The 72,089-nt window shown below is 41.3% G+C and overlaps 1 protein-coding gene across 1 annotated transcript; it reads right to left on the bottom strand.

Annotated features, from left to right (window-relative positions):
• Positions 1–31,453: 31,453 nt before the first annotated feature.
• On the bottom strand, positions 31,454–50,274 carry ETAA1 (ETAA1 activator of ATR kinase). The gene is made up of 6 exons (XM_089677780.1): positions 49,982–50,274; positions 44,095–44,223; positions 42,348–42,421; positions 40,101–40,207; positions 36,779–38,601; positions 31,454–31,935 (listed from the first exon to the last, which is right to left on the bottom strand). Exons 1-6 carry the CDS (start codon positions 50,172–50,174, stop codon positions 31,811–31,813), a joined length of 2,451 nt encoding a protein of 816 aa, XP_089533906.1. The 5' UTR covers positions 50,175–50,274; the 3' UTR covers positions 31,454–31,810.
• Positions 50,275–72,089: the final 21,815 nt, after the last annotated feature.

Here is a 72,089-nt window from a genome sequence, read left to right as displayed (position 1 = left end):
GTTAGCATGATATGAGACCAGTGGTTATGGAAATAAGTGTTAACAGTGAAAATGAAGGCACTAATAGGCAAAATATGTTTTTCACGCCTTTATATCAATCCTCAACAATCTCCTTAGAATGTTTTTTATTTCAACAACACAAATCATTTAACCCATTTAGGGCCTACTAAGTGAGGACATTTTTTCTGGTCAAGTTAATGTGGAGCTGTGTTTTGCCCATATAGGGCAAAGCAAACCTCAACAAATGCATATTCTTGTTTGTGCTCCCCTGTACTCCATTTAGCCACCACTAGCCAAAAAGAAAACCTCATGTTAGCTACAATCAAAAAAGGTTGTAGATTACAGAGGACTTTGAAATCCTTTGCCCGCTAATTGGTCCAGCGCTGTTACATGGAATAAATCACATGCTCCTCCATACCAAGAAGTAGAGACATTTTCTTTGGCTCTCTATGCTGAACAGAGTGGCAGGTGGTGAAGAAAAGGTAAGCATACACTGCTACAAACAATGACTATCTGCATATTTAAAAAACTGCCCATAATTAAGGCATATCTATGGTCAAAATGAAGAATCAAATATTCATTTTCACACTGAATTTCCATTATTTCTAGCATACTCCTACTAATGTGAACAATCTTGAACTTTGTAAACTTACTTTTTGAAGATTCCCACACATTTACTTTCTTAAATTCTGTAACACATATTCACTATGCCCTGTGGGTAGGCACTGCTGTAATTCAAAGCCTGCCTTCTGAACTACAGAGGTACTGAGAGAGGGAATTTCAGGAGGAGGAGGAGTCAGTACAGGAATCACTGCTTGCAGGCAGCAAGGTACCATGGGATATGTAGTTCTTAGAAATGAGAGCAAACAGAAGAGGAGAAGCTGCAAAGCATACAGGGAATGGCTAGTCTCAATGCTCTTATTGGATACATTCTGATGGAGAGCTTGATCTGTTGAAAAACAATATACTTACTGGCCAAACCACCAGGTGAAAGAAAAAGAAAAAATAGCTAACAAAAGAAGCCATCACATCTAAGAATTGGTAATCTGCAATATAATAAATGTTTACTTTTGGGTTTAATACCACTTTAACTGTTAAGACCAATGGTTCACAGCGTTCTATTTAATTTGCAGCTCTGTCCTTGGAGGTGAGCATATAAAAGGTACTGGAGTTAGCCCCGATTAAAGGTTAACAATCCTAAGAAAAACAAAATGGGAAGTCTCACTTTAAAAAACAGTGATCCTCTCCAGGTTTGGGCTTTGTTTGGTAAAAGAAGTCAAATGTAATAATTCAGTACGAGAAAAGAGGAATAGGAAACAGAATAAAAGAATTAGCCTGACTACGATATGGAGTCCCACAAGGAATATTGGTTGAAAGTTTGGAAGTAACATAATGGGAAAAGGATACAGTTGAGAAAGGTGAAATGAAGACATAAAATATGACTAGAGACTGGAAAATAAAACATACAATTATATTCTTTAGCAGCAAGGCCAGCTGGAAAAAAAAGAAAATTAGAACTCTGCAAATAATGAAGCTCAAAGTCCCAAAAATGAGGCTAGGATATTTGTATTGGCTTGGGATTATGGAACAATGCACATTAGCTGAAACTAAGCAGAGGGAAATTAATGAGGGTGAGAGTATATTTTATTGAAGGATAATTAATTTCGGAATATATTTTGTACTTTAGATAGCAACAACTCAGAGCTCAGGCATTTTCAAGGTAAAGCTGAACACTGCCTCGCTAGAAAACACATTATTTATAGATTTAATTACAAGAACAGCTGAAAAGAAAATTGAAGCTAAGATTTGCATGGCAAAGGTTCACAAGATGCCTTTTTCCCTTCATAATTGAACTTGTTTACTGATTGTCTGTCTTTTCCAGTTCTGCAAAGTTGTTTTCTTGATATAACAAAATTGGACATAAAGTGAAAATGATTGCAAAATTGTATTATTAGTTGTTCTATCTAAAAAAAACAATGTTGTTTGGGCTTTGATTTTCATTACTAATAAGATGTAGGTTAGGTTGCATTTCAGTTTTAATCTTTGAGCATGTTGGACATTTAAAATGGAACTGAAAATCCCTCTGCTCATAAATATACAGTATATATATATATATATATAGGGGCAAAAAAGTATTTAGTCAGCCACCAATTGTGCAAGTTCTCCCACTTAAAAAGATGAGAGAGGCCTGTAATTGGCATCATAGGTAGACCTCAACTATGAGAGACAAAATGAGAAAAAAAATCCAGACAATCACATTGGCTGATTTGAAAAGAATTTATTTGCAAATTATGGTGGAAAATAAGTATTTGGTCAATATCAAAAGTTCATCTCAATACTTTGTTATGTATCCTTTGTTGGCAATGACAGAGGTCAAACGTTTCCTGTAAGTCTTCACAAGGTTGGCACACACTGTTGCTGGTATGTTGGCCCATTCCTCCATGCAGATCTCCTCTAGAGCAGTGATGTTTTGGGGCTGTCGCTGGGCAATCTTTTTAAGTGGGAGAACTTGCACAATTGGTGGCTGACTAAATACTTTTTTGCCCCACTGTATATATATATATATATATATATATATATATATATATAATTACAGTATATATTAATATATTTGAATCATCAAAGTTAAGCCACATGTACTGAAATTATTCAGTGCCCAAGCTTCAACAGCCTGCAGACTCCCACATACTGCTCTCGGTATAATCTAACAAATATAGTGAATGGATTTCCGATCTTTCTACTTCTTTTTATTCAAAATTACATGTTACACCGAACCAAGAACCAACTGTTTTGGATAACAATGGACAATGTGCGACAAGGGAACTTTCCCGAAACTGCTGTCTCTCGGTTCTGTGTAACATGGAAGTTTGAATAAAAAGCAGAAAGACTGCTCCATCCACTATATTTGTTGGATTATATACATATATTTGGTCATGCAGCTGGTTGGTGGCATACTTGAAGCATTCTAGATATAAACAGAAAGGGGAGCACCCATCTAAAATTAGGCTGTTAATTAAAAGCGTAAAAAGAATAAACATATTGCACTCACTGCATATAATAAAGAAAAGGCATGTCACTGTGGTACTAATGCTCCCAGTATGGTGGCTTTATAAGGCAGAGTTCGGCAGGCAAGCCAATAGTCTGGTATACAGGGATAGGCAGGCAAGTAGTTGGTAACTGGCATTGATGTTTAAGACTATATTATGGCACTTGCCTTAGTGACACCTCAATCCAATTTTTATACTTACCCATGAGTTATCAGACTCTAGTCTTTATCTTTTTCTGCTTGAAGCTTTCTGCCATTTAATAATGAAAGAATAAATTCATTAATTAATAATTCATTAATTACTAATGTAATTTACGTGGCATTTATGTCTTCATATGTTTTCATTTATGTCATGAAAAGACAGTGTATTTATCATCCCCTACTACATAGTTATAATCACAACAAACATGAGACAGGAGAGAAACTAAATAGATATTCCCACCACAAATCTAACAATTGACCTTCACAAGTAGGGTGTTCTTTATTTACTATTGATTCACATTGCATTAACAGAAGTAAAATATAAGGCTTTAAAATACAGCAATTGTTGATGTGATTGCTTTGAATATTTGAATAAAATGTTGATAATACTGAAAGTTTCAAGGGTTCTGATGAATTATTTCATCTTGAAGGAGAGACATCCCCCTCCTTCTCTAGCTCAAATAGATATATTTTTAGGTTCATATATATACTTGGACACAGGCACAATTTTCATACTTTTGGTTCTGTATGCCACCAGAATAAATTAAAACTACACAATCCAAATGAATTTGAAGTGCAGATTTTCAGCTTTAATTCAATGGGTTGAACATAAATATAAAGTACAAATTTTATGAACTGCAACCATATTTATACACAGTCCCTCCATTTTCAGGGACTCAAATGTAACTGAACAAATTAATATAATCATAAATAAAATGTTACTTTTTAATATTTTGTTGCGAATCCTTTACTGGCAATGACTCTGGAACCCATGGACATTACCAAAGACTGGGTTTCCTCCTTTCTAAAGCTTTGCCAGGTTCTAACTGCAGCTGTCTTCAGTTGTTCTTTGTTTGTGGGTCTTTCTGCCTTTAGTTTTGCCTTCAGCAAGTGAAATGCATGCTCATTTGGGTTGAGATCAGGTGATTGACTCAGCCATTGCAGAATATTCTACTTCTTGACGTTCTTAACTTCATGACGTTACGTGCTTTGGATCATGATTGTTCCAAGCCTTCTCCTCACTTTTCTCTTCCCATCATTCTGGTACAGATTAATCTTAGTTTCCTCAGTCCAAACAATGCTTTTCCAGAACTGGTCTGGCTTTTTTAGATGTTTTTTGGCAGTCTAATCTGGCTTTTCTATTCTTCAGGTTTATGAATGGTTTGCACCTTGTGGTGAACCCTCTGTATTTGCCCTCATGAAGAATTCTCTTGATTGTAGACTTTGACAATGATACGCCCACCTCCTGGAGAGTGTCCTTCACTTGTCTGGATGTTGTGAATGGGTTTTTCTTTACCATAGAGAGGATCCCGTGATCATCCACTACTGTTGTCTTTCATGGATGTCCATGCCTTTTTATGTTGCTGAGCTCTCCAGTGCGTTCTTCTTTCCTCAGAATGTACCAAACTGTTAATTCGGCCACTCCTAATGTTGTTGCTATCTCTCTGATGGATTTGTTTCAATTTTGAAGCCTTACAATGACCTGTTTCACTTGCATGGACAGCTCCTTTGAATGCATGATGTAGTTTCCCAGCAATAGATTCCAAATGCAAATACCACACTTAGAATGAACTCCAGACCTTTTACCTGCTTAATTGATGAAGAAATAACAAAGGAGTAGCCCACACCTGGCCATGAAACAGCTTTTGATTAAATTGTCCAATTACTTATGGTCCCTTGAAAAAGGGAGGATGGCTATTCTTAAGAGCCGTAATTTCTAAACCCTTTCTCCAATTTGGATGTATATACCCTCAAATTAAACCTGAGAGTGTACACTTTCAGCCCATATCCATTATATAACTATAGCTTGAATATGTTTTGGTAAATACCTGAACACAACTAAAATTGTGCCTGTGTCCAAATATATATGGACCTAACTGTATATGGAGTTAGTTAGACAGATCAAAAAATGAGCAGATAGTGATTGGCTTTCTTGCTGGAGAACCTAGCAATCTCTGCAAATAAAATGTTATGAAAGCACTCTGCATATAATTCTTTATTTGTAAAAAATGAATATAATTGTAACGCTACTCTCGTAGGAGCTGCCAAAATGCTGTCCAGGTCTTGCCCAAATACATTGCCCTGCAGCCAGACACATAGGCTCATTCACACGTTTCTCCAATAACCAGTCTAGTTGTGTTTTTTTTTTTGGAGAACTTGGATAGGGTTGAAGGAGTTACTGTACATAGTTACATAGTCTGGCTGAAAAAAGACAAAAGTCCAGTTGGAATTGGATACTCCAAAAAAAAGAACTGTTTACATTTGGGGACTATATCTAATCTTCAGGATAAGCTATGTTGCAGTCCTTGCTTGAATCAAACAGAGGACTTCGGTCTAAGGCCATAGTAGTAGTAGTAGTAGTAGTAGTAGTAGTAGTAGTAGTAGTAATAGTAACTTCTTTAGAGCCCCGGAGAAGTAGGTCAAGTGGACAAGCTTTTCAGAACACCAGCCAGTGTTCCCTTTGCTAGACCAGCAGCTGACTTCCTATCAGCGGAGGGGGATAAACAGCACACGGTCTCTAAGATCCTAAGGGACGTCTGTACTCACAAGGCCAGGAGCAGCTGGATGCCTTACTCTATGATACCAGACCAGATCTTCAGTAGACAACCCTTCAGTCAGCATAGCAGTACCCGAGTCTCAGCATTCGGGCCCTCAGGTCGCCCACCTGAGACAGCACAGCAGTAGTTGCCTGGAAGAGCAATGTGCCCTCTCCCAGGATGGACCAATCCTGGACAAGAAAAATACGCAGAGCTCAGTGTGCTCATTGAATATATACAGTTACCCAGCATGCCATCGGAGCCAGTTTCTCAGAGATATGCTGGGGCTGCATCAATATTCATGCTGCCATCCCCATAGCTCCACTCCTAATATCAAGAAACTTCTCAAGTTTTCTGGACACAGAGGGAGCGATCAGGCTGGCAGCAGCTGAGCAAACTGAGCAGACTTAAAAAGCAGAACAAGGCATTACTAATGTAATTACTATTGTGCCAATTATACTTTAACCTAGCAACAAATTACAACCACACTGACTACCATTAACGAACTAAATTTACCTATCAAAATTCATACTAAAGCTAACTATCTAACCCTAGCACCTACCTAGGAGGATGCTACATATAAGTAAAAAAAATTATAAAAGATTAGACACAAAGAAAAGGACAATATATATCTTTAGATTGTACGCTCCTTGAGGGTTCGGGACTGATGTGAATGTACAATATATGTATGTAAAGCGCTGCGTAAATTGACGGCACTATATAAGCACCTGAAATAAATAAATATATGGACTTTGTAGGCACATATGCGACACGAAAATAGGTTAAAAATTATATAATTTATTTAGAATATCATAAATACATTCATAAATAATACAAAAAAACAAAAAACAATGTTTCTGTAGAATCACAGATGATGGAGTTAATATGAAGTTAGAATATTGGATTTAAATTGACCCCCTCACAGTGAATGTTTACAAAAATCTGTAGTAGAAAGGGCATAACAGCTCTAGACCCTGGTACAACATTCCAACTATTGCGGTGTGCATATTCACCAAAGCTCTACATGTTTCGCAACAACCGTTGCTTCTTCAGAAGATATTGTTGCAAGTTTAAGCGAAAATTCAAAACAATATATTTGAGCAAAGGAAACCCCAGGGTCGGTGACCAGGCAGGTCAACGTGTGGATATGGGAGCACATAAAGAGCTATGTTGGATTACTGGGAAGCTAGCCTCAATAGAAGAATGTTGTAGTGGTGGAACGGGCTACGCAGATTATTCGAAGGATACCGACCAAGTTCGTCCAACACCTGTCCAGGGAAGACAATTAAATAATGAAGATAATTCAAGGACAAATACCCTAATTTAAATGGGAATTCTGTCGTCTAATAACACACAAAAGACAAGGCCACACCCCTTATCTTCCATGAAAACCATCCTCCTTTATGTATCCATACTGCTATTTATCTGCTCAACCAGCAATGTAACTTATGGCCATAATCTCAGTAATCATTCCTGCCACATGTGAATATGCTGCCATAGGGATTATTCCAATATCGTCTCATCAAACTGAGCAGACCTAAAATGTAGAACAAGGCATTACTAATGTAATTACTATTTTGCCAGTTATGCTTTAACCTAGCAACAAATTACAACCACACTGACTACTATTAACAAACTAAATTTAACAAACTGAATCAAAATTCAAACTAAAGCTAACTATCTAAACCTAGCACCTACCTAGGAGGGTGCTACATAAAAGTAAAAAAAATTATAAAAGATTAGTCTGTTGACTTTTAAACCATAAAATAAAAAAATAAATATCAAAAATGAGTTTCCCTAAAATGGGCAGATATGTTTTTAGCTGCAGACAGCAGATAACAAAAAAAGAAGGCCAAGCTTTTTCATCTATTACACACAGCTAATAAATAAGGAAGAGCTACATTCGTGAGTTGCTCCCTTTGACCCCATGGGAACAGAATCACTTGTACCCCCCACGATTACTGTATACCTAGCTAAAAACTGTAGAGCCTTATCAATAACATTTATATAAACCTAACCTTTGGGTCATGGAATGGGAGGGGCAGAAATTGAACAGGACTTGGTCTTGTTTAGTATAGAAAAACTGAACTGCAAAATCAGCAGTTCTCTTGTTAATCCATTCTGCTGCTATACCATATTTCTTTGGTGCAATGCTTTCAAATCATGGACAAATGGAGTTCATTCACAGTTTACTGAACACTGACACTTACAAAGCTTAGCTGTAACAGTACCAAAAGCAGCCACAAAAAAGCCCTCATTCCAAAGTCATGCAAGGCCCTCAATTATGTGAGAAATTAATCAGAGTATAAGTAATGTACGATTCCAGATACTAAACATTGGACTAAATACAATGAAAGCATTAGCACATGGAGTAATCACAACTATGGATTTACATGTAACTTTTCATTATGAATCATAAAAGGTCTTATGAAAATAATTATACCCTGGACAATAATATTAGATAGAAGTTTTGGTAAGACTTTCAGAAAAAAAAAATCTTGAAAATATGCAGAACACATTCATTTACATTTTTATATTGGACTTGTCAAGGCTCCTGTATAATAAACATTGCCCAATAACTTTGCAGTTTTTATAGATATTCTGTTATAGCAAAATGTCAGCCTCATTTTTATTTCCAGTGATGTACATAAGTCTGAGGAAACTATGCACCCTTTATTAAGAGACATAAAAAATAAAAATGTCAGTCCATCTACATTAGCTTATAAAGCACTCAAGAATACTAAATTATGCCAACTTTTGCTGAATGTATCTTGTCTTATCAAGCAGCTTCCCAGGTAAATTACAGGAAGAGAGGAGGGAGTCTGCTTGCATCATCCTTCCATATAAAATCCTTCAAGCAACAGAACAAAATCTGTCTGCCAAGTTAGAAAATAACCATTTGCATTCAGGGACGACCATGGGTGCAGCCAAAAAAGCCATAATAGCAAAAACAATTCTAAGTAATTAATTTTACTGTCATGCATCCTTACCACAGGCATGAGGCCTATCCAGACCATATTGTGATGATGGAATTTCTGACTGTAGTCTTCTTTTCTGGTATAACCTTGGAGGCTTGGCCAATATTATAGTTCATAGGCATAGAAAGGAATGAGTGTGTGAAAAATGAAGTTAAAACCTAGGGGCTAGGGGGTATCTATCTATCTATCTATCTATCTATCTATCTATCTATCTATCTATCTATCTATCAGGTGTTAGGGGTTATCTATTTATCAGGTGCTAAAGGGTGTAGCCATATATTAACACTAGAAATCCTGGAGCAACCAGATTCCTTAGGAAGGGAAATCCTCTGGGATTTCTAGTGTTAATATGTGGCTACACCCCTTTAGCACCTGATAGACAAATGCATGTACAAGCTATTGGGATTTGAGCACAGGTACTGTATATCTTGTTTTTGTTGCATAGTAGTTCAGTAGCCAGACCTAAACTGAATAGCTCTCCCCCACGTTGTGTCTGTTTGCCCAAGGTTGGCATTGTGTTCACAGTGGCATTCATGTTGGCCGAGCAGAGTAGGACTTGCCATAGAGGGATTACTTTGACGCAGTTGGCCAGCTTAAACATGTATTGCAATATGTGTGAACTAAAAATCCCTATTTTCATTGTAATGTTTGCTGGAAAGGGTAATTAGCAGTGTGCAGAGGGTTCCTCTAGGATTTCTAGTGTTAATATGTGGCTACACTCCTTTAGAACCTGATAGATAAATGCATGTACAAGCTATTGGGATTTGAGCAAGCACAGGTATATCTTGTTTTTATTGCATAGTAGGTCAGTAGCCAAACCTAAACCTAGTAGCTCTCCCCCACTTTATGTCTGTTTGCCCCAGGTTAGCATTATGAGTTTGGTAACTTCCAGCTTTTATCTACTTTTTCTATAAACAAAATCAAGAATTTTTTATGTCCGTTTTGTGGGGGTGCTGTGATTGTTAATGCGTGACTACCTCTCAGTAGTAAAAGTTTATTTGTAAAAAAATTTCCCATTCAGCTCTGGTGCAGCAGGGGATCTGCTCACGGATAGCCTGCTCATCGGAGTGGACTTCGCTCAATGTAAAAGGAACAAAACTCTTTAGATTAAGCTTATTTCTAACCTAACGTTAACCTAACTTCTGTAACAAAATGAGCCTCTTAATGAACACTCCTATAGGGTGCTGGAAGCATTGAAACTGAAAGAAGCACAATCTCATTCAGTGATCAAGCTGTCAGGGACCGTATTTGAACCTGTGATCTCTGTGTGTCTGGCTGTAGCGTTTCACGCTGGTGAACCTTGAACTTTTTGCTCCTCCCATGAACTTCCTAATTTAAGCTATATCTCTGCACTTCCTGTTTGCCAGATTATTGTTCACCCTCCAACCGATATCTTGCTCCTTTGCATACCTGCAGCTGTCCTTATCTTCAATACCACTCATTACCGAACTTTGGCTTGTTCCTTGACTATGCTTTTGCTTGATTCCAACCTGCAACCATTTGTTATTAACCTTTGGTTTATTTCTCGACTATGCTTCTGCTTGATCCTAACCTGCAACCACTTGTTACTGACCTTTGACTTTTTTCTGCTTGATCCCTACCTGCTAAATCTGCTACTGGACCCTCAGCTTGTTCACCTCCTGGTTGAGCAATCCTGAGGACTGCCGCCTGGTACTAACACACAACAAAACTCATCTCCATCAGGAGCTCTGTTGAATACCTATCCTGCCTGACCCCTGACAGGAACACAAGCAATATTAAGACCATACTGATGAAAAACCTATAAAAGGTGTAAAAAATAAATATTTTGTGTTAACATTAAATTACTGTGTGTATATATATATATATATTTTTTTTTTTTCGACAGCATGTAGTTAAAATTCATGTTGAAATCCTTAAACTATGTAGGGAAGTTAGAGTAGAATATTATATAATTTTTGTCAATAAAAGCTCTGGACTCTTTTGTGCAGTATTCTTCCTGAGCTTGCACACATAGCAACATGAAAACATTCAGAAAAGAAATCTTGTGGACATCATTGCTCAAGGTGTGTGGTTTTGTGGGCTGAGAGCTAGAGCTCCAACTTTGCATTCCTGTGTTTGAATCCTACCTCAGATTCAAAGGGTTCCCAGAAAAACAAGGTTGGAAGTCACATTAGCCAAAACACTGAAATGAGTAAATGTGCTGATTTGCAAGGCAATTTAACAAGCTTAGAAAGAAGTTTCACAAATGTCTTTGGCTGGAGAGATGTGGTTTGTGGGCAAAGCAGCTACTGCACGTTGCATAGAAATCAGGGATTTATTTCACTACTTACAACCTCTTTTGCCATTACAAAAAGGGATATGCCCGCAGCAGTCTATCATTACATGCAAGGGTATTACTGGCAATAACAATGCACCGCATTTTGACACTGTGATTCAGGATTAATCATTTGCAGGTATAAAACATGAGTAAAAGTTGCCTTTCCTTTGCAGTAGAATGGACCTACCAATTCACTATGCATATGTAGAATTATATAAACACACAATGGCAATTCCACTTCTACACAAGCTTTGCATGTGAACAGATTACTGGCTTAATAAACATGTGGACACTTTTCACTTATTAAACTGGACCTTAACATTCTTAGCCAACCTTCATGTGAGATCTCAAATTATTACCCTAGCTTTTGCTATTCAAGATCTGTTTTAATTGAACTTACTGTGATGTTCCTCATGCATATGATCAGTATTATTTTTGTTAAAATAAAGAATGTTTTAAAAAAAAACTTGACATTAAATGAAAATGGTAGGTTTGCTATGCTGATAACCTCACATTCCCAAAATACAATTTGCTTTAGACATACTGTCAAAAAACATTATTTTACAAGAAAAAACAAAACAAAACATACTATACTTCAGCCCTAGCTTCTGCACTTCAGGGTTGCACAGGTGATATCACAGAATAGCTGGGAGCTCGAAATCCCATGATGCTTAATATTAGCACCCAGATTTACCTAACTGGCAACTGTGAGGCATGATCACACCAACTGCATCTCTGCCTTTAAAATGAACCTGGAGAAATTCAACTTCGAAAATCACAACAGAGGTACCAAAATCTTAGCTCTTTTCCTATTACTTTCTAATGCAATAGAATCTTGGCATTCTGCCCTTCCCCCTAAGGTAAACACCCAGCAGGGTTTTCTAAGCTGCTAGAAACAGACAGTAACCCAACTTTTGAGTACTTTTTGTCATATTACAAGATCTTAGTAAATTAATTACTGCGCAGTAAATGGATTAGATAATAGATGGTTTGTTCTAAAGCTCTATCACTGCTTGTTAAGAACATTTAGGGGTTTATTTACTAAAGCTGGAGAGTCCAAAATCAGACTCCCTTCTGCATAGAAACCAATCAGCTTCTAACCTCAGCTTGTTCAATGAAGCTTTGGCAATGAAACCTGAAAGCTGATTGGTTTCTATGCAGAAGGGAGTCTGATTTTGGACTCTCCAGCTTTAGTAAATAAACCCCTTAATGTCCATAGTCTGGGCACAGGTTCACTTTTAGCTGCAATCAAGAGTGAATAGTGAACACTTCCCAAGTTGAAACACCAGCATTATGCTGGTAAGATCCAATATACTCCAAACAAAAAGGTACATGGGTAAGTGTCCTGGTCCTACAGAGCCTTTGTGATTGCTTTAAAGGCTAAGTTCACTTTTGGGAACATGTTACATGTCTCGGCATAATAATGTACCACCCATTTTTAGAGTGGCACATGTAACATGTTCCCAGTCCTGCAGCCTCCCCCAGATCCCCTTCTACCCTGTGACAGCGGACCGGGGATCTTCTCCCCGCACCCACTGTCACAATGTGAAAACAACGCAACTGTGAGTGACATGGTACCGACAGCCTTTGTGGCTGATGGCTTGTAGTTCTCAATGAACTACCAGGGCGCTAACAAGCATTCTTGTAGTCCATTCTGGTAGTCCCACTGATTGCGAGTGCAATGATTTACAGGCTCAATAAATAAATAAATAAATAAATGCTTTTTTTTTACCTGCAAAAAGATGTTCATTTATTAGTTTTTTTTTAGAAAAGTGAACTTAGCCTTTAAAGTGATCCTGTGGACAGCATATGACCATTCACGTATTTGCATATTTTTAACAAGCAGTAAATGGGCTTCAAAATATGTACTCACTGATCCTTGTATCTGCAAACACTCTGGAGTAATTCATCCTCAAAGTTCATAGCACTGAAGTTATCCAAGACTGAGGTTGCTTCAGTCTACTGAACTCATACTGTGAACAGGATAAACCTCAGAGTACTACATAAACAATGCACTGTGATAGTTAATTACTTGCCAAACTTTATCTGGTTGTTTCCTGAGTTGCTGAGGATCCCATCACTAAAAATGCTTCTGTTTTTCTTCTAAACAGTTGGTAAAATCCAGGGAGAGAATGAAGGATGATGCTGTGTACATCCACAGTTTGCTGCAAACAAACACACACTTGAGGCCAGTGAGGTGAAATGTTAGAGAGATAAGTTGTGCATTCTCATGCTGTGAATGATGTTGTAGCGTCACTTCAGCATGTTACAGGGATAGACCATTCCCCTTACTAAGGAATCTGACAATGGGGTGAATTGACCCGCTAAGTTACTCTCTTAGCAGCTCAACTCACCCAACTTCCTCAGTGGGGGTAATTATACTGTAAGACAGCCACACTCACTGTTATGTGGACACAAGAATAGTCAACAGATACAGTGAAAGAAATAAGTATTTGATCCCCTGCTGATTTTGAATGTTTGCCCACTCACAAAGAAATGATCAGTCTAAAAATCAAACGGTAGGTGTATTGTAACACTGAGAGACAGAATAGCAACAAAAAATTCAAAAGCAAAGCATGTCTAACAAATTATGCACTGATTTGCATGTTCATGAGGGAATTAGGTATTTGATCCCCTACCATTCAGCAGGATTTCTGGCTAACAGGTATCTTTCATACAGGTAACAAGCTGAGATTGGAAGCAGTCTCTTAAAGGGAGTGCTGCTAATCTCATTTTGTTACCTGTATAAAAGACACCTGTCCACAGGAGCAATAAAACAATCAGATTCCAAACTCTCCACCATGGCAAAGACCAAAAAACTGTCCAAGGATGTCAGGGACAAGATTGTAGACCTACACAAGGCTGGACTGGGCTGGACTGGGCTACAAAACTATCACCAAGCAGCTCGGTGAGAAGCAAAACAACTGTCAGAAACACAAAACAATTGTCAGTCTCCCTAGGTCTGGTGCAAATCGGCGCATAATTTGTTAGACATGCATTTCTTTTGAATTTTTTGCTGCTATTCTATCTCTCAGTGTTACAATACACTGACCATTTCTTTGTGAGTTGGCAAACATTCAAAATCAGCAGGGGATCAAATACTTATTTCCTTCACTGTATCAGAAAAACTGTGTAGCACTGTCTCTTTAAATGATAAATTCAATAGATATACATAAAATCCCAGATATTTTGTAACAATCTGTCTACAATATCAAACACATAGTAATATCCAATCGACATGAATCACAGTGCTCAATATTCATCAGTGAAAAAGCACATGCTTCAGGTGTGTGAGATCTCAGTGCAAAATGATCCATCCAGTGCTCCTCCGCCTGCATGCAAAACGGTATATATAGAGGTCATATAGCGCTATAGCACAAATCTCGAATGGATGGCTGGATTAGACTATTTCCCCTTTCAAGAAGCCAATATCAATCTCTTGAAATATCGGTACTCACAAACAAAAGGATTCATGCAGCATAACATAGAAAATACTCTGCTTCCTCTGACAAGCATACTGACGTCCAGGGGCGGACTGACCATTTGGAAACTCGGGCACTGCCTGAGGGCCTGGGGTCAGTAGGGGGCCCCATGAGATGCCCCTGGTACCTTTTTCATAGGCTTTTTTGAGTTTGGGCAAGGACACGGGGGCCCCATGATCCCCTATTGCCCGGGGGCCCCATGAGTTGTCAGTCCGCCCCTGCTGATGTCACCACTATGTTCCGTACTACGCACGTTTTGTCTCAAGGGATGTCTTCCTGGGGCATTGGGATATCTGTTTATTACCCATAAGTTGTTCTTCTTTTGAAGAGGGCTATTTGCATCATATATACTATAAAATATACAATATTCTTGTTTTTAGACACTATGAGTGTCTATGAGACACTAGAGTCCACTATGAATTTGTTTTGCAATCAAAGAAGAGAAAACTGGAGTTCGATTTATTATTATAATTTGTTTTTTTGCTACCAATGACTGAGAATGCAAGAATGGCATAAAACCACCTAAGTGTAAACTTTCGAAATTTCCCTATTTGCATGGCTCGTGCAGTACATCCAGGCATAGCTGCAGGAAAAATAACAACGTAATCCCCAGTTGTACAGGCAAACAGTGGAGGCAGCCAATTCTCAACTTTGGAACTATCAGTGACATTACTGGCTACAATTATTCAACGTTTAAAAGCCTTATAAATGCCCATAGAGGTACACTATATATACAATGCTCAGCATAAATGAGAACACCCCAACAGATTTGTCAGAAAACCTTTACTTTCCTTTCAGGATCAACATTTTCTATGGGACATTATACTAAAAAACACTCCCACAAGTGTCGGCCATTGATTGCAAACAAGATTTGGTAATTTGCACACACAAAAATGTTCAAGACCATGTTGCAAAAATGAATACATCCCAATGAAAGTCTTATGAGCAAAGCTAAATTTTAGACAACAAAATCTTAATTAACAAGAATTCAACTACAGGTGAGTCTAATTACTCATTAAACAGGTGTCCAGCAGACAGTTGAATATAAAAGGGCGTTACTTAACAAAGAAAACTCCTTCTCATTTCATGGTGTCAGCAATGGCACCACATGGAAGAGAAATGTCACAAGGCTTGAGAAAGAAAATAATTTCTTTACACAAGAAAGGTGAAGGCTACAAGAAGATCAGCAAAGCTTTACTTATCAGCCAGAATACTGTAGCAAAATGATACACAAATTTAACAAAGATGGAACTGCAACCATCTCACAGAGCTGTCCAGGCCATCCATGAAATGTAGCACTTCGACAGGAGCATCTTCTGATGAGAAGAGTTGAAGAAAATTGCCATGTAAGTTCATTGCAGTTAGCTAAAGAAGTAGAAAGCCAAACTGGGGTGATTGTTTCCCGTGACAAAATACAGCGTACAGTGCAGAGGAATGGCATGCATGGGTGTCATCCATGAAGCAAGCTTCTCCTAAAGCCCATGCACAAAAAGGCCTGTCTAGAATATGCCAGGGACCATGCTGAAAAAGATGAAGACTACTGGGACTCTCTACTCTGGAGTGATGAGACCAAGATAAATGTTTTTGGAACTGATGGTTTCAAAACTGTATGGTGTTGCAAAGATAAGGAGTACAAAGAAAAATGCATGATGCCTACAGTGAAACATGGTGGTGGCAGTGTCCTTCTGTGGGGCTGCATGAATGCTGCTGGTGCCGGGGAGCTGCATTTCATTAATGATATCATGAATACCCAGATGTACTGCTCTATATTGAAAGAGAAGATGTCTCAATCACTCCATGTCCTTGGTGTTCATGCACTTTTCCAGCATGACAATGATCCAAAACACACATCTAAGGCCACTGTTGCATTTCTGAAGAAGAACAAGGTGAAAGTGATTCAGTGGCCAAGTATGTCTCCTGATCTGAACCCAATCGAACACCTATGGGGAATTCTGAAGAGAAAGGTTGAGCATCACTCTCTATCCAGCATCCAGGCTCTGAAAGAATGAAAAAAGATTGATGTTGCAATATGTGGCCAACTTGTTCATTCCATGCCTAGAAGACTTGGTGCTGTCCTCAAAAATCATGGAGGTCATACAAAATACAAATTATTACATGTAGTAGTTTTTGTTGTGGGGTGTATTAATTTTTGCATCAACTAATTTGAGTGAAACTGAAGATTTTGCAATCTAAGTTATATTATTGACCTTACTTTCATGTAATGTGCTAAACAAATGTATAAAACTCAATTTTGTCAGCATTTTGGAAATTGTTCTTGTGTTCAATGAAATATTGATTAAAATGTTACTTTTCAAAATGGGTATACTCATTTATGCTGAACACTGTATATATATATATATATATATATATATATATATATATATATACACACACACTATATTGCCAAAAGTATTGGGACACCTGTCTTTATATGCACATACAGTATATGCACATGAACTTTAGTGGCATCCCAATCATAGTGTCGAGTTCAATATTGAGTTGGCCCACCCTTTGCAGCTTTAACAGCTTCAACTCTTCTGGGAAGGCTGTTCACAAGGTTTAGGAGTGTGTCTATGGGAATGTTTGACCCTTCTTCCAGAGGTTAGGCACTGATGTCGTACAAAAAGGCCTGGCTCTCAGTCCCTGCTCTAATATTTTCCCAAAGGTGTTCTATTGGGTTGAGGTCAGGACTCTGTGCAGGTCAGTCAAGTTCCTCCACCCCAAACTCGCTCATCCATGTCTTTATGGACCTTGCTTTGTGCACTGGTGCGCAGTCATGTTTGAACAGGAAGGGGCCATACCCAAACTGTTCCCACAAGGTTGAGAGCATAAAAGTATCCAAAATGTCTTGGTAGGCAGACACCTTAAGAGTTTCCTTCACTGGAACTAAGGGGCCAAGCCCAACCCCTGAAAAACAATCCCACACCATAATCCCCCCTCCACCAAACTTTATGCTTAGCACAATGTAATCAGGCAAGTACCGTTCTTCTGGCAACTGCCAAATCCAGACATGTCCATTGGATTGCCAGACAGAGAAGCATGATTGGTCACTCCAGAGAACATGTCTCCACTGCTCTAGAGTCCAGTGGCAGTGTGCTTTACGCCACTGCATCCGACACTTTGCATTGCACTTAGTGATGTAAGGCTTGGATGCAGCTGCTCGGCCATGGAAAGCCATTCCATGAAGCTCTCTATGCACTGTTGTGCTAATCTGAAGGCCACAGGAAGTTTGGGGTCTTTAGCTATTGACTCTGCAGACAGTTGGCAACTTCTGCGCACTTCAGCATGCGCTGACCCCGCTCTGTCATTTTATGTGGCCTACTACTTTGTGGCTGAGTTGCTGTTATTCCCAGTTGCTTCCACTTTGTTATACCACTAACAATTGACCGTGGAATATTTAGTAGCAAGAATATTTCATGGATGGACTTATTGCACAGGCCACAACCTATCACGGTACCACGCTTACATTCACTGAGCTCCTGGCAATACAATATTATACAGTATATACACACACACACACTATATTACCAAAAGTATTGGGACACCTGCCTTTACATTATTACATTATTATTATTTACATTATTATTATACAGTATTTATAAAGCGCCAATAGTTCGCTCAGCGCTGTACATTACAAAGGGGGACAGAACATGTGACAGAACAATACCAATACAATGCAAAACATGAGGGGATTGAGGGCCCTGCTCTTTCGAGCTTAAAATCTAGGAGGGAGGGGATAGTGGTACAGGAGGAGATAGCTGTGGGGGATGGAGTGGTAGGAAGAGAGGAGGAGGTCGGCAAGTTAGCAGGGGGTGGGGTAGGCTTCCCTGAAGAGATAGGTTTTCAGGGTGCGCCTAAAGGAGAGGAGAATAGGTGATAATTTGATGGGTTGGGGCAGGGAGTTCCAGAGGATGGGTGACACCCTGGAGAAGTCCTGGAGGTGGGCATGGGAGAAGGAGACCAGGGAACTAGAGAGAAGAAGGGCTTGTGAGGAGCGGAGTGTGCGTGCCGGGCGGTACTTGGATATTAGGTCAGTGATGTAGTTCGGGGCAGTATGGTGGACAGCTTTGTACGTCAGTGTTAGGATTTTGAATTTGATCCGTTGCGCAATCGGAAACCAGTGGAGGGATTGGCAGAGGGGGGTGGCGGAAACGGAGCGGTTGCAAAGGTGAATGAGTCTGGCAGCCGTATTCAGGATCGACTGAAGCGGGGATAGCCAGCGGTGAGGCAGGCCAGTGAGGAGGGAGTTGCAGTAATCGAGTCGTGATATGATGAGGGAGTGGATGAGCTGTTTAGTGGTTTCTGGAGTTAGGAACGCGCGTATTTTGGTGATGTTGCAGAGGTGGAGTCTGCACGAGTTTGTTAAAGATTGGACTTGGGGCTGGAAGGATAGGTTGGAGTCCAGAATGACACCAAGTACTCTGGCCTGCGGGGCGGGTTTGATGGTGGCGTTGTTGGATGTGATGGAGAAGTCAACGGGGGGTGGTGTCCGGGCTGGGGGAAAGACAAGAAACTCGATTTTGGAGAGGTTCAGTTTAAGGAAGTAGAGCGACATCCAGTCTGATATGTCGCTCAGTAGGTGTGTGATTCGGGCGGAGACAGAGGGGGTGAACATGAACTTTAATGGAATCCACATAGGGTTCAATATTGAGTTGGCCCACCCTTTGCAGCTATAACAGCTCCAACTCTTCTGAGAAGACTGTCCAGAAGACAGGACTCTGTCTATGGGAATGTTTGACCATTCTTCAGGAGTGCATTTGTGAGGTCAGGCACCAATGTCGGACGGGAAGCCTGGCTCTCAGTCTCCGCTCTAATTCATCCCAAAGGTGTTCTATTGGGTTAGGGTCAGGACAGTCAAGTTGCTCCATCCCAAACTCACTCATCCATGTCTTTATGGACCTTGCTTTGTGCACTGGTTCGCAGGCATGTTGGAACAGGAAGAGGCCACCCCCAAACTGTTCCCACAAGGTTGGAAGCATGAAATTGTCTATAATAATGTCTTGGTATACTGATGCCTTAAGAGTTCCCTTCACTGGAACTACGGGACCAAGCCCAACCTCTGAAAAACAACCCCACACCATAATCCCCCCTCCACCAAACTTTAAACTTGGCACAATGCAGTCAGGCAAGTACTGTTCTTCTGGCAACCGCAAAACCCAGACACGTCCATCGGATTGCCAGACAGAAAAGCGTGATTCATCAAAGAACATATCTCCACTACTCTAGAGCCCAGTGGTGGCATGCTATACACCACTGCATCTGATGCTTTGCATTGCACTTGGTGATGTAAGGCTTGGATGCAGCTACTCTGCCATGGAAACCCATTCCGTGAAGCTCTCTACGCACTGTTGTTGTGCTAATCTGAAGGCCACACTAAGTTTGCAGGTCTTTAGCTATTAACTCTGCAGACAGTTGGCGACTTCCGTGCACTGTACGCTACAGCAAGCGCTGACCCCGCATTGTCATGTTATGTGGCCTACCACTTCATGGCTGAGTTGATGTTGTTCCAGTTGCTTCCACTTTGTTATAATACCGCTAACAGTTGACTGTGTAATATTTAGTAGCAAGGAAAATTCACGGATGGACACAGGTGGAAACCTACCACGATGCCATGCTTGAATTCACTGAGCTCCTGAGAGAGACCCATTCGTTCACAAATGTTTTCAGATGCAGTCTGCATGTCTAGGTGCTTAATTTATACACCTATGGCCATGGAGATGATTGGAACACCTGAATCCAATGATTTGCAGGGGTGTCCCAATACTTTTGCCAATATAGTGTATTATGTTCATAATCATAAATAAAAATAATTTTTATCTCCATTAACACTGCCAAATAAGGAAAAAAAAATATACAGTATATATTACAAAGCCAATACTGCTTGCATACTGTTTATTCATAATTATCAATGTAGCCTCCCATTAACCCCTTACAGCAAACCTATGTTTTGCCCATGTGAGGTAAAGCAACTGTTTTACTTGAATGCCCCCTTCCTTAGTAGCATAAACTCACGTTCCTCCACTCCCTGCTTCTCTGTTTAGTTTCAAATGGATTTTTTGGTACTCAGTAAACAAATAGTTTTTTTCTGAATTAAAGAACACAGCAGAGATTTTGATCTCTGACATCTGGGTAATGGCACATCCTTTACAAGTAGGACACTAGGCACAAAAACAGAAACACAGCCTAGGGGCAGCCAAACCACTAGAAGCAGCTCAGTAACAAGGCAGTACATACAAATACAACTGGTCATAGACAAAACAACAAGAGGGGTGAGTCCTGTGATCTCAATGAAAGAGCTTTTCATCTCTGACCACTGGAATTCATAGCAATGTTTACAGAGAAGAGGGAAACACTAAACAATCCCCCTAAAGCTGTAACAGTATATGCTACCTACAAGACTTGTGAACAGGATAAGGAACCTCCACCAGGCCCCCAACCATGAAACATATAAGAGTCATTGGTTCAAATCCTAACTACGGCACAACCTGCCTCAAGTTAACATGCTCTCCCTGTGGCTGCGTGGGTTTCTTTTGGGTACTCTGGTTTCCTCCCACACTCCAAAGACTTGCTGATAGGTTAATTGACTTCTGTCTAAATTAGCCCTAGTATGTTAATGAAAGCTAGGGACCTTAAATTGTTAGCTCCTATAGGGCAGGGACTGATGTGAATGTGCAATATACATGAAAAGCACTGAGTAAATTGTCAGCACTCTATAAGTACCTTAAATAAATAAATTACCATAGGAAAATAGCCAAGGAGGCCCATAGGCCCCCCGTCAGGAGGCTTAAAGTGATTGTAACGGCTCAAGGTTTTTTACCTTCATGCATTCTATGCATGAAGGTAAAAAACCTTCTCTATGCAGCATCCCCCCAGCCCCCCCTAATACTTACCTAAGCCCCCTCTCGATCCAGTGATGTGCACTGGAGTCTTAGCTATCCTGGGACTCCCTCTCCTCATTGGCTGAGATATTGGCTCCTGCTGCTATCAATCACAGCCAGTGAGCCAATGAGAAGGGAGAGGGGGAGGGGCAGAGCCGCAGTTACATGTGTGAATGAACACACAAAGTAGTGGCTGGGGAGTGCGCATGCTTTGGTGCCCCCATAGCAAGCTGTTTGCTGTGGGAGCACCCGATAGGAGGGAGGTGCCAGGACCGCCAGCAGGAGACCCAAGATGAGTTGGATCTGGGCTGCTCTATGCAAAACCACTGCACACAGCAGGTAGGCATAGACATGTTTGTTATTTTAAAATCACTTTAAAAAAGTAAAGGAATAGAACTGAAGCAAGTCTGAGAAGCAAGCAGGAGCATCACAAGCTGACAGTAGGGTAAAATTTCCTTCCGATGAGCTGGAGAGAATGGAAGAACCAGTCCTAATCGAGGTAGAAAGACATAATGGGAAGGAGGCAATAGCCTTACTACCACTTCATCGCTTTAACGCATCAGAAAGGTTTTGTGCAGGACAAGATCACAAGCTCAAATGACATTCCAGAGTCACCAAGCTAAAGACAACTTGATCGTAGGGATTAGATAAGACAGTCCAACCAGAGAATGGAGAGACTCATCCCAGCATGACAGAATGCTGTGAATATGGGTCTGGACTGGAACTGGGTACGTGGAACTGCCACAAATCGAGGCTACCACAGCCTCAGAATACGCAAGTCAATATGAAAGACTGGATGACTCCCAGACTGAAGACTATAAGTCCAATAGTGAGGAGTAGAAAATACTTCTGTAAACAAAGAACGTCTAGCTTAAGCCATATTCAGGATAAGACCCAGAAACAAACAAACGTGAAGAAAATATTGCAATGCTGAATAAAGTTTAGGCATAGCCGAACCTAAGCGGGTCTGGATGTTAAAGCCATAGCTGTTGCCAGAACCAGCAATAATTAGCCATACTGTTTAAGGCTCTTTAAATATTTCACATAAGGACACTCCCAAGAACTTAGTAGAACTAACGCAAGGACAAGCATCTTGGCAAACACCCAGACCAATTGACAGGGTTACAGAAGATGTCAGGGACCCCTAGCAAGGTGAAGGAGCCACATGGAAATATGTATCTTTAACATATAGCAAGCCAGAAGTTCCGTGATTGAAAAGGCTGATACAGACCAAGCAAATTGTATGCGGAACACCAAGGCTCGAAACAGAGTGCCTTAAGGTCCAGATAGAGTAGAGGCACCTTTATGTTTGAGGATTGAGAACAGATTGGATACAAATTCCCTACCCATTTGAGCTGTGGCCACACAAACTGGGGTCAGAAGACCTGCAAGGGAGGAATGCAGGTCTGCTATTTGCCCAAAGAAAGTCAACCAAAAAGGGGGCCGAGAGAGGTATTCCAGCTCTTTCCCCTTAGGGAACTACCTCCCTAAAGCAAGCAGACAAGTTGCACAAGATCTGTAAGGCCTTGAGGAACTTGAAGACCAAGGCATGAAGGTAAATCAAGAGATACATTATTTCCAGGGAAAAGCCCTAAACTTCCACCACTGGAGTAAATAGGTATGGTACCTCCATTGATACCCATTAGCGGGTGTGCAGGGTAGCTCAGAGGAAACACTGTCCCTTAGAGGGCATTCCAGCAAGTCTGTTTCTCAGCCAATTGCAGCATCCAAAGATATTTCCTAACTGCACTGAAAGGGAACTTGGTGGGGCAAGAGATGGACATCTCTAATTGTCCATACAGTAAGTTAATGCTGCAGACATGAACTCACACTCCAGGACCAGAGATAAGTCAACACATCTACTGGGTCTATAAAGGGGACCTCAGTCCAGTCAGGTAAAGCCAGCAGGCAATTATCACAGCCCAAACAGGTTGCACAACATAACCTGCCCAGGGGTAAAAGGTCTATAGGGGTCTCCAATTACTTGATGAAGGGAACTTCAGGAAGAGATTTGAGGGAGTTAAATCATAATTTGCTTCAATAAAAATTTCTGCTTCACTGATTATGACATGGAATCCGTACCATAGTACTCATGTATCCATAAATATAAAGAAGTAAGGTAAAGGGAGGCAGGAGAGAAATGACACATTTTATGCCTACTGGAACATTATCAGGAGTCTTGATTAAGTACCAGGAGCTAGATTGTACTTTTTTTTAATCTGATGTTTATTTGCTATGTGTAGGAGAGGCAGAGAGTGTACCTTTGCTTGATGTTCTTTGTATCCTATCCATATACAAGATTAATTTCAGAGCAAAATGCTTTTTTTTGACCTAACACATGCTCAGTTAACATACTCAAGATAAAAGTTGAAAAATACAGATTTTTCTTTTCACTAATCTGTTTTTATTTTTTCATTTTTCTTCTATGGTTATCTTAAAGGAAGTGGGACAGGAGCTATTGGGGAATGATCTGCTTCTGTGAGCTTTTCACACTGTACAGAGATTTGAGATTTGCTGGGTTCTTTTTAGGAAAGAAATGGTTAAGGCTTAAGGGTCCCTTTATTATGCATCACGTGAACACATGCACACACACACAGTAACCTGCATTGCATTAAGACAGTCTATTCATTTAAACAGGCAGCCAAAGTACCAGAAAAGATGCAGTTGGGTTGCACTGCAATGCAAGTGCATTGTGGAGGAGAATTGGAGTTCCATTTGCATTTAATGGCACCAAATGCACCAGCATGCATATGGTTACTTTATATTAAATTCAGCAATCAATCGAACCATGCAGTAAAAATAATCTATTGGGTGGAGGCAATCCGTTTAGTAACCCATGTAAAATCTATAAAACTTTAAAAAAAAAGGTGGAAGATACTCCGTGGCCTCTGAACTGCCTGCTACCTAGGTGCGGTGATGTCAATTAGCTAGCTTGCTGGATCTTAGGAGGGCTGGGTTTTAACAAATCTCATGAACACTTGCTCCAGTGCAGTGTAGGTAGGGGTTACTCCAAAGTTCACTTTATTGACTAAACTACATGTAAGATTTTTAATCCTTTGACAATGCAACAGTGCTGCATAAAAAAAAATAAGTCAACACTTTGGGGTTTATTTACTAAAGCTGGAGAGTCCAAAATCAGACTCCCTTCTGCACAGAAACCAATCAGCTTCCAGGTTTCATTGCCAAAGCTTCATTGAACAAGCTGAGGTTAGAAGCTGATTGGTTTCAATGCAGAAGGGAGTCTGATTTTGGACTCTCCAGCTTTAGTAAATAAACCCCTTTGTGTCAAGTTAAAGTTGTAAAACTAATACCTGGATAAAAAGCATCCATTCAAAAAGTGCAAACAAATGTGTCTTAAAAAGAATTGCGATAAAGCATTTCCATCTTTTGTCTTTCAATCCACAGTAATGTATAAACAGATAATCAGGAAAACAAGGCAGAGCTAAGCTTATGTCTTATGGATGCCTCATAATGAAGATGATTCTTGAGACTAATTAATCCTTAAAATGATCAGTTGATCTCTTTCATTGAGACCAATACATTTTTAATTGTTCATTTTAGTCAAGCATCATTTGAACAGAACTCAATTTGCAAATTCATTAGTGTATAAAAATAAGCCCGGGGTCTATTCCTGGTAAAGAGAAAAAAGTCTTTGGCAAAAATTCATAACGGATGTTAATCCTGTAATTAATTCTATGTATCAAGCAAGAATTAATGTGCCTTTCAGTTTCATCATATTTCATTGTGCCAAGAACTGCATTTTGTCATACCTTCCCCTTCAGGAGAAAAGAAATCTTTAACAAGCTCTGTGGCAAAATATCCAGGCAACTAATGATAAGCTTTGAAACAACATTCACAGACCATTTGCTTTGATGGCATTTCAAGGTTTCGTTTTCCTCATTTAATGTCTACTGTATGCAAAGGGAGAAATCGTAATTGCTAAACAGCCTCTAAAGAATTAACACTCAAATTGCCGTTTCTTATATTAAGGCACATAAACTATGTACATGATTTTTCTTTTATCTTGTAATAAAGTGTGCAGGTCACAAAAAAAATGAGATGTATTAAGAACAATACATTGAGTTCTAAATGCTCACTAGACTGTCAAACAGGAATTCCAGGCTAAACCTAAATAGTCTTTAAAAAAGCTCTCTGCCCCATCAAAACACCTATGCTGACCAACCTGTGTAAAAAAAAAAATTTATATACTTACCCATTTTCAGCCAACTCCAGTTCGGTCATGTGATCTGGCTGTCCTGTGCCAATCAGCAGGGGAAAGGTGGAAGTGGCAACAACAATGGGTCTTGGGGCCTATGGGTAATGTCTCTGCTCCCAGGCATTCTTATGCACACTCTTCTCCCTCCTGCAGCTGTCATAAAGGATCACATGACCGGAACAGAGGAGGGCTGAAAATTGGTAAGCATATATCTTTCTTACACATTAGTTGGCATATGTGTTAGGAGGAGGAACAAAGCAATTTTAAGAGTAGTTAGGTTTAGGCTGGAATTTTACTTTAAATGTGTGCAATTTTTTTTGGCACATAAGCCTCGCCTCTTCAACTGCCTCCCTAAACAGCAGAGCGTATAGTTCATGTTTTTGGAAGCAATGGTCAAGGTACATGCCTTGATAATAAATGTTATTTGGTCATTTAGGAAAGAGCTGCATTATATCAGAGAAGGGCCCACACTAAAGGCTCATACACATGATAAGAAAATCGCACAAAGATTTCCATACAAGGAACGATCAGTTGATTGTTATTATAGTGCTTTTGACAGTCGAAAAAAAAAAGTCGAAAAAAAAAAACCGAAGGTGCAAGCTAGAAAAATGTTATCGTGCATGAACACAACATCCAATTTTCGCTTAATGTTTACAGTAATCCTATGGAAATAATTGAATAGAAAAAAGCTTGCCTGATCAGAAGCACAGAACGACCCAGAAGAATGAAGTAACAAACATAGCAATCATACACAAGCATAAGAAAGAACGTTTGCCTACGTGGGCCAAGAATTTTCATACAAATTAATACCATTGCAGGTTACATGGAAAATTGAATGAATGTTCCTTCGATTTTCTCATCGTGTGTACTAAGCTTTAGGCCTCTCTCATATCTTACATAAGAATCACCGGCAGAATCCAGATTGCACTAAAATCACAGCAAAATGCACAAAACATTTAGGGTGTGAAAGGGGCATTAGAGAGCGAAGAATGCCAGCTATTCTCAAAGATTTAACTCACTATTTAAAAAGGTACTGAGCTTTTTTCTTTAACTTACTGTTTACACCTGAATGCCAACAGTTTAGTGGGTATTCTACAAGTCTACAAAGCAGCCATAGAGTCGACTGCCTGCCCCTCATCTTCCCTTACTCAATCGCAGAAAGCTTTGCATTATGTGAACTCATTCACAGAGGAGGGGTGGGCAGTGTGGTAATGTAAGTAATTGTGTAAAACAGTCATATCTCTCCTGCCAGAGCACCAGGAGTATAGCCATACTGCTGGTGCTCAGAAAAAAATGTAAATGATAAATAAAAGAGAAATACACAACGTGGCAAACACCTCAATGGAACTAACACATCTAACCCAATGTCTATTCCACTAACCACATTCCTTGAACCAACAGATTCACCCGAACATCTCCCCAGCCTAATAGGCTGGCATCCATCATCATAACCTAACAAGCTGTAAGTATGTGAGCTAGCGAGCGCACCGTATAAGCAGCTAATGCACTAAAAAGGAACCACAAAGCCTTTCTTGTATATGCAACATAAAATTGGGAGTGCAGCGCTATAAAAAATAAATACATATGGTGTATACAATCAGCCGGATATGAATCCTACGTAATAGAGTCCTATAAACTGAATGGTAAACAGTCCCATATAATAAATATGACTTCAATCCAAACAAGTGTGTTCCAGTATCCCGACATGAAGGTATAGAAAGATTGCCCACTCGCCGGAAGCGCAATCTTAATGCACGTATAGAGATCTCATGTAGCCAAAGGTCCTGTGAAAGTATAGCCTGGTAATGGGAGTATCCTCTGGTGGTCGCTCAGATGGCAGGTGCCAGGGGTAATGGTCTGGTCTAACACTCTTACTTCTCCAGCCTGGACAGGTACCTGGAATACTTGGCTGAGGTGTGGAGGCTCAGTGCCAAGTAGTAAAGATAAAAGTACTCATAGTGTAGTATTGTAAAGGTTTATTTAGATAAAAGTTAATGAAGTAACAATATGAGCATAAACGCACAGGGTACTTATGATTGTGAGTAATAATAAGCTCCTAAATACACTGACCAGTGGAACCATGGGGTGGCCGCCGGACCTCTTGATGCTATTGGCATTGGCATCACCTCTATGGCAGACGTGTCATTACACGAAACGCACCTAGGAGGAGCCCTTGCACGCCTTGACGTCACGCTGCGGGATCAGGAGGTTTGGTGGCCACCCCATGGTTCCACTGGTCAGTGTATTTAGGAGCTTATTATTACTCACAATCACCCTGTGCATTTATGCTCATATTGTTACTTCATTAACTTTTATCTAAATAAACCTTTACAATACTACACTATGAGCACTTTTATCTTTACTACTTGGCACTGAGCCTCCACACCTCAGTCCAGTATTCCAGGTACTTGTTCAGGCTGGAGAAGTAAGAGTGTTAGACCAGACCAGAGGATACTCCGATTACCAGGCTATACTTTCACAGGACCTTCGGCTACATGAGATCTCTATACACGCATAAAGATTGCGCTTCCGGCGAGTGGGCAATCTTTCTATACCTTCATGTCGGGATACTGGAACACACGCGTTTGGATTGAAGTCATATTTATTATCTGGGACTGTTTACCATTCAGTTTATAGGACTCTATTACGTAGGATTCATATCCGGCTGATTGTATGCACCATATGTATTTATTTTTTATAGTGCTGCACTCCCAATTTTATGTTGCATAACCTAACAAGCTATTGGAAGGAAGGATTTTCCCACATCCAGCAAGAGATCTACCACTCCAGATCCAAACTGGCCTTTGAATTCAAATACATAGGTGTGGACTGTAGATTTTTGTCCCAGGCTGAGAATACTGAGTTACAATTCTTGAGTGGAATTGATCACATGTAACCACATCAAAGGCGGAAACCTTCATCCTCATACAGAAGGAGATTGAGGTTGAAGGGTTTTTCAGAGACCTCAGGGACTCCACCTGAGGGAAAGATGTTTTCCCAGTGGAAGGAACACCTTTGAGTGAGCTGTGTCCAGTAGTAGACCAAAGTATTCCAGACATTGCATGGGTACCAAGGCAGATTTCCCACCTATGGGGATACCCTGTGCCCTCAACAACCCAGAACCAGAGCCAACACCTTGGTAAACACTCTGGGATCAGTGGACAGACTGAACAGCAACACCACAAACTGGTAATGGCAATCGTCCACACCAACCTTAGAAACATTTGGTGAGGCTGAAAGACAGGGATGTGCAGGTAGACATCCCTAAACTCCGCAGAGGCCAAGAATTCCCTCTGCTGAACTAATACAATGACAAGGTGGACTCCACTCGCAACAACTGTTGAGACCCTCAAAATGGAACTCGACTCTCTCAGTCAACATTGACTATTGTGAATCTTTATGCTGCTAGCATTAGTAAGTAGGAAAGTATATATTTAAAATTTGTTTTAAACTTTTTTACATTTTAGCTACTGCCTAGTTTCCATGCCTAGGCAAATTATGTCGTACATTCCAAGACTCTTCAGGAGCAATTTCTCAGCTAAACACGCCCTCCTGCCTGAGCTAAGGCCAGATGGATTCCAGGAAGTAAATGCTACATGAATCATCTCCCTTTACCCAAGATAGCCACAACCAGAGATGGTAGGGAGTGGGCTTCAAAACTATTTATCAGCAAAATAAGGCATGGAGACATGGATAGATGGGTGAATTTAAATATTATAAAATCAAATTTAAAAAGCGCTTTTGGTTTGTGGTGCTCAGATACAGTGTAGTTCCTCTTAAAGGTCTAGAATAGGCTGGATATCTTTGGAAATGTAAACTTAGTTTACAATTTGTGATATTGCCTTTATTTGTCAGCTACTTTTCGTTCACATTCATTTGCTTAATTTTTTATTATATTTAAGAACAGTTATGTTTTTTATCTTTGGAAATGTGACACATTTCTAATGTGAAAAGGTTTGAATCAAAGCTGCTCTTCTCTCCTTCCTGTTTTGGTTCAATTACACAGAAAGACAGCAACCTATCCAATGCTGCAAATAAATTTTGAGAATCCAAAGAGACATTTGAGCGCATAAAGAGTGGGAAGCAGAAAGCATGAAAATCCCAGCTTGTAGCCTCTTGCCACCACACCTTGGACCCAGGCATGTTGTGACCAACAAGTATCCCCCCACCCACAATAGTGAAGGGCACCCCTTCACTGGGAAGAGAACTTGGAGCTCTTTGAGTTCCAGCTCTTATTGCAAAATCTGGGGTAGGCTTTAGCTTACAGCCTGATGCATGTGACTGCGTTTTGACAGTTGAAGGTCCCTACTTTATACTTGTCGTTTCTTCCTACTTTTTCAGGGAAAAGCATGATTTTTCCCACAGTCATTTTTTTGGATGAACACATTCAATGATGGCACACTCACCGCTCTGCTTCTTATAAAGAAGTTCAATAGACCAGCACTTAAGCAACAGGATTTTCTTCATGTGGACAAACATAACCCCCAGTCTATAGAGTTGCCTAAGATTTCCAAGGTGTCCACCGAGTAAAGCTCTCAGGAACTTTTCCAAATATTGTCCAACTGAATCCTCAGGATCAGAATCATCTAACAAATGGATTCTCAAGATAAAATTCCCTGGATTGGAGTATACGTTTTGCCCAAACCTGAGGGGCTGCAAAATGCCCACCACTGCCACTACCAGTTGCACCTATCAAAAGAGAAAGAGACCTTAAAGAGGGCTTCTAGCCTCTTATACAAAGCATCATCACAGAATAGAACCTTGTCCACTGGGACAACAGTCTTGTTCAGGAAGTAAATAGCAAAATCAATGTCTATAGAACTCCATTGTTTAAAGAACTCCTCTATAGGGACGTGTTAAGAAAACTGCTTTGGAGGCAAGAACTCCATTTTAATGGCTCCCAGGAGCCAAACAAAGTAGATTCTGGAAGTGGCTCCTATAAATTAGTTCTCAGTCTTAATTTAGGAGAACTGTGGTCCATTGTGCCTGTGGCAGTCCAGGACCCTGAGCCTCTTCCAGAGAGGATTCTTCAAAAGAGTCTTGATCCTCACCAGCTTCCTTATGTTCCACACATTTAAAAGGATGATCCTCCAACACCTCATCATCCCACAAATAGGCAGAAGGGGAGGGAGAGCGACCACATTTAGGAGCCAAACATTCTAACACAGTGAGAACCCCCGAGAGCTGGTAACACAAGATGGGAATGGCTGCTGAAAATTCTCCCTGGATACATATGAACTGAAGGCACGTGACACTTACCAGTGAAAAGACCAGATAGGGGATAAATTACCTTTTCAGCAAAAAAAAAAAATAATAGATGTACGGTACATTTTTGCATTTATTATTCTATTTCCAAAGGAGTCTTCAGAGCATAGCACCTGCAATCAGCCAATTGCAGGTGCAATCTCAGGCTCCTGCATACTCTCAGCATAACTGTCTGCCCATACCTTGAACAGGCCTGACAACAGGAAGATCAATGAACTACCAGAGCACTCACCAGCGCCCTCATAGTTGATTGGGGACTACAAGCCATCAGCTGCAACGGCTGATGGTACTTATAGGAATTAATTCAGAGGAAACATAAGGCTGCAGTATTTTCAATTTGTAACAGTAGGTGCAGGTAGAAGATCCCCTGCCTGCTGTCACAAGGAGGGGGGAGAGGCTGCAGATACTGGAACGTTGCACCCTAAAAAGAGGTGGAACATGTAACATGTTCCAAAGGTGAACTTATCCTTAAGTCTTTAAACAGGCCAGGTTGCCATATCAGGATGTGGAAGATTACCAAATCATATGTGGTATTATCAGATATTCAAAGATTTTAGTTACAAACATATTTATTAAGCAAATGTAACACCAACAAAACACATATGAAAATGCTTTCAGAAAAACTTGAATAAATATTTTCAACTTTCAGCTTTGTTGTGTAGTGAAATAGACTCCGATACAGTGTTTTATGAAAGCATGATGAATACAAATCCACAGATTTTTATTCCTGATCATAACAGGATATTTTATACAAAAAAAGTTTGACATTGTAAACATTTATAATAAAACAAAAACTATAACAATATAGTGTTTGCTGTGAATTATGTATTTTCTCACAGAGAAACTATAACATCCAACAAAAAAAAGTTAGTTTTTATGAAAGATTAACAGTGGATGTTATTCGGTCATTATGTAGGTGCATTGTCACTGGAACACCCTCTTTCTCTCATTTTTCTTCTAGTCAAAGCTTCCTGTTTTTTCCGCTCAATCTCTTCCATTGAGCACTTCTTACTTGTATCTTCTGAGACAAAAACTAGAACAGAAAAAGAATGCACAGCATAAATACTAAAGTCCTCCATAGGTTGAAAACGTGAAATATAAAACAAAACAAAAGCTACTAATAGATGTGAAAAGGACTCATCTAGTCATGCCTACAGTATTTCTCATTCACCTACAAAGGCAGGCAGACAGTCACTACCAGGAAGTGCTGGACAGCTTTAGCGGAAGAGAATAACAGCTACCAAAAGTAGGCCTAGCTGGCTGTATTTTATATCTATCAGTTTGTTTTTTACACATTCACTGTAAACTCTGATTGGCTCAGACAGCCAACAAACTTCACCTTCCAAAGTGCAGCCCCCCCCCCCCCCCCTCGCAGTGAGCAGTACTTTGCACACCTTTCAGCAATCATCATTGCAGAGTCCTACCTACTGCCATTTCTTTTGAATTTCACACATTGAAACTCTTACTGCCTACATGGGATTGTCTTTGTGTTATACTGTAGTCACATGACCGGTATCAGCATTGTAATAAAAAACAAAAAAAAACCTACATCTGGGGATAGCACTGAGCCAATTATATGAGATGAAATTACATTTCTAGGCAAATTCTCTACACCAACTGAGTACATTACACTCCCATAAAGGAAAATCCTCCATAATCTTTATTTTGTCAGTTTTAGAAAAACTGAGCTGGCTTCAGATTTAAAGTGTTACTAAACCCACAACAGTAAAATCAGTCTGTATATGCAGTAAAGCATGCTTGTTATACTCGTTGTGGAACCTAAGGGGTTAATCCTCTGCATTGTGTAAAAAGGCTGCTTGATCCTGTCTTCTCTGATCCGACCCCTTCTTCCAAAGTCTGTAATCCATCTGCTGACAGAACACAGCCTTGGGGGAAAGTGGCACATGCTCAGTTTGGTGTGTATTATTAGAGTGTTTTTTTTTTTTTTTCTTGGGAGGGTGCATGTGATCAGTACATGCCAATCAGCACTGTCCAGACAGAGGGCAGGGGTCCTGCAGCCTCAAAGGATAGTCAGGGGAGAATGAAAACTCCTTCTACAAGCTTTAACCAGTGCTCTGCTGGACACTGATCGAAGTCACAAGACTGATGATGAGAAAAGGCATTTAGCAGTGTATATTTACTAAAATAATTGCATTTCCATGTTCTGTGTACTGTGGGAAACCAGATATAGTGAATGCAGAGTCCTGGGCTAAGTAACACTTTAACTAGAAACATTTTTAGAACTAAAAACTTAAAAAAAAAAAGAAAAAAGAAGGATGTAGCAACTAAATAAGTTAACAAAAAAAGTTACCATTTAAAGTGGAAGGCAAGTCAAAACCTTACTAAGCTTATATTTACTCCCACCCCAATTCTAAGCCTATTTTATCTACCCTGTAAAAGAAAAGGTGACTGTGCTTACTTGATCTGAAGTCGCTCTGGTGACATGATCAGGTCCCAGCGCCGGCTTCAGTGTAGTGGAGGGACACCCGACATGAATGAACCCGTAGTAAACCTATGCATGATGCCATCAACCCGGCTCTGCAGCCGTTGTCAGCAGTCTCTCCTCTTCACTGAAGCCAGCACTGGAGAGATGTGACTGAACCAGAACAATTTCAGAATAAAGTATAGGTATCTTTCCTTTTTGCAGGGTAGATAGAATAGGCTTAGAATGGGGGTGGGAATTGATTTAAGTTTAGTTAGGTTTTGACATGCCTTCCATTTTAACTTTAGAAGTCAGTTTATTTAATTTTGGTGGCACTAGGATCTTCACAGGATAAAAACAAATAAGTAGATGACAGGGAAACCATACTTCATCTCAAACTAAATTTCACATGATCTCAGCCACTATGCACAGTGCTGGGAGGGGGGTATTAAGCCAATTACAGTAACAGAGAAATCCTGACTACAAATTAAAGTCCATTGCAAATATGCATTAAAGAAATTTGTAGATGGGACAGCTGGGGGAAAAAAAAAAATCACAGAAGTTAATGGAAATCTTATTAATAACATTTGAAAAGTGACTTTAGGACAATTATAACCATTTCCCCCCCAAATTAAGGGTTATATTTAAATGCTTAATTAGCAAGAATATTCAATATACAAAAGAAAAATGATTTGATTTCACCTGGTGGGAAACATACAGGTGAATCGTGTATCACAAACTGCTACATCTCAATACATGGACTTCCTACTTGAGGCTCTGAAGGGCAAATGTGACATCAAGAAAGCAAGGGATGGTAAGAATTTGTAGAAGAAAAAAAAAAAACAGGCTATAAAAAGAATCAGAATAGGACCGGTTCACTGTAAGGAGAACAAAAGGTTACATTATACCGACCACTTACAGATCTGCTTCTTTTGCTCCTTACTAGAATCATGGCTATGTCCCATACAAACCAGAAAATAATCACTCCACTATAGAATTCAGGCAACAAGGGAGAATTACACTATTGTGTTAGACTTGAGCTGGCCCATACATGGATCAAAATTTGACCAGTTCAGCAGGAACCACCTACATTTCTATCAGTGTTTGGCTATCCGTGATTGACAGAAGTTGATCGTTTGACCGACTTTTGTCGAAGGAAAACCTCTCTCGATTAGCGGCTGCAGCTGCTGATCAGTGCATTAGGATAGCAGTAGGACACGCTGTCAGAATATAATGTCAAATCCACCTCAGTCTGCTGTTTGAGCAAAATACACTGCTCAAAAAAATGAAAGGAACACTTTTCAATCAGAGTATAGCATCAAGTCAATTAAACTCCTGGTATATTGATCTGGTCAGTTCAGTAGCAGAGGGGGTTGTTAATTAGATTCAACTGCTTTGGTGTTAATTTACTTAACAACAGGCACACTAGATGGGCAACAATGAGAAGACCCCCAAAACAGGAAAGGTTGTACAGGTGGAGGTCACTGACATTTTCTGCCTGTTTTTTTACTAGTTTTGCATTTGGGTAGGGTCAGTGTCACTATTGGTAGCATGAGGCGATACCTGGACTCAGGTTCACTCTGAGCACAAGTGACAGACGTGAAAGGGTCTAGAGAAGCATTATTCAGCATGATCATTCTGGTGGTGGGTCAGTGATGGTCTGGGGAGGCATATCCGTGGAGGGACGCACAGACCTCTACAGGCTAGACAATGACACCCTGACTGCCATTAGGTATCAGGATGAAATCCTTGGACCCATTGTCAGACCCTACGCTGGTGCAGTGGCTCCTGGGTTCCTTCTGGTGCACAACAATGCCCGGCCTCATGTGGCGCGAGTATGGAGGCAGTTCCTGGAGGATGAAGGAATTGATACCATTGAATGTCCCCCACGCTCACCTGACCTAAACCCAATACAATGCCTCTGGGATATCATGTTTCAGTCCGACTGACGCCGTCAGGTTACACCTCAGACTGTCCAGGAGCTCAGTGATGCTCTAGTCCAGATCTGGGAGGAAATACCCCAGGACACCATCCGTCATCTCATTAGGAGCATGCCCCGACATGGTCAAGCATGCATGTACGAATGTGGGGGCCATACAAATTACCAAGTTGCTGCAATGAAATTTCAGCAAAATGAACTAGCCTGCTGCAACATTTTTTCACTTTGATGTTCAGGGTGTCTTTAAATTCAGTGCTCTGTAGGTTGATAATTTTCATTTCCATCAAACAATGGAGCATCCTTGCGTTCCTAACACATTACCCAGTCGATATCAGTGTAGATATCCAGCATGATATTTTTTCCCATTGAAATCTGATATGTTTTCAAAGTGTTCCTTTAATTTTTTTGATCAGTGTATAAATAACCATCAATTCCCTGCTTTAAAAACATTGAGAAGTCAAAATCTGAGATGGAGGAAAGGGTGAAGAGACAAGACTGAACAATCTGACTTATACAGTAGCAACAATACAAGTGGGGAACACACCAAGTCTCTATACAGCAGACTGCTACTCCAGCTTGGACTTCGCAGCAGTCCTTAAAAGGATAAGTACACCTTTGGGAACATGTTACAGGTTCCACCCATTTTTATGGTGGAACCTGTAACATGCTCCCAATGCTACAATGGCTGCCCGATCACTGCCCCCCCTCCCCATGACAGCAGTAAAGGCCCATACGGCCGCGTCATTCATTCACAGAGTTCTATGAATTTATGTACTACTACAAGCCCTGTCAATCATAGAAGCTGTTGACTTGTAGCTCTCAACGAATTGCCACGTGCTGTGGAGCGCCGTGGTAGTTCACGGATTCTTCCTGTCAGTATATCTGCTTAATAGTACATCCCATGTGGGCAAGTAAAGAATAGTGAGAGATCTGCAGGAGAACTGCATGGCGCAAGCGAAATGCTGATCGCTGGTGCAATGGTTTATGGGCTCTTGCAACCAAAATTAATAAATGCACATTTCTTTTTACCTGCAAAAAAAATGTGAATTTATTATTTTTGGTTAAAAGGTGAACTTATCCTTTAAAGAATTGCTGTAAGGCCTTCTGCACACTGGGCATGTAGCCCCCCAATACATGAGGCTGCAGAGTTTAGGAGTGGGCAGAAGGTACAGACGCACAATCCAGCCCTGCTGTCTGCAGTGTCACACTCTATAAGAGGCTGACAGTTGCTACGGCTGAACGAGGCACTAAGTGGACGAATGCATGGAATGCAAGCATCCTGTATTCTGAGCATTTGGCTCTGGGCACATACCACACTAAACTTCAGTACTGCTTGGTGCACCATCCAGCCCCATCTAGCCGCAGCAGCTGTCAACCTCTAATAAAGGTTTAAAAGGCTGCTACCACCAGGGCTGGATAGTGCGCCTGTACCTTTCACTCACACCTAAAAGCCAGAGCCTCTTGATCTGGGCCTAACTGAAAAGAGTGCATGAGCCCTACCAGTAATTCACATACCTTTTGATGGTTGTATAGTCGATTCAGAAAGGTGCCGTTTTAATGCCAACTGCTGACCAGAAAGCACTTGTGATTGCAAACAGGGATTTCTTTTATTACTATCACCATAACTCTGAGTCACTTTAGAACTGCTCTCGTTTCCAGGAAGAGAGTTATTCGTGTGGGCAGACAGTGCTTGAGAAGGCTTAGTTCTTGTAAAAGAGTACTTTGCGGGTGCTTGAGAAGTTCTTGCATTGTTTGTGGTGGATTGTGGATTCTTTACACTTTGTGATTGAGGCTCATACTTTTTAGACTCTGTCGCAGAAGGCATAGAGTTTGACCGGTTGAATGTCACAGAAGCCTGGTTTGTCCTTTGCATGGAGCTGTTTTGAAGGGAATTTGAGCAGTTTCCACTCACAGATGCAGGAGAAACACCTTTGGCAGTTATTTTATTAGAACTTAACGCACACCCACTGGATTTATTTGAAGCATAAGAATAGTTTGTGGTAACATGGGTTTCAGCTTTATTATTTGTGACAACACTCTTGGTGAAAACGTGATTTCCCTCAGATGCTTGAACCTGAGTTAACCTTTCCATATCATCACAGACTTGATACAATAGGTCATCATCATTGTCCTGATCTTCCCACAGACTGTCAGATTCACAGAACATATCTAAGACTTCATCAGAAAACTTAGGATCATCCCATTCATCAGCATAAACAGAGTCCTTGTTTTTAGAGCCAGCATGGGTGTTTTGTACAGCTTGGATACCCGTTTTGGTTAGTTCATCCTTTTCTTTTCTAGAGTTTAAGGGCTTTGATGAAAAGGTGTACGTTTTGGATACTCCAAAGTTAGAGGAAGGATTTGTAGAAGATTTTGGGGCAGAGGTGTTTTGTTTTGTAACCTGTGCCTCCAATGACCCTATAAGAGGAGCACTAGTAATTGCTCTGTCTCTTGTACTGTCTTCTATTCTCCTCACATTTGAAGTTTCAGTTCTCTTTAGGTCAGGGGTTTTCATTTTACTCCCCCCATCTTCATTTACCTTCCGGGGTACAAATTTAAAATTATTTGGCTTATTAGAGGTAATGACCTTAGCTGTGCAGACAGAACCTTCTTTCCCTCTTACAGTATCTAAATTAGCACCTTTTGGTGTTTTCGAACATAAGTTACTTTTTGGAGTAGCAATCAAGTCAGGATTTTGAGTAATCTGCATAGCAAAAGAATCGTCTTCAAGAATGTCTTCTCCCCAGTCATCTTCAAAGTCATCCTGGCTATTTGATGCTGAATGAGCCATATCCAAGGACTGAACGGGTTCCTTTCCAATAGGCATAGCTTGCTTAGATTTTTTTTCGCACTGCAGCATATCTGAATGTACTTTTGAAATGAAAGGAAAATTATCCGAACTTTTACTGCTTTCAGGTGGAACTGTACATTCTACCAGTAGGTGATTTTTCCCTGTGTCCGAAATACACTCTTGAATACTGCTTGTGGAAACATGTGACAAAGTTTGGCTTAACCGTCCACTGAATTTCTGTGTAGAACAATCAAATAGAGCATTAAGTGCTTCTTCAGCCTCCTGGTCCACAGACTTCTGACTGCTCGTTACTACTGCTACTCCTGAGCTTTGGCTAACAGATTTCAATGCTAGAGATACTTCATCTTCTGCAGGGATGTACTCCAAGGACAAGTCATCATCATCCTCCTTAGCACAACCGTCAGTAACAACTTTCTTTCCGTTTTCTATCAAGGAATCATCATTCTGGACTTTATGTTCAACCAAATTCCTGTCTAACTGCTTTGCCAATTCCATGAGCTGTTCTTCTGTTTTCAGAATTCTAGATCTGTAACAGTAAAATCAAAAATGGGAAAAATAAGCTCACAAATCCAGTTCTTTGGTTAAAATGAATATGGTCACACATAATAAATCTGCCACAAACCAGAAGAAGTATATCTAGGTTAAAATGCACAAATACGGGAACTCTTCGATGCTGCCCAATGTCACCTCCAGACTAGTAAATGAGGCTGTCCATACCAATAAAAACAGAAGTACAGGGTTAAAAAAAAAAAAAGTATACTTACCATAGATCTGATGCTGCATGTGTCCCCTGCCGGCTCTCCAGAGAACTGTGCAATCAAACACAGCTGATTGCACAGTTCTCCCCTCCACTGAGGAGACAGCAGTGTCTGTCAGTCACCGCCTCTCTGCTCTGGCCCTTAAGCGCTCACTGGAGCGCCAAGCTGGGGAGGGAGTGGCTTGCTCAGTCTCCCAGCGGAACAGCCGGGAGGCTGAGCCAGCTGCCAGTCAAGCATTTTGGCAGATCCCGACCATATTGTCAGGAACTTTCCAGAGCCTGGACTAGCGCTGTGACTTCAGCTGAAGCAGTTCGTTCTGCACTCCTGTGACCCATTTTTAACCCACAGTGGGCTAAAATAGCTTTGACCATACTTATCCTTTAAAAGGACAAACAGTGGAGCATAGCTATTTCTAAAGTTTACTGGAAGACTTCTATAACGTTAACTGTGGATCTAACATTTTTGACACTACCCTGCAGGCAGAACCTTCAGAATCACTTGTGTTTGGGATTAGTAACTGGCCACAAGAGCTGTATTGTATGCAGAATGTTATGTGTTCCTTACATCTGGATGTAATTCTTGGGGCTCTAATGGCAGATCATTGTACTAGTGGTGTTAGGAATAACACTACAGAATGTTTATCTGTCACTTTCACCTCCTCCATTGGAGTCGCCAACCCACCCACCTCATGCATTGCACACACCAACACCACCACCGTTTCCTTTTCTCGACTACTCACAAAGACCAAATGTTTTGGAGGACCAACGACATTTGGCCTGATTGAGGCCGGAAATCCAAAAGTGATTCAACTACTTTTATAAACATGCAAATAAGACTTACCCATGCATTACCCTATTACATACTTTTGGCCTTCCCAAGCGTTCTCTGTCCCATTCATATAATTTTAATAAGGGGCCAATGACTCTATACACCAAGTTGAGACAGTGGGATCTCTTAAGAAAGGAGGCATTCTCTCTCCTAGGCCTACAAGACACTCAATATAGTCAAATACTTGATTACACTCTCCTAACTCAATTTCTAAAACCTTACTCAAATGCACCGCCTATAAACTCTGGGTGTTATTTCTCAGAAAATGTTTTCACAGTAGGGACAGTTATTAATATACTCACATGATCCTTTTAAACTAGTGTTTACTTAGGGACCAAGAAGTATTTTGAAATATGTATTGTCTTTTTCTACCTGTGACTGCTGACATGTTTTTACTTTTTCTGGAAAACAAAACAAAAAATGAAAAAGAAAGCCTTACCTATGCAATTTAGTTCTAGTTCGGGTTACTACTGGAGTACAGGGGATTGCATCATCTCCTATCCATACACCGAAGTAGGAAGCATCAGAATCCGGGGCCTTTTTTTCCTGGAAGAGATATTTTTTATATTATTTTGTGGACATTTCATCCACAGTCCCTGAAAACCTACTGAAGCAGGAAGAAGAGCCTAGTACTTAAAGAAGAACTAAACCACTGCCAATCTACCTCCACCTGCCTGTTCCACACTGCCATTTAAAACAAAAAAAAAACAAAAACAAAAAAAAAAACAAAAAAAAAAACCAAAAAAAAAACAGTACGTGCACAGATGCTCCACCAGTGTCTTTCAGGAATTTGGGAGCTGGCATTCATACATTGGGGCCAACACACTGCCTCCTGGAATATCTGTGCTGTAGCAGTTCCAGGAGGAAGTGAGCCCAAACTAGGCCGGAAACCCAAAAGTGATACAAAATTCAATTAAAAAATAAAAAAAAATACACTGCTCAAAAAAATTAAAGGAACACTTTGAAAACACATCAGAAAAATATCATGCTGGATATCTATACTGATATGGACTGGGTAATGTTTTAGGAACGTGAGAATGCCCCATCGTTTGATGTAAATGTAAATTATCACCCTACAGAGGACTGAATTCAAAGAGATCCTGAAAATCAAAGTGAAAAAATTATGCAGCAGGCGAGTCCATTTTGCTGAAATTTCATTGCAGCAGCTCAAAATGGTACTCAGTAGTTTGAATGGCCCCCATACACTTGTATGCATGTCTGACATCAGGGCATGCTCCTAATGAGATGCGGATGATGTCCTGGGGTATTAGCTACCAGATCTGGACTAGAGCATCACTGAGCTCCTGGACAGTCTTGAGGTGCAACCCGGTGGTGTCAGATGGACTGAAACATGATATCCCAGAGGTGCACTATTGGATTTAGGTCAGATGAGCGTGGGGGCCATTCAATGGTATCAATTCTTTCATCCACCAGGAACTGGCTGCATACTCTCGCCACATGAGACCGGGCATTGCCATGCACCAGAAGGAACCCAGTAGCCACTGCACCAGCATAGAGTCTGACAATGGGTCCAAGGATTTCATCCTGATTCTTGTGTTGATTGAGATATTGATTAAAATCTTACTTTTCAAAAGGGGTGTACTCATTTATACTGAGCACTGTGTGTTTGTGAGATATCTATCTATGTATATTTGTGTGTATATACACACACACACCATACATACACACATTGTTAGCATTTGTGGAAGAGGGAGGTGATGTTGTTTAGGTGGGTATAGTTCTGCTCTATCTCCAGCAGAAAAAAAAGTTAGGTCTGCAAGCTGGAATTGATGTGTGACAAGACAAGAACAGAAGACAGCAATACAAGTACTTTGGAAGGTAAAACAACTCTACAGGGTGTCCCTGTCTGGACACATAGGAAATATCAATATGTGTGAACATTTTTTTTTCTTTTTTGGGGTTTGCTAAATGAGGTGTACGCAATTAAAAAAAAAAAAAAAAAAAAAAAAAAAAAAAAATCACAGAAATTAATCACCTGAAGGAACACATCATGAAGAAATGTGCTCAAAATTATGGAAATATGTAATGACTGCATTGGGTTCATGTGACAATTGCAAAGCGTATGGAATTTTGCATCACAAATGGTGGAAATCACATTGAAGATGTTATTACTATTCCAATTAAATAAAATGTTGAAAAATGTATTGACATTTATTGTTATTTTTGTCTCTGTGTCCAGACTTTAGGGACACCCTGTATTATGTGTATTTTTTTGTGTATTTAGCTGCTGAAAATCAGCTTCAAGCTTTGGTATGCACTACCACAGTTGGCAGTAATGGCAAAAATCAATGATGTAACATAAAAAAAAAAACTAATTCTAAATGAATGGCACTGCAACACACCACAGTTCACTTGTCAAAACAAAATTAATATATGAATATGCCCTTAAAATAATCTTTAATGAAAGAAATACATAGGCTGCCATTTCTGATTTTTGTCATTTATCAAAATGCCAGTTATCAGGATGTCCTGATGATGCTTTGCATTGTCACAGGTCAGAGGCTCTGTCCTATTAAAGTTAGACACAGCCCAACAACAAAAGTCCCCATGTCTCATGACAGCTGTACTTTAAACATTTTTACTACAGAAACACATATCCTATTGGCTTTTTCCAACCAATATTAAGGCATGGTTTGGAGGTTATAAATTACATGCGCCGCGTTACCTTGGGTGCAATTCTTTTAACAATATCTGAAATCTCAACAGTACATTTGCTTGAAGTCTGTTTCTTTCCATTGTCTGGGAAAAATATAGAAGGACACCATCAGTAAATGACAAGTCCAGTTGTCCAGACTGGGGATAAAAGGGAGTAAAGGATGCAAATTATGCTTAGGTTTATGATCTAAACCCCCAGAAACCACATATTTTATGTGGCTGTACTAAGTGAGCTTTCTGTCTGTGTCTACAGACACAGACAGCAGGGTTTAGGAATGAGCATGGAGGTGGGCCCCCATAGGAAGTGTGTTTTATTCCCAGCCTTCAGCTGCGGGCTGGTAGAGTCCCCAGCCAATCGCTGAACATAAACAAAGGGTGGGAATTCTGGCTCATGTAATTACCCAAATATGGCTATGGCCATACCTGGACAATAATGTCAGCCAGCATTATATGCTGCTGTGCTCGGTCTCCCCAATACTATGCAAGACACTTCCTGTAGAAGAACCTAGGGAGATGAGAGAGAAATCCACATCCCTGAGCTATGCTCCTACGTATCTCCAGCTCCATGCCCTGCTGTCTCCACTGCCTCCAGACAAAGTTTGTACAGCACTATCTCTTCTACACATACCCTCTCTCCCATGCAACTTCAATTTCTGGCTATTAGCAGACTAGGAGCAGAGCTGCCAACCATACTGCTTTCCATCAGCACAGGAATCTCCATGCCAGCAACTGAATAGGCCCATGGATGAGTGAACTAGGAAGCCGATGGCTACTGGCGTCCTAGCATTCCACAAGCCCTGAGCAGGAAGCAGTCATTAATGCACACAGCACATATGTCCAATCCTGAACACTTACAGTTGGTCTTAAATAATGCCAGTTTGCATATCCGTAATTCTTTTAAAATCTGTTGTAGATAGCAACATATTCTAAAAGTGCAAGTAGCAAGAAATGTGGGAACCATACGTTGGTACTGTTAGCAAAGCTGACACACAACTTTCATGAATTAGGTGTAGACCATGTTAAAGGGGTCATATCACCAGAAATAAGTTCTTATTACTTGACTGAATGCCCCTCAATGTCCACTCCCTTGAAAAAGGACAATAACCAAGCATTGTTTTTTTTAACTCTCCTAGAAGTCAGCAGCATTTTTGCAAAAAAAAAAAAAAACTTGGTTTGTAAAAGTGTAACACTTTTACAAGTGTTTAGGTGCGTTTACATGAATCAAGCACTTTAGCATTAAATGATTTAATTGGCCAGAATAAAAAAAAATTAATTCTGGCCTTTGAAATGCATTAACGCTCATGTGCTAAACATGCCTAAGTTAACATGCTGCTCCTGGGAGCTTTGGCAGTGAGTTTTTTTTCCAGTCTCTAAACTCTCTGGCACTAAATGCTACTAAAAGCCTATGTGTGCATGGACACATAGGCTAACATGCAGGGGAGTTTAGAAGAGAAAAAAAAAAAAAAAAAAAACGCCTGATATCCATAGGAGCAGTTGTAAAAATGTCCAGTGCGCACAAGGCCATGGAATCAACATCTATCCACCCAATGCTCATGTTGCAATGATTACTTTTTCTGAACTGGCGTATAAGGCCAAATCCATTATGCAATGAATTAAACTGAACGCGGCATGAACAGGCTTTAGTAATTTACTGAATATTTACAAACTCTATGCACAGCAGTGTTGCCAAAATAAGTAGGTCATTCTTTGAAACAGTTACCGAACTAATCAAAGAAAAATTATTAACATAGCAATACCCAATTTAAAACAAGTCGGTGAATTGGGATCCCAAAATATTTCATGATGTTGCTCTGTATCTCTGGAAGGAGAATTAATGTCCCATGGTTTGCACCTAGACCGCAATCGTGGCGTCTTCTTGTTCTGTTCTGAAGGATTCACAAATAAAAAAAAATATATAAAATGGGTGCAGGAAAACAAACACAAAATTGCAGGGCAAAGCAACATGTTCAAATTAATAACCCCATAGATGGCAGGAGCATGAGAAGCAACCCTGCATAAGCACCACATCACTCTAGTGAAAGCTTATGCAGCGATGTGGTCTCTCGCCATGTAACAGCACTGTCACTGAGTACATCACATGCTCCTCATTACTCAGAAGTACTAATGTGCCAAATGGATTGGTGGAGGAGTGAAGGAAAGACGAGTATATGCTGCTGAGGGGAAGGGGCAGACCTGCATGGGCAAAGCGTTGCTTTAAAAATATCTCGTCACCAGGACACATTGGAAAAAAAAAAAGTTGTATGGAAATCAAGCCTTTTAATATCATAATAGTCCTTCTATATGTCCCACCATTCTTCTCTGAGAGATACCACTGCCTGAAGAATTTTTAGCATCTAACACATCCAGGAACATCAGAAGCCTGGTACCAATCTGTGCTTTGTGGTTCCTCCCAGTAACCCCTTGTCACTGCAACACAATGGTGGAATGCAGGCCAGTGGAAAGAATGGAGTGCAGCAGAGGTCAGAAATCCAACACAACTAGGAGTGCTGCAAGCTTTGTCAACAGCAATATCAATTGAGTCAATAGTGGTGTGAACCTCCTGCGCTCCCAAGTGTTTCAACTATATAAAAAACACCAGGAGAAGCTGCTAATATTAAATCATATACCAGTGATTGTGATAAAGAAATACAATAAAAAATGTAGCGCTACTCCTTTAGGTACATACACACACATATATAATACATTAATTAGTGATGTGTAAACTCAAAATTACATCAAATTAAATCAAAGAAAAAATGTATGTGATATCAATTAAAATTAATTGGTGCCCATTACTCATTAGATCTACAAAGTTAAATCAGGTGACTTAAAACATGTGAAAAAACATTTTCATATATATATATATATATATATATATATATATATATATAATTCTGTGAATATAAAACCACACGTGCCTCTCGTGTAGTGAAAAAACCCCAATATAACAGTAAATAGAACAGTGCTCTCAAAGTCCAATGAATGCTGATAGTGACCAAAGAACAAAAAAACACTCGTGCTTCCAATAACTACTGATGGTGACCATAGATTAACAGGAACTCGTGTAGATATTTGGGTGCATGTGAATATGACAATCTGACCACCATCTGGATAAGCCTCTCACCTCATCACTTCGACCCTTGCGGATCAAAGCGTTTTAGTGGATCCCCTCACGGATCCTCCAAGATAACTATCACTCCAAATGTTGCTCCTTGTCGCACCCAAATCTCTCAGAAATTAGTACTCCACCAATGGCTCCTCTCCAGGCAAGTTGCAGCATCTATGGTCACCATCAGTAGTTATTGGAAGCACGAGTGTTTTTTTGTTCTTTGGTCACTATCAGCATTCATTGGACTTTGAGAGCACTGTTCTATTTACTGTTATATTCTGTTTTTTTCACTACACGAGAGGCACGTGTGGTTTTATATTCACAGAATTATATATATATATATATATATATGAAAATGTTTTTTTCACAGGTTTTAAGTCACCTGATTTAACTTTGTAGATCTAATGAGTAATGGGCACCAATTAATTTTAATTGATATCACTATCACAAATTTTTTCTTTGATTTAATTTTGAGTTTACACATCACTAATTAATGTATTATATATATGTGTGTGTGTATGTACCTAAAGGAGTAGCGCTACATTTTTTATTGTATTTAAATATCAATTCAGTACAAAGACAAATGGTGGCATGGGTAGTGGGACAGGTATGATGACTTTTTCATAATGCTGAAAATGTTTCACCATGTTGTTTATTTTTGTTAGCTGGAAGACAAAAGACCCACGTCAAGAAAGAACAAACTGAACTGCCACTGCCGACGACCTGAAAACACTAGTTACCTTGCAGTCACATGTTGACCTTCTGACTTAAAGCTGAACAAGGGGGAAGAAAAAAAAAATTGGGGAAACACCACAAATTAAATAAGGCATCTCAAATGATGACGTCAATCATACCTTTACTGATGCCAGACACTACACACAGCGGGTCCTTTGCTGTATGAAAACAAGAACGCTCAGTCACAGCGCTGGAAGAGTGTTGTGTGTACTATCCGCCATCAGTGAAGCTATTTTTTGTACAGTAAACAGCACTGATCCAGGTAGAGGATATCCATCACTAGAGGCAACTTGTTTGCTTGTGTTATGCACCACTATCAATGAATCTCAGGGGTGAAATAACCATTAATGGGTTGGACAACCTTGTCAATTGCTATTTTCTTCCACAAGATATGGCAACTCTAAAAAGGTACACATCTCTACCCCTTCCCATTACCAAATGTGGCTCATGACTGCACTTAGCGATCACACCTCCGATCTTTTGATATAACTGAGTTTTTATTTATAGAGTTTTTTTCCTTTGGGCTAAAAAAAGGGACAACTGAGGAAAGAGGCAAAGAGATCAGGTTCCAAAGGAGGACAACTGGGAGCTACTTGGGTTGTTTGTAGAAAAGTAATAAAGTGGACTTTTTCAAACGGGGGCACCAGTTCTGGTGACCTGGGGGTCCCCAAAGAATTCCCTTAATTTGCAAGGATTTCATCTCACTTCCTGCTTGGCTATGGGACAGGAAGTGAAGGTGAATCGCCCCAATGGGCCACAGATGGCAAAATATAAACTGACGGGATATAGCCCTCCCTTGCTCTATCCAAAATGAATTTGCCCAATAGGTCTACTTTAAAACCTAAGTGTAGCTAAAATAAAACTCAGCACAAGGGATATAATTTATAGTCAGTAGAATGTGTCCCTTGTGATGATTCATCTTCTTTTAGTAGAAATCCTCTTTCATACCTCACCCCCTCCTCAATCTTCCAGTTAAAACAACTACTGGCTTTCATCAGGACAGCCCAACTATGCCCTCCTTGCTGCTCCATTCATAGAAGCCGTACTACAGCTTCTGTAAATCAAACTGGCTCTATCAATGGAGGAAGCAAAGATATCAATCATCTGACCGTCCACCATTCATAGATTTTGTTTCATTCATAGAAGCTGTAGTATAGCTTTTATGAATGGAGCAGCTGATGCAGAAAGTGCAGGAACAGTCAGGCTCTCTTGATGAGAAAATTTGACAGCTTCTATTACTCCCACAAAAGATTATAACAGCGAGAGTGGGGGACATGAATGTATGAAGATTTCTACAACCAGAAAAAGAATCAGCACAAGCGACACATCCTACTGACTATAAAATATTTCCCTTGTGCTGAGGTTTCTGTTTTTAGATAAAACTTAGGCTTTAAAGTGGCAGTAAACTCTTATGATAGTTTTACCTACTGGTAAGCTTATAATAAAGCCTACCTGTAGGTAAAATAAATATCTCCTAAACGTGCAGTTTCAGAGATATTCCACTGAGCAGCAACCAGTGACATCATTGCCGCATGCACTCTGAAGGGACAGCATACTCATGCCATCTCTTCAGAGCTCTGTGCATTGGCCGTGAATCCTTTGCGCATGTACAGGAGTGATGTTATCAGGGCTCGGCCATTCACATGGCCGGAGAATACTAACCCGGAAGTGAAGATGGAAGCCCTGTCAATGGTGACATCATGCCACTGGAGGGCTTCGTTTTAAGGCAAGTCTCTCATAATGTGCTAGTATGTGATGCATTCAAGCACATTATGATTTTACTTTGCAGGGAGAATTTTTTATTTTTTGCATAGGGAAAGTTTGATACAGCTTTAAGCACCATGTATGTGACAAGGATGAATGACCGATGAGAGGCTTCCACTTAACTCTGTGGAATCGTTCCCTTACCGAGCCTATACTTTGGTGAATTCCCCTGCTAGTGAGGGAGTGTCATCTCGCTGACCCAGCTAGTAAAGGAGTGACTTCATTGCAACAAGTATGCAGCCCCTTACAGATCCTGTTTCCAGTGACAGGCTAGCTCCTGTGACATGGTCCTTTGGCTGCATTTGCACTTGAACTAGTTGCCGACTGCAGGTAGTCGAATGATGGCTGCACTGCGGCCGTCCAGTTCTGGGAGGCCGTCATATACACTCTCCTGCGCGCCCCTGGCGATCTCCGTGATCGCTGTGTCCTACGGACACAGCTGATCACATGATGTGGTAAAAGGCCAATCACAGCGGCCTTTTACCACGTGATCAGCCATGTCCAATGACACGCTGATCACCGGGAAATGCTGTCAGGGTGTGAGGAAAGTACTGCCAAGAACCGGCAGTTGTCAGAGCAGGGACCGGCACCAATCATCCGGACACTGATGATCAATGCCCAGATGATCGGTGCCCAGCAGTGCCACACACCAGTTCCGCCCACAAGTGCCCAGCAGTCAGTGCTCATCAGTCCCGCCTATCCGTGGCGCCTCATAAACACACATTAGTGAAGGGGAAAAATTACCTGTTTGCAAAATTTTATAATAGAAACAAAAACTTTTTTTTTTTTTTTGCTCTTTTTTTGTTTATAGCACAAAAAATAAAACACCCAGAGGCAAGTAAATACAACCGAAAGAAAGCTCTATTTGTGAGAAAAAAAATGATAAAAATATCATAGGAGTACAATGTTGCATGACCGCACAATTGTTATTCAAAGTGCAACAGCGCTGAAAGCTGAAAATTGGCCTGGTAAGGAAGGAGGTATAAATGCCCGGTAGGCAAGTGGTTAAATCACAGAGATTCTGCCCTAGATTCCAAACTGCACTGCAAAAGTGGCACAACACACCACAATGTTTGGGTGCCATTCATTTCTAAAGGCACCTCAATGTGGTGCGATTTTGCAGCAACAGAATCGTGCCAAAATGCAGTGCGTAACCCAAAAGAAACTCCAGAACCTTTCTAAACTGCTAAATTGCACTGTGAGGTGCCATTAGAAATGCATGGCATCCAAACACACATGATGCGATTTTGCACAACTTAGAATTGTGGGCAGGATGGTAGTGATTCTGGCCTCGTAGTGTGAATGCAGCCTAAGAGCCATGTCACAGGAGTGAGCCTGTCACTGCGAAAAACTCACCAGCAACAGGATCCCTATGTGACTGCATACCTGTTGCTATGGAGTGGCTCCCTCACTAGACGGGTCAGCCTTAGTCCTCAACAAACTGGTGATGAATAATGAAGAGCTCAGGCATGTTCAAATCCCAGTTGGAAAGCAACAGTAAACTGTCACTGCACTGTGCCAATCATCTGCAGCCGTGCATTCCCTGCACTGCAGCCGTGCATATACAAGAAGTAGTGGTGCTGAGGCGAGGGATGCCTATGCTGCTTACGATTGGCCCAGTACAGGTGGCGGCTTTCTGCCAGGTTTGGACTGAGATCTGACCACACCTGAGCTCATCACTAGTGACCACGTCTCCGGTGACAACTCTCCAGGTTCTCATGCCGCTGCAAAAGCTTCAGATCACCATCACCAGTGATGGAGCGGCACAGAAATGAACATTCCTTCGTCCAGTATAGCGCTCCTGTCGGTGAAGAGTTGTCTTTGGCTACGGGATCATTATACTGGTCTGTGTGTCGCTCCATCGCTGGCAATGACGCCCATAGCATCCCCATCAGCAAGAAAGAGGGGAGTATCTCCTGTGTGTTGTCAATCAGTCTCCAGACACATCACTAATGAGCGGGGTGGTGTGTAGGCCTCACAGTCCCAGCTGAGCCTGCACCCCCCTCTGTACACAGTATGCCCACAGGCCGCCATACCCTCCTCCTTCTCACTCCTGGAGGCTACAGGGGTGGAGGCCGGGCTGGACAGGCAGGCAGCTTTACGGCCCCGGCTCAGTTTCTTGCTTCTGCCCGGGTTCTCCCGGTTAGAGCTGCCCGGCTCTCTTCTCTCTTTCTCCTCCTCGCACGTCCGCCGAGCCTTCTCGGCGACCTGTCTCCTCCGGCTCGCCATACCCCTCCCCCCGGAAACGCAGCTTGCCGGTAAAACGGTAACACTGCCCAAGACAGAGACGTTAACTCGGCTTCAAACTACTGCGCCGCCATGTTTCCGCGATCCGTGCACTGATTGGTGGAATACGCGGGCGGAACTAGCTCTAGCTGGAAACAGAAAGGGCAAAGCGTTGTACGTCACGCAGCGTGCAGTGCGCGGCTTGTTTGAGCGTGTGTTACGTGCTGTATGGACCATGCTGCTGGAGTTCAGTCATAAAACTGTACTCCCTGTTAGACTAAACCTAATGAAACATGACGTGAGCTTTGTACACTGCTCAGAAAATGTAAAACATCAGATCTCAGGGGGGAAACTTACCATGCTGGATATGTATACTGATATGTACTGGGTAATGTGCCCCATTGTTTGATGGAAATGAAAGTTATCAACCTACAGAGGAGTGAATTCAAAGACACCCCAAAAATCAAAGTGAAAAAATGATGCAGCAGGCTAGTCCATTTTGCTGAACTTTCATTGCAGCAACTCAAAATGATAGTAGTTTGTATGGCCCCCACATGCTTGTATGGATGCCTGACAATGTTGGGGCATGCTCCTAATGAGACGACAGATGGTGTCCTGGGGTATTTCCTCCCAGATCTGGACCAAGGTATCACAGCTCCTGGACAGTCTGAGGTACAACCTGGTGGAGTCGGATGGACTGAAACATGATATCCCAGAGGTGTTCTATTGGATTTAGGTCAGGCGAGCGTGGGGGCCATTCAATGGTATCAATTCCTTCATCCTCCAGGAACTGCCTGCATACTCTCGCAACATGAGGCTGGGCATTGTCCTGCACCAGGAGGAACCCAGGACCCACTGCACCAGTGTAGGGTCTGACAATGGGTCCAAGGATTTCATCCCGATACCTAATGGCAGTCAGGATGTCATTGTCTAGCCTGTAGAGGTGTGTGCGTCCCTCCATAAATATGCCTCCCCAGACCATCACTGACCCACCACCAAAACGGTCATGCTGAACGATGTTACAGGCAGCATAACATTCTCCACGGCTTCTCCAGACCCTTTCATGTCTGTCACATGTACTCACGGTGAACCTGCTCTCATCTGTGAAAAGCACAGGGCACCAGTGGTGGACCTGCCAATTATGGTGTTCAATAGCAAATGCCAATCAAGCTCTATGGTGCTGGGCAGTGAGCACAGGGCCCACTAGAGGACGTCGGGCCCTCAGGCCACCCTCATGAAGTCTGTTAATGAATATTTCATCAGAGACATTCACACCAGTGGTTTGCTGGAGGTGATTCTGTAGGGCTCTGGCAGTGCTCATCCTGTTCCTCCTTGCATAAAGGAGCAGATATCGGTCCTGCTGATGGGTTAAGGACCTTCTACAGCCCTGTCCTGATCTCCTAGTGTATCTGCCTGTCTCCTGGAATCTCCTCCATGCTCTTGAGACTGTGCTGGGAGACACAGGAAACCTTCTGGCAATGGCGCATATTGATGTGTCATCCTGGAGGAGGTGGACTGCCTGTGCAACCTCTGTAGAGTCCAGGTATCGCCTCATGCTGCCAGTAGTGACACTGACCCTAGCCAAATGCAAAACTAGTGAAAAACAGTCAGAAAAGATGAGTAGGGAAAAAAATGTCAGTGGCCTCCAAATGAAAAAAAGCAAACATTTTGAAGAAAAAAAGTTTTCTTTGTTTCTATTATAACATTTTGCAAACAGGTAATTTTTCTGCTTCACTGATGGGCATTGATGAGGTGGCACTGATAGGCAGCACTGGTGGGCATTGATGAGGAGGTACTGATGATGCTGCACTGATATGCAGCACTAATGGGCACTGATAGGCGGCAGTGATGGGTACTGATAGGCTGCACTGATGGGGCAGCACTGATGAAGCAGCACTGGTGGGCGTTAATGAGGAGGTTCTGATGATGCACTGATATGCAGCACTGATGGGCACTGATAGGTAGCACTGAAAGGCACTGACTGCAGCCTGCAGCAATGACTGGCTGCACTGACGGGCACAGATTGGCAGCACTGTTGAGAACTGATTAGCAGCACTGTTGGGCACTTATGGTCAGCATTGATGGCAGTACTGCTGCTGGGCACTGATGGGCAGCACTGTTGGGCACTTTTGAGGCTGCACTGATCAGGGATGTAGATGTCTGCTTTGACAGTTGTCTGTTATCAGCAGTACTTTCCTCACGCTATCACAGTACTGCCGATAACCAGCAAGTGTATGTACATGGTGGTCAGCTGTGATTGGACACAGCTGATCACGTGGCAAAAAACCGCTGTGATTGACCTTTTACCATGTCATGAGATCAGCGGTGTCCAAAGGACACAGTGATCACAGACAATGTCGGGTGCGCACCGCTGGGGGCGCATTCTGGGAGGATGTCATATGACGCCCTCCCAGAACTGGACTATCGTGCTGTAGCTGTCATTCGGCTATAGTGCAATAGTAGAGTGGTTAGTGACACCTCTACATATTGAAAACACTCTTCAGTTCCATGTGGCTCAGTGTTGCCAACTCCCCGCAGCATTTTTTAGTGTCAAAACATGAAAATATTTACTGACGGAACACATCTTTTTTTATTGACAACCTGAAAAATGACATTAAAAATGAAGATAATCAATATAAGACAAACAGTATAAATATTCAAACACTGACAATATCCATAACAAGTAGGTTGACTAATTAACACTTATAAAAGTCAACACAGCGTGACAAATTATCAGCCCTTGATATAAACAGAAAGTTGTAAAAAGCACTTGTAGCACTACCCCCTTAGGAGTCGCTGAAGTTTTGGGTCCCCCTATAGCCCTGCACATTTAGGCAACATGCATTCCTCACAGACTTGCATCAGGAGACAGTAACCAGTCATTGAGCTTGGGTTTTTTTTTAGTTTTATTAGGGGTGTTTGAACTTGGATGGGGTAAGGGAACTGCAACTGAGGACAACTTCCTGGAACTATGTTCAAGTCTTTACACAGCAAAATCTCTTCTTGGAGAGCTCTTCAGCCTCTCATGGTGTACCTCCCCAGACCCCAGATGATCCTCCTCTATCCTGCTGTCTGAAGGAATCCTTGAGCAAGGGAATCCAGTGCCTGCCTCTTTAGGATCAACAGTCCTGGATAAGGAGTTAATCAGGTTCTCCACCAGGGTGTTCCTTTCCCATTTAACTGGCCCAGGGGGGTGTAGGATTACTCAGTCCTGTTCCTATGAGCTGGTGGGTTGGTAGCTTCTTGCAGGCCTTCCACTGGGCTAGTTCCTTCCCTGCTCCATGGGTGGTCCTTGCTCTGGAGGCTGATGAGATCTGAGCTTTCCTCCTTTCCAGCATCACTGCCTGGAGGTGGGCCCCTTTCCAACAGGACCCCCTCCCAGTCTCCTGCACCTCAGCCTTCTCACTACATCTTCTACACAAACTCTCCTGCTGCTGAGCAGGCTCTAACACATTCAAAGGCTTCCCTGTCCCCATGCTAAGCCTCCTGCTTGGCTCCCCATGGCTATCTAGAGGGGCTTTACACACTGATGTTCACAAACTGTAAATTTACTGATGGTTTGGCAACCCTGATGTGGCTGCGATTTTTAGTAGAGGTGCAGAGACTTTTTCCTGCAGGTACAGCAGCCCAATCAAATGAAAGGGCTGCTGTACATGTGAAAACATGGCTGAGGGGAGTTCACTGTAGCATGAACCTAGCCTTAGGCCCAGTTCACACCTGTGCGGGAATCGCAGCAGTTCCTGCATCTGCTGCTCTGTAGAGACAAGCAGGGCTGCCATTCTTAATGACACCTCCACGCATCTTGACCCGCAGCTGGTTTGGGGGTGTGGGAACCGGTAATCACATGGTGCAAAAGCTTAGTTTTGAAAAAAGTGCATGCACCTTTTTCTGCAGGAAACGTAGGCACAGCAGCACATTCAAATGAATAGGTTGCCTCGCCTGCACAAACATGGGCTGCAAACCCGCACAGGTGTGAACCAGGGTTTAGGCTATGGCTTTGCAGAAACGCACTACAGTCCATTTAACATTATGGGTCATTTCCACATTTATGTAGTTTCCACCTTTTTTTACACACAGCAGAGTGTTTTTTTTTGTCTCCAAAGACTTCAATGGAATTGCATCAAAAATGCATGAAAAACGCATGTACTTGCATTTTTGGTGTTTTTTTCCTGCATGACAACAGACATCTCCTCCTAACAACTTACCACATCCCAAAAATTCAAAATGCATTAAAATATATTAAAGAATGCATCAAAAATGTGCCGGGAAAATGCATAAATCATAACCTGCATGGGGGTAAACCTAACCTTACACTGGTGTGACGTGCAGTGTGGAAAAATGCAACACGTCTGCATTTTTCTACACTGCACTGGATGGCACTGCATGTCAATGCACAGCAATGCATGCTGGAATAAAAAAACAGTGCAAAACGTTCAAATGTGCTTCTCTCTGCTGCTTCCTGGAGCCAGCACTGCACTAGCCTGCGAAGTAAAACATTGCATTTTAAGGAGCATGTTTACCCTGGCGATATTCTCCTCCCTCCACTCCTCTTCTGTCTTGCCATCTTCAGATATTCCACACGAGCACAGATGTGCAGCAGGCCTCCGCCAGATATTTAGGACCGGCATATGTGTGCACAGGCGGTATTCCTATGTATGTCAAACAATGGAAACACTAAAAAATATATATAAGTGAGCGTTTCTGAAAAAAAAGATGCTAGCACCAAAAAAGTGACACACCAACCTTATAAAATTGTACAGAGAAAAGAATAGTACAGCTCTAAATCATACTAAATAAAAGTGCCTTATACATGAAAAAATCATCAATACAGGATATACAGTATGTTCAAAGAAAGTCACTCCGCATGTCAATCCATACATCCCATATGAACCGATAAATATAGATCAAAAAGTGATATAAAAAAAAAAGGTCCAATCAATAAAGTATACAGGTGAAACTCAAAAAATTTGAATATCGTGCAAAAGTTCATTTATTTCAGTAATGCAACTTAAAAGGTGAAACTAATATATGAGATAGACTCATTACATGCAAAGCAAGATAGTTCAAGCCGTGATTTGTCATAATTGTGATGATTATGGCTTACAGCTCATGAAAACCCCAAATCCACAATCTCAGAAAATTAGAATATTACATGCAATCAATAAAACAAGGATTGTACATAGAACAACATCGGACCTCTGAAAAGTATAAGCATGCATATGTACTCAGTACTTGGTTTGGCCCAGATAGAAGTATTCTCCCGAAACATGTAGAGCGGGTCTTGAAAGCGCTACACTTGTCCTCTGAGAAGGAATTGCTTTGTGTTGGGATTTAAAGTGCCATACACATGGTTTTTATGCAAGTGCAATTTTAATAGTTTCGTACCTAATAAATACGGTGTTACAGTATGGAAGTTTCCCTTTGAGGTTTTTATGGTGGTGGAGGAGTACTGTGGAGGTTCTGGAGGAGTTTTGTCGCAAACGATTGATCTAGAGGTGTTTCCACTATGGAGTCTGTCATCAGCATATATAGGTGTCAAGACCACACAGACGGCCAACTTTCCTGCAGGAGAGCGCTGCAACATCTTATGCGATATTTGACTTACCATTCCAGGTGGTCAGTTATCTTTGGTGAGTGGAGCTCTGGAGGGGGAGCAATACGCACAGAGAATTGCTATGGATAAGAAGATTTACTACAGTATCACTTAATATTCACACCAGATGCAGATGGGGGTTTCTTTGGGGTTCTTTTGGAACTTTACATTTTTTTTAATTTGAATGGGCTGAAATCATACCAGACTGCACTAAAAGTAGTGCATGCACTACTTTAAAAAACGCACAGCAACTGGATCACCTGGTATTACTGTACTATGTGATCTGGTGCAGGCAAACACGTTGCATTTGCAACCTGCATTTGGGGTGTTGTTAACTTAACACTGACACCCGCTGTAGCCTGCAAGTGCAATGTGTTTTAAAATCGATGCTGGAAATTTCTTGTACTGCATTTTGGTGTGCACTGGCCCTTATGCAAAGTACGCACAGGCTGAATGTTTCCTAGATTGTAAGCTCCAAGGAGCAGGGCCCTCCTATCCCTCTAGTATTGAACTGTATTGTTGCTGTATTGTCTCCCGTTATATTGTAAAGCACTGAGCAAACTGTTGGCGCGATATAAATCCTGTATAATAATAATAATAATATTGGGCCATTTCTGTTGAACTGGCTGATATTTGGCCTGTGTGTTTGGCAGTCGGTCCGACAGAAGCTGAACATTCACTTTTTTTGCACTCCATTAAGCTATGGTTCATTAAAAATTTTAATGAAACTGCGTCTGAACGGCGTTGGTAATGAAGGGTGGGTTTGTTCACTGGCAACTATTTACAGCCATGCTGGAACCTCTTTCACTTTGTACATGTAAGGTGATGGGATGGAAGGGGGGGGGGAGGGGTGGCAGGGTTATATATTCCCTGCCAACCCTCATAGCCTACGGGGCTGCTGGCAGGTGAGGCAAACTAAAACTTCCACGCTGCCCCCGATAGGAGAGAGGGTAACGGAAGACTGGTATTTTAAAAATCAGAATTCCTAGCTGGTGACTGGGAGTTTGGATTTTACCAGCTCCCCATCCTAGGCGACTGTCTAAGCCGCCTTATGCTAGCACTGACCCTGCCTGTGCATCTCCTTTTTCATGGAATTGTTTAATCAGCTGTGGGAACTCGCTTCAAAGTGGTAGAGCTTCTTCAAAGCACAAAGCAACTCGCTTCTTTTTAAGGGCCTTTTTGCCCAATTTTATTTAAAGAATGTCCCGTAACATAAAGGTTTCCCGCGCAGGGGTTTCCACCATCACACAAATTAAACAATGCTCAGCCTTCTGGCTCTCTCAGGGATACCACTCTATGTCTGTCTCCTGCAGACTCCTTCCAAAAGGTTGTTTTTTGCACACAGCAAACTTCTAGCACACAGCTAGTCTGGCTTCCACCTCTCCTTGGTGAAGCCCACCTGACTCCAAGGCAGAGACCTCCCGTCTGCTGGGGTGGAGCCCTCCTAACTGCCGGGGTGGAGCCCAGAACCCTGGTCCTGACTCTATCTAAAGGCCTGCACACACCTGTGCAATCAGTCTCCTGGCCTATTCCAACACCTGGTCCCAGGATTGGAGATTTCATCCCTCCCAAATCGCTTTGAAATCTCCAGGCTCCAGATCCCAAAATGGACCTTACAAACAAAGGAGGAAAGTGAAAAGCCACTTTCCTCCATATCAAACCTTTACCCTGGAGCCCCTCAACCTGCCTTGTTGAGAATCCAGGGTGACAGATCGCCACACTGTCACATATCCCCCCCCTTTGTTTTGACCCCGTAGGGGGCAGAACACACAACATATATCTTCTGGCACCTCTGTGCCAGCTTTCACTTACAGGGGTCCAATCTGGTCTGACCATATCTTTCCTAAAAGGGAACTCTACCCAATGACTCCTTTGGTGTCTCTCCCCAAGCCCCATTGTCACTCTGCTATGGGCTCTAATCAGACCTTGCCTACTCTTTTTCCGGGTGCACTTCCATGAACACTTTCTCTCTTGAAATCCTAATGGGGTCCCCCTGGCCTGTCTACCGACCTTTCTGCCCTTTTGCTTCAGGTGCTCAGGTTTCCTAATACCTCTCTCAGTATTACTGTCCCAAGGCTGTAGGGGAACTATTTCTACTGTATTTGTACCGGGACCACCCCCCTTATTTCTTGTACCTTTAGCTATCAAACCTGCATGACTCATTACCGCAGCATTCAGTTTACCATGAACAGATATATTCCAGTCAATATTACACCTTTCAATATCTTTTCCAGCCTTAGTTAGGACAGTGTCTGCAGAGGGCACACACACCATAGGGCAGCCATCACCCACGTGAACCTCACAAAATGCCACTTCACCTGGTGTCATGCAATCTGCAGGCGGCTGTCCCACCATTTTAACTTTTTCTACGCCACTTGGATCTGTATACAAATCCTGTACAGATGAGCTCTCTTCTGATCCATTTTGCCAGTTTTCAGATACCATTTGTCCCTGTATGTCAGATGTCTTATCAGACCTGCTACATAAACCTCTTTTTGGCCCAATGACCCTGATTTCTTTATGCACATCCAATTGAGCCCTGGTCAGGATCTCTGCTGTTCTCTGGTCCATGCTCGGCCCTTCCATCTCATGTGTTTTGTCCAATGGTGCAGTCAACACGCCCTTCACTGACAACTGACCAGCACCATCCTGGACCATAGCAGCAGAAATGCTTCCCACCTGGCTGTTAGGAGGTGAAACCTTTTTTGACTCATTTTCCAATACTCCAAGACATTTCTCATATATCACATTTACAGGTAGTCCAGCAGCATACCCTGATACAACGTTTAACACCATCAACAAATTCCGAAACAAACAACTTTGTTTCCCTTTGATCTGCCAGCCATTTGGTGCTCCACCTCGTGGTACTCCGCAGTACCAGACCATCCAACTGTGGAGAAGACACCCCAGTATACATTGGTTGTACATTCCAAAGTTCAAGCATCTCCTTTAATACTTTGGTTACAACCCAACCACTTGACTCTAAACCTAAGACCTTCCTGACCATATTTATGGCACTGGGAATGCTGAGAGACTCACCTGCTGAGACTTGAGAAGTTGAAATTTTTAAAGGGACCTCCTCCAAGCTGGAGATAGCCAAAGACTGGTGCTCCACCAGAGCGCTGCCATGTGCTGGGCTCACTCTCAACATCTCAGACTCAGCATCCACAAGCTGCCCCTGATCATTCCCAGTGACAACATCATTTTGAGACTCCATGCCAACATCACTTTTGTGGGTCACAGACAAAGCCTCTGCTGTATACATGCCCTTATCTATAGACTGTTCTATTGACCCTCCTGCTGGCACAGCAGAAACAGTATCCACCTTATTTTTTTTCATAAAAACCTCATCTATCAACGAGATTAGCCTTTTACCCCAACTATCCCAATCCATTGTATATGTGCTCAATTCGCCAGTGCTCCTCAGCACCGATCCATCCGCCCAAGGAGACACATAAGAATAGACGGGCTTAGTTGCAGATCCATTGCACAAATCACTCTGGATCACATCTGACTTGGGTAACACCTGTTTTCCCACTGCAGGTTGCAATACCTCACATCCACCACTTTGCTCTGGTGGGGCTTCCTGAACTACCCACACACTTGCATTTTTGCCAGGCTGCATTACCCGCTGTTCACCTGAACACTTTCAGTATTATTAGACTGCACCAACACACTCCTATGACAAGGTGCAGTTCCACTCTGCTCCACCAGAGTGACATCGCAGTTGTCCTGGGCAACCTCCGGCTCCAATACACGGAGACCCCTGGAGATGTCTAAGGACTCCTGTGCTGTCTGACCACCAGTTGCCACGGGAAATGACCCATCTTTAATTACAGCTTTTGCACTGCAAGAGCTCAAGGTTTTCCCAACAGCAGTACATTTCTCATCAACATTTTTAGCTCTTGTGGGCTGTACTAGCCCACTACCAACCTGTAACTGGCACACATTATTGACATCACTTTCTTTTTGAGAACCATGCACAGGTTTTACTTCAGCCCCTAACTCCCCACTGTACAAGGCACTGCACAGGGAAAAGCCATTCTCAAAAGCACATTCAGTGGCCCAACTAACTGGGGTCACACCGACATCAGAATGGACAGTCTCATAACCAGTCCTTCTCAACATGACAGTCCCAGCCATGGTTTTATCACACACAGTCTTACCCACCACAGTAGTAGGTGTCACCATCTTCATTTGAGTGCGTCGTCTCATAAACGCATCCTCAACTGCACTTTCCTTGGCAACTTTTCCTTTGCCCCAAGGTGAAGTAACAGGCACCCTCATAGGCTCCATGGACTCTCTGGCACCCCCTTCAGGCCCAACAGAAACTTCCTCCCTGTTGCCAGAGGTGGCTACCAACATTTTAAAAGAAGAATCTGGGCTTGCAGTTGAAGACATTTGCACAATATCAGCGGTATTCCAGAGTCTGGGACAGTAAAAGATCCCATGCCCCCACTGACCACATTCCACGCATGGTATATTTCCACTCTTATCTTTGTTGGGACACTGAGCCACATCTCCAATGCAGCTCCTCCTTCCAGGCAATACTTTTTCTCTGGTCGCCATGGGAGATTGCACTCTCCAAGCAGAACTTTGCTGGCTAACACGCTGTATTGGCTCCTCTTGATACCACTTGCCATGATCCTTGTATGACATAGCCCCCTGTACACAGACAGCCCGACTGGCCTTCTCTGTGTTGCTATTGGCCTTCACTCTTGGTCCTGGCCTCTGGTCAGCCCCTCTCCTTGCACATAGCATAGGCTTTTCTCTGCTGGACCAACTCTCAAGCCGTGACACATTCACAACAGCTACTGGTTTAACTGCAGCAGCATTGCCAGGGGCAACAACACCCCTCTCCCAGGTACGGACATCCTGCAGCTCTCTCCTTGCACTGAAGGTTGGCTTGCTTTCCTCTGTAGGTTGGTTCAATGCTGCCAGGTGCTGCTTGCACCAGTCCACAGGAGACTCACCCACATCTAAATGTCCCGGCTTGGCTGGGGCATGCGGTATATAACCCCCTAGCCACAGGGCTCTCTCTCTCATTTCAGCAAACATTGCCTCCTTTTTCTGTTTTGACCGCCCCATCTTTGCAGTCATGCACACAGCAGTGTGTTACACAGTTCAGCAACACCATGGAACACTGTCTCTTTAAGACAAAGTCCTTTTCTCTAGCAGGTTCTCCTCACCTGCGCACACAGATAGTGCAGACATATGCACCAAACAGTTCATATAACTGATGAACTTACTTCAATCGCCGGGATCTCCAATGCTGCCCGCATCCTCCACCATATGTGGGAACTTCAAAGTGGTAGAGCTTCTTCAAAGCACAAAGCAACTCGCTTCTTTTTAAGGGCCTTTTTGCCCAATTTTATTTAAAGAATGTCCCGTAACATAAAGGTTTCCCGCGCAGGGGTTTCCACCATCACACAAATTAAACAATGCTCAGCCTTCTGGCTCTCTCAGGGATACCACTCTATGTCTGTCTCCTGCAGACTCCTTCCAAAAGGTTTTTTTTTGCACACAGAAAACTTCTAGCACACAGCTAGTCTGGCTTCCACCTCTCCTTGGTGAAGCCCACCTGACTCCAAGGCAGAGACCTCCCGTCTGCCGGGGTGGAGCCCAGAACCCTGGTCCTGACTCTATCTAAAGGCCTGCACACACCTGTGCAATCAGTCTCCTGGCCTATTCCAACACCTGGTCCCAGGATTGGAGATTTCATCCCTCCCAAATCGCTTTGAAATCTCCAGGCTCCAGATCCCAAAATGGACCTTACAAACAAAGGAGGAAAGTGAAAAGCCACTTTCCTCCATATCAAACCTTTACCCTGGAGCCCCTCAACCTGCCTTGTTGAGAATCCAGGGTGACAGATCGCCACACTGTCACACAGCCAATCATGCAACAGCAGTGCAATGCATCAAATCATGCATATACAGGTTAGGAGCTTCAGGTAAAGCAGACTTTACAGTAAACTGTGAGGTCAACTTATTACATCTAGCCCCCTCCCCTAGAAATCAGTGCATTGTGTACCTGTAAGACAAAAAGGGAGAATATATACTTGCGTCCAGGACTCGTAGGTGAGGTTGACTTCACACTCCTTCCGACAAGATCCTGGAAAATACGAGGAGCTTAAATTTCAGAAAAGACCCTCCTTTTCCAATACATTACTATAGTTACTGTAGACCCTTGTGCACAGGGCTAGAATGTCATCTCATGAGATTTAGGTTACCCCAGGAATCTTTCCGCAAGGATTGTGATGTTGAATCCTGCAATGGATAGACATGGTTCAGAAAATCAGAAGGCTAATTCTACAAACGCTGGAAAGTGTTGGGACTGTTATGTTGTATTGACTGTTATGAGATAGTGTTTGCAGGATTTTAAAGTCTAAATCCACCTTTTGCAAAAAAAAAATAAATAAATAATAAAACATATATTTTTAGGAAAAAAAAATGTGCATTTATTGTTTTTTTTTGCATAGGATGCTGCAAAGCATTGCACCCCTGATGCGTGGATCACAGGTGCAATGTCAGACTCCTGCAGATTCTTCCTCCTCCATGTCAATACTGAGGTACAGACTTTCAGAACAACTCAGTTCACTACTGTGACTTGAAAGTCGTGCAACTTACAGTGCGATTTTGCCAGGCGACTTCCTAATGACTTCCTGGCGATTTGCTGGTGACTTAATGCTACTTGAGTACCACTTTGATGCAACTTGATGCGTGAATTTTATGCCATGCAACTTTTTCTGTGTATTCTTCCTATAATGTCGGATCTCAATAACATCAATATAGAAGAGCATCCAACTTGGAGGTGACTTTCATTAAAGTCCATAGTCAGAGGAAGTGTCAGTGGACTACAAGTTCGATGATTACTACACCTATGATCCTCATGTTCCATTTTGAACTACAAGTCCATCTGTCATGGTGGCAGACGGGACTTGTAGTTAATTCATTTCCAGATCTCTGTAAATAAAGGAGGCAGCTGTGTGGAGGGACATGTAGCATAGTGCAAAAGGTGGCATTAGCCTTTAAAGCTAAATACTTTAAAGTGTGTTTCCTGTCTATGAGGTGCAAGTCCCAGCACACTAACCAGCATTTTACTTATCTTGGTGGGACTAAGAAACTCAGAATACAATACTTTCATTCCACCTGTCTCTGCAGAATTAAAGCACTGTTTTTTCCCAATCACAAGTGACAAAGAACAATTTTAGCCATAAAAGCTCACTATGTCAAAAACATTGTATTCTGGTACTTTGGGCTTAGTACCCATAATGGTAGTATTTGGTATGTGAATTCCTTTTTTGTTTTCACTTTGTATTATTTATAATAGTTTAGACATTTACTTGCAGACCAAGCTTTCCAGCAAAAGACACAGTTACAGGGTTTGGGTTTGAAACAAACCATGTAGTACTGGGGTGCTTGAGCTGTAATTTCAGTTTCTCTGAAGATTAATTTCTCCACAGTGCCCCCAGCTATAGAGTAGAATAAGGGATTTTTTTTAACCACTTGCTGCCCAGACTAGTTCTGACACTTCTCACGTATATATAAATATCGGCATTTTTGTTTTACTAGGTAATTACTTAGAACCAGGGGCGTAGGGGCATATTTACCAAGAGGCAAACAAGGCATTTTTCAGGGGGGCGGTGCTTCCCCTGGCAAAAGTGACACACATTGCAGCCTATGACTGAGGACGGGGAGCAGGTGAGACACAGGCACAGCAGTGCGGGCTGCTGAAGGGTGTCAGACGCTTATTCCCAGATCATTGTCAGAGATCAGTGCAGAAGAAAGACATCAGGCTTTCACGATCATGGCTCCTGGTGTGGCAGGTGGGTGAATGCTGAAATCTCTCCCTCTCCCCACCCCCCTACATGGGAGAGATTTTACTCATGCCAAGGGCAGCAAACAATTAAAATGCAGCACTTCTTAGAACCCCTAAACATTATATATTTTCTGAAAGCAAAGGCCCTGGAGAAAAGAATGCAATTTTTTATGTCACAATATTTGCACAGCAGTTTTTCAAATGCAAAATTTTTGGACGAAATACAGTTCAATGAATTTTAGTGCACAATATAATACCCAATTGTTTGGTAAAATATAAAAGATGATGCTATGCCGAGTAAATAGATACCTAACACGTCATGCATTGTGCACACCCGTGGAAAAGCGACAAACTACGGTACTTAAAAATGTCCATAAGTAACACTTGAAAAGTCTTTACAGGTCACCAACTTAGAGTTACACAGGGGGTCTGGTGCTAACATGATTGCTCTCACTCTGATGTTTGCAGAAATACCTCACATGTGTGGTGCAATCACATACATATGCATTTTAATTTGCGTTTGAGTACAGGGGGGGATGGGGACGCTTTACATTTTTTTTAGTTTATTATTTATTTTATTTAAAAAAAAATTTTTACATTGTCGCTTTCATTTTTTATTTTACAACATCACTTGTGTTAGCATGGGCACTGACAGGTACTCTTTACTGAGAGATCTGGGGTCTATTAGACCCTAGATGTCTCCTCCACCCTCAAAAGCATCTGATCAAACTGAGATTGGTTTGATTAGATACCTTATATGCCTGTTACAGCTTGTACACAAGAGGGCTACAAACAAATTCTGCTGCACTGAAGGGCCTCCATAAATCTCAAATGGAAGAAGTTTGGCACAACCAGGACATTTCCAAGTGCTGGTCACCAGGCCAAACTAAGCAATCAGGGGAGAAGGGCCTTAGCAAGAGAGGTGACCAAAAACCTGATGGTCACTCTGATTGAGCTGCAGAGATCCTGTGTGAAGATGGGATAAAGTTCCAGAAGGACAAGCATCAACCCTCCACTGATCTCGGCTTTATGACAGAGTGACTAAACGGAAGCACCGAGGAGATGCTACTGAGGAGATATCTGCTTTCCTACATTTGGTATTTCCATCCAGACCGTTCAAAATCATTTTTATGAAATTGATTCTTCTTAAAATCGATCGATGACACAGTGGGGTTTATTTACTAAAGCTGGAGAGTCCAAAATCAGACTCCCTTCTGCATAGAAACCAATCAGCTTCCAGGTTTCATTGCCAAAGCTTCATTGAACAAGCTGAGGTTAGAAGCTGATTGGTTTCTATGCAGAAGGGAGTCTGATTTTGGACTCTCCAGCTTTAGTAAATAAACCCCAGTATGTCTTTTTGATAATTCATAGATTCATTCATATTGTTCAATTGTTCATTCTGAGTTTTAAATATGTTTTTATGTGTGTGGTCACCTTTTGGTCAACAGAGGAAACACAGCTACAGTATATCTTGTAAAAGACAAGTTTGGTAAGTTATTTTAAATGTGGACAGTAAAAATAACAGTGACCCATCTACTGAATTAAAGTTAAAGGGTTTTTCACCACCAGCACCTATCAAGAAAACAAACGGGTGAAAAGAGATACAAAGGAAGTGAAAGAGAAGAATGTGGGTGTGTAAGGGGGGGTGTGGGATAAGACTGGGAAAAGTGAGATTTCCAGTAGGGATGGATGCCATCCATACAATTGTATGGATCAAGATATAGCTCATAGAGTTGATTAAAACAATAGAAAAACTCCCAAGTGTCGACCTATGTTGATTATCAGTTGCACAAGTCTGCACACCTTCCTTCAGGCATATTATTTGATTAACTTTTGTTACCCATTCTTTAACTGAGGGGGTCAACATCTACTTCCATTGTTTAGGTCTCAGCACTTGTCCTGCCAGCAATAAGAGTCAACAATTCCCTCTTGGAAAGGCAGAGAGTGACCTTAGTAGAATGGAAAAGAGGACAATTTTAGGTGAGGGCTGGAGGGGGGTTCTTGTTGGAATGCTCAGCAGGGCCATCAGCTGTGTATTATCATACCTACAGTCACTCTGCATCACCAGCACACATCAATAACCGAGGGAAAGATCTTATGAACAATGGTCAGGAACCGATACCTATATAACAGGCAATCTTCCACTTTGGGAGTACACTGTAACTCCTTCTCCCATTCTGCAGTGTAGAACAGCCAACAAGGAATAGCATGAGCTATTAGGATTTAGTAAAATTATGAGTTATCAATGTTTTTTAAATACATGGATTCAAAGGAAGTTAAATCTCTGTGTATCAGGCCCTGAGCTCTAAAATGTTCATAAATGTGTTGTGATTAGTGAATCCAACACCCTGAGCAGAACCATTGATCAGCAAGGGGAAAGACCAAGGATTTAATACCAACTGTGGTAAGAGCCAGACAAGTAGCGAAAGGGCTTTAGGTCTTCAACTGATGGAAAGCAGCGCTGGTTAGGCCAGGAGAGAGTTTAGGGTTGCCCAGCATTGGGATGAGTGTTCCTACATGAGAGGAAAGCCTAAGGGCAATATTTGAAGTGTCCTAGAGATGTAGCAGGCAACCATGAAAATGGGGAGAGTGAGATACATGGCCTCAGATGCATTTTAATCCATGTTAAGGAGGTCAGTGGATATCAATAAATGTCTGTTCAAATGGGATCCATAGTGTATGCTGGTGAAGACGAACCAGTCAGCAAGGACAGCAACTCAGTTAATAAAGATATAATAAAGCTCCATAAGAAGTAGGCCCACTCCCCTACCTCAACCCATGATCCCAAGTATAACATAATAAGGGATTAGAGGAGAAGGTGAGGTATGCCGATAGGAAGAGTTTGAAACAGATACATTTAGCAAGGAATATTTCAATTTTAAATAGGGACATCTTATTCAACCTAGTATGAGAGACTTTGGTCCACTGTGGTAAACACTGCTGGATTTTCCTAAGTAAGGAAAGGTAAATCAAGATATATAGCTCACAGTGTTTGGCTGAAACATGGATGCTCAAGTATTTCATAGATTAGAATGCCAAGTGGAAGGCAACACTGTCTGTAAGTATGCTGTCCTACTAAAGGTTAGCCGAGAGCTAGCTGCCACAAACTGACAGAGGCAGTGTTTTGCTTCATTCAAAAACTGAATTTACTTCTGTGAATAGTTCTGCAAAGCTGCAATACAATTACATAAACTGAAGTTATGATATGCTTGTAGACACGTCTCTCACAAATGCATACAATGTTCCTAAAACAGCTACCTACAAATCACATTAAATGCTGTAAATTGAAATGTGATCTAGATATATACATAATTTTACCAATCACAACAAATTAACTTACAGGCTAATGTGTATCAAAGGAAAAATGGAAGAGACCATCACTGGTGGTCTTCAGGAAGCTAAAATGGCTGCAGTGGTTTATGAAAATGTTTTATTTTTAACAAGCATGAGACACTGATCTTGTTGAAAGGAATAATAAAAACAGGTGCAGTTGCACTGAATGCCCAATAGATCGCTTCCTACTCAACACAAGGATGTGAATTCAGAATAGTAAGTGTGCAATGATTCCCCTAGAAAGAGAGGCACCCAAGGCCTCTGATTTGTGCTGTTAACTTTGAAATTTCTAAAGCAGTCAAACTTCTCTAATTCATGCAATAGTGATTGAAATATTCATAGTCAAACAGGTCCTTTCTCTCTATCTTGGGTTATGAATATTTCCTTTTGCTTGTAAAAGTTGACCCAGGATAGCATGTCCCATATCACCATGAGATTGAAATTGCAATATCCTGGGGTCCTACAGACCCTATCAATATTTATCTCATCTGTTGTGGGAAGGCCAAATTGGGTGTTGAAGATCCCTATTATGGTGGGCAATAGGTTGGCAGTCCCTGTCACTTTGGAGATCATTGTGCCTGTGCCTGTCTTTCAGATCAACAATGTTTGTCCAAATCATATGTATATGTAAGTGTTGTTCCTGCACAATGTTTTGGCTCTGTAAGCCTTCATGCAAGTCAGCCATGTGGGTCACCTCCATGTGGTGATAGCTTCAGTGTCCCTCTTGGTCCCTCATGTTCACTGTCTTATTTTGAGGTCTCCTATGAGGAGGAGAAAGAGGGGAATTCCTGAGCTGAGTTTGGCACAGTGAGGTAGAGACGCTGATCCCTCACATTTGGGTGCCATATTGAATGAGCGCTGGGGGGCTGCATAGTCCCACAAGTATGCATGGAGGCTCACACTTGGGGACTTTACAGTATGAGATTTAGTAAAGTGGAGGCTCACTAGGCTGGAGCTGTGGGTGCTTTGTGGCTGATAAAAGCTGATAACAGTGGTGTGTAATGTGTTCACTGGGCTAAATGCAGGAGCTCTCTAGAAGAGCATCCTTACACAGTCACAAACAAACTATACAAACCCATCCTATAATTTTTTTAATGCTCAGATCAGGTAAATACTTTAATATGCAGAAAGGGACTTTTCTGATTGCCTTCACTTCAGGTCGGAGTGTGTCATTGCTAGCAGCTTTATCCTGTATTCCACCTATGCGTATTCTCCACATGGGCAAGGTGGTTTTACAACATTGGTCTTTTCTTCCTAAGGCAGTATTGTCTTTTCTACTCAATGAGGACATTGATTCCATATAATAGACTCTCTTTTTTTTAATCCTAGAAGCTTCCAATAAAGGTTCCCCACTCTTTAACATTGAACTCAACAGGTTGTAGTCCAGGCTTATATTAAGGGAGAAGTGCCCTTTCATTGCTCATTCTACCAAACTTGTAGGTCCCTCATGGGTCCTTTAGCACCAGCCTTTTAATTTCAGGTATGCAAAGCCACTACCTGGTGATCATTTTACATGCTTATGAAGTTTTACCTGTCTCTGTGAATGTTAGAGCTTCAGTTGATGCTTCAGCTGATGCCAATATTGGGTGCAAGGTCTTACCTGCAGCTAACTAATTTAGTCACACCACTATACTTGTGGGTTGTTTTGTTATGTTATTTTTCCATTGTTTCACTTAGGGACTGCTTTTGCATCCTAAGAGGTCTGTTGTGTCCCTCAATAAATTCCAAGAGACATGGATTTTTGTATTCTTTTTTCTCTAGTAGTTTGTTGGTAGACACAGCTCCCGCCCTTTAGTTTAGGGTTGCCACAGTTATTTTTTTTTTCAGAAGGGTTATGTTGTGTTACTCTTTCTTTCATTGCTGGCTACTCACTGGCTTGCTCAGTATGTGCAGGGGTGTAGACACTAGGAGGAGCAGTGCCTTTTGAACTTATTTAGTTTGTGTCCAAACTCCTAAAGGCAGGGCATATACCAAGAGGTGCTGTGTCCTCCAATGAACTGCTTTATTTAAAAAATCAGCATTTTTCTGCACTACTTATTGGTAAGTAGTGCTTCTGGTGCTGGTATGAATATTAGGAGGGGAAGAACTGATCTTCTGAAAATATGGAGTAAAAAATCAATCAAACTACTACTTTATACAGTGATTAAAGATTAAAAAGACAATTGGTGCATTCTGAAAGCATTTCTGTGCATTGCCAAAGATGACCTGTGTTTGCTATTTAGGATCTGGAAGGCAAGTATGTTTATAAACTGCATGCTGCTGACCCCCTCAATTGAAAAATGATTACATATCAAGCTACCAATAGACATATGTTTGCCATACAGCTCCCATCTCAAAGCTGTCACTGAATCTCCACCTATTTACATCTGGAAAGCAGTTGTGTTAAATGCAAAATGCCTTGTGCACTGTTGATAAGATTTTGTCTCTGAAATTCCATGGCATCATCAGCAACTCAGTTATGACTTTTTAACTTTCATGCTTTTAAGCCCTCATTCTTTATCTCCCTAAGACAAGAAGGACATCAAGTTCCAGAATTCAGTAGGAGAAGTTAATGAACCATAACAAGCTCAGCTGTCTTTGATGGCCCTAAACCATCTGGTAATCTTATTATAGAACAGTCTCCTCTTATTCTTTGACTTTTCTTTATTTCTCTTTATTATTTTTTCATATATATATATATATATATATATATATATATATATATATATATACACCATTTGGCAATTTGGCTTTTTTATAGCTAGTGTTCCATCCTTTAAGTTTTTTGAAAAACAAACTTTTGGCACAAGATGTGGATTATCTGTATCATGTGCCAGAAGGGCTCAGAGAAGGTGAATGTTGTTGACTGTATAGCTTAGCATGAGAACATTTCTCCATTGACAAAGCTAGGTTTTCCTGCCAAAGTACGAAAGCTTCAAATCTCAGTAGCGTGGTCCAAAATCTGATAAAGCAGTTACTAAACCGCAATATGTATAGGCTGTAAATCAACACCCTGGAGCTCTACATTGCATGTCTTTTAAGTAAAGAAAAAAAAAACTCCATACATTGGACTTTTGTTTCATTAAAAAAAAATCTTAACCTTTGCCAAACAGTACGGGTTATTGGCTACAATTACGTTAATGTAAAATACACGTTGAAAGAAATCCATGCCTGTTAACGGATGACATAAACACTGTCTACAAATGTGCAGATGTAAAAGATACAAAAGGTTATTATTTTATTACTTAGGATGCACATTACATTTTTTTTAGTTATTTATTTTATCTTTCTTTGTGCTGAATTTCCCCTCCTCTGCTTTTGAATGTTTAACATCATCATCTTTGAACATAACAGCTGTGTTCTCTCCTACAAAAAGAAAAATTACAAAGTCAAAGGACAGCTCATCAAAAGGTTGGACCATTCTTTGGGGTTGATTCATATTTACACGGACAATAAGGAAGTCTTCCTGTAGGAACATATGTCGGGCATTCCACCCCACAGCTGGCTGCATGCATGTTTTTCAAACCACTTTTATTGTAAAGCACAGGAAACCATTGGATGGGGGAGTTAAGTCATTTAGTAACATATGTTTCAAGTATTCACTTTTATTTTTTTTTCTTAGCTTTACAAACTTTGGCTCAATATTACATTCTATTCAGGTCATCTAATGAAGTCAAACTTTCTTGGTGTGATTTTTATGGACTTAATTTGTGTTAATCTTCTCTGAAATATGCTGTTCAGCTATTATCATCTATTTACATGTAGAATCTGTAAAATCATCATTGTCATTGGTCGGAAATGTAACAAGCAAAGGAGAACAGAGGTTGTCTGAAAGCATCTTGAATGAAAACCTGGCTTGTGGTGAACTGTATACATTTCCTGTTATGTTTTATCAATCTTAATCCGTTTTTCTAGTCTGCTTTTCTACTTACAAATGGTGTAACGTTTGCAAATGCTGTATAAAAATTTCAGCAATGGAAACATGAAGTAGCATAATATTCATTACCATCTGCAAATTACAGTTGTTTGTGAACATGTAATTAGACATAACAATCCAGTCATTATCTTGTTTTAACTAAAACTCTTTTTTCAACCTTAACCACTTGCCTATTGGGCACTTTTACCCCCTTCCTGCCCTGGGCAATTTTCAGCTTTCAGTGCTGTCACACTTTGAATGAAAATTACTCAGTCGTGCAACATTGTACCCATATGAAATTTATGTCATTTTTTTCACACAAATAGAGTTTTCCTTTGGTGGTATTTAATCACCACTGGGGTTTTTTTATTTTGCGCTATAAATGAAAAAACACTGAAACTTTGGGGGGAAAAAATTTGTATTTCTTAGTTTCTGTTACAAAAAGTTTGCAAATAAATAATTTTTCTTCATAACCTTTAACCAAAATTTATATTGCTACATTTCTTTGGTAAAAATAACCCAAATCAGTGTATATTATTTGGTCTGTGTGAAAGCTATAGAGTCTACAAGCTATGATACCAATCACTGAAAACTGATCAATCCTGATCACTCCTCATGTACTGATGGCATATCTCATTTCCTGAGGCCCTGACATACCAGGACAGTACAAATACACCTCACATGACCCCTTTTTTGAAAGTAGATGTATTTAGTAAGAGGCATGGTGAGTTTTTTGAAGTTGTAATATTTTCACACAATTCTTTGGAAAATGAAGATTTTCTTTTCACATAATTGTCATATTAACAGGTTATTTATCACACATAGGCATACTTGCAACTACACCCCAAAACACATTCTGCTACTCCTCCTGAGTATAGTGATACCACATGTGTGAGACTTTTCCACAGTCTGGCCACATAGGGAGGCCCAACATGCAAGGTGTTCTAGGGACATAAATTACACATCAATATATTGACTTCCTATTACACTTTTGAAGGCCCTGAAGCACCAAGACAATGTAATTACCCACAAAATGACCCAATTTTGAGAAGCAAACAGTCCAACATAAATTTTATGAGGCATAATGAGTCTTTTAAACATGTCATTTTTTTCTACAAGTTTTCGAAAAATGCGGAAAGAAAATGAAAACTCTTTTTTTTTTTTTACAAAAAGTTGTCCATTTATAAGATATTTCTAACACATAGCATGTAAATGCCAAATAATACATCCCAAAATACATTCTGCTACGCCTCCTGAGTATGTTGATACCACATGTGTG

The sequence above is a fragment of the Staurois parvus genome, unplaced genomic scaffold, assembly GCF_062004578.1.
Source record: "Staurois parvus isolate SC_StPar_1 unplaced genomic scaffold, SC_StPar_1.0 ptg000001l, whole genome shotgun sequence".
NCBI lineage: Eukaryota > Metazoa > Chordata > Amphibia > Anura > Ranidae > Staurois > Staurois parvus.
The sequence above is the reverse complement of the archived record's forward strand: the minus strand, read 5'-3'. Positions and strand labels throughout refer to the sequence as shown.

Excerpts from the sequence above, each read along its gene's own strand:
- ETAA1 (XM_089677780.1), bottom strand. The coding sequence starts at position 50,174 with ATGGCGAGCCGGAGGAGACAGGTCGCCGAGAAGGCTCGGCGGACGTGC. Across the intron at positions 44,224-49,981 it reads CAGGAGTGAGAAGGAGGAGG|AACAGAACAAGAAGACGCCA; the intron begins GTATGGCGGCCT and ends TGAATCCTTCAG. Across the intron at positions 42,422-44,094 it reads ACCGACTTGTTTTAAATTGG|ACAATGGAAAGAAACAGACT; the intron begins GTATTGCTATGT and ends TATTTTTCCCAG.